The sequence below is a fragment of the Chiloscyllium plagiosum genome, chromosome 31 (genome assembly GCF_004010195.1).
Source record: "Chiloscyllium plagiosum isolate BGI_BamShark_2017 chromosome 31, ASM401019v2, whole genome shotgun sequence".
In the NCBI taxonomy this organism is placed as follows: Eukaryota; Metazoa; Chordata; class Chondrichthyes; order Orectolobiformes; family Hemiscylliidae; genus Chiloscyllium; species Chiloscyllium plagiosum.
In genome coordinates, this window is record NC_057740.1 from 33,085,971 (window position 1) to 33,158,059 (window position 72,089).

At 38.6% G+C, this 72,089-nt stretch overlaps 2 protein-coding genes across 8 annotated transcripts in view; one reads left to right on the forward strand and one right to left on the reverse strand.

Annotated features, from left to right (window-relative positions):
• Nucleotides 1-3,159: 3,159 nt before the first annotated feature.
• On the reverse strand, nucleotides 3,160-48,559 carry LOC122565387 (proprotein convertase subtilisin/kexin type 4-like). Of its 4 annotated transcripts, XM_043721320.1 has the most exons (17): nucleotides 47,650-48,559; nucleotides 45,525-45,629; nucleotides 43,988-44,080; nucleotides 39,276-39,404; nucleotides 37,118-37,194; nucleotides 31,793-31,878; nucleotides 29,360-29,532; nucleotides 28,662-28,778; nucleotides 27,140-27,352; nucleotides 25,415-25,515; nucleotides 23,761-23,864; nucleotides 21,915-22,032; nucleotides 19,072-19,251; nucleotides 13,191-13,315; nucleotides 9,471-9,590; nucleotides 5,278-5,286; nucleotides 3,160-3,275 (listed from the first exon to the last, which is right to left on the reverse strand). In XM_043721320.1, exons 1-17 carry the CDS (start codon nucleotides 47,815-47,817, stop codon nucleotides 3,244-3,246), a joined length of 1,950 nt encoding a protein of 649 aa, XP_043577255.1. In that variant the 5' UTR covers nucleotides 47,818-48,559; the 3' UTR covers nucleotides 3,160-3,243. The 4 variants fall into 4 exon arrangements, with proteins under 4 accessions (XP_043577255.1, XP_043577252.1, XP_043577253.1 ...); XM_043721317.1 differs by lacking the exon at nucleotides 3,160-3,275 and having other exon boundaries at nucleotides 4,724-5,286; nucleotides 47,650-48,556; XM_043721319.1 differs by lacking the exon at nucleotides 3,160-3,275 and having other exon boundaries at nucleotides 5,111-5,286; nucleotides 9,364-9,590; nucleotides 47,650-48,558.
• Nucleotides 48,560-55,111: 6,552 nt separating this feature from the next.
• LOC122565390 (receptor expression-enhancing protein 6-like) overlaps nucleotides 55,112-72,089 on the forward strand; it is a 21,844-nt gene continuing 4,866 nt past the window's right edge. Inside the window, exons 1-4 of one of the 4 annotated variants that reach the window (XM_043721328.1) lie at nucleotides 55,112-55,442; nucleotides 62,189-62,282; nucleotides 65,963-66,101; nucleotides 66,358-66,526. In XM_043721328.1, coding sequence (XP_043577263.1) covers nucleotides 55,328-55,442; nucleotides 62,189-62,282; nucleotides 65,963-66,101; nucleotides 66,358-66,526 — 517 coding nt within the window. In that variant the 5' untranslated portion in view covers nucleotides 55,112-55,327. The remainder of the gene's footprint in view (nucleotides 55,443-62,188; nucleotides 62,283-65,962; nucleotides 66,102-66,357; nucleotides 66,527-72,089) is intronic. The other 3 variants (XM_043721329.1, XM_043721331.1, XM_043721330.1) reach the window with 3 other exon arrangements.

Genomic DNA, 72,089 nt, shown 5'->3' on the forward strand with positions numbered 1-72,089 from the left:
CAACCCTGCCCCCTCTGTCGTTTCGATAGAACATGTAACCTTGGGTATTTCATTCTCAGCATTGATCCTATTGCTGCAATGCCCATATTATCATAGCCACCAATTTCAATCTGCACTATAAACTCATGTACTTTGTTTCATATAATGTGTGCATTTAAGTACAAAAGCCTCAATCCTTTATTGGCTAAAAGCACCCCACCCCCCCTCCACGAATTTAAAATCATGCTCCCCTCATCTTGAAATCCCCCTTGAAAGACACCAATCATTAACCTATCTATACTCATGATTTTTGTAAACTTCTAGAAGGTCACACCTCAATTTCCTATGCTCCAGTGAAAAAAAGTCCCAGCTTTTCTTTATAACTCAAACCTTCCATATCTGGTAACATCCTGGTAAATCACTGAACTCTCCAACTTAAAAACAGAATATTAAGTGGGTGACCAGAACGGAACACAGTACTCCTCAATGTCCTGAAAATCCTCAGCACGACTTCCCTACTTTTATACTCAATGCAATTGAGCAAAGGCCAGCTTGTCAAATCCTTTTTTAAACCACCTTGTGTGATGCAAATTTCAAAAAGAATTATGTACCTGAACCCATAGATCCCTCTGTTCTACAACATTGTTGGAACAAACAGGTGTAGGACTTAGACAATTAAATGGTAGGACCTTGGGCAAAATGCAATACCTCACATTTATCTAGATTGGACTCCATCTGCTATTTTTCAGCCCATTGACCCATTTGATCAAGATCACTTTGTAATCTTTCCCACTGTCTACACCAATTTTGGTGTCACCTGCAAAATCACTAACCATGCCCTCATTCAAAATCATCTATATAAAATTAAAAGCAAGAGGACTCAGAACCAATCCCTGTGGAACATAGTTGGTGACGAGCCTTCAGTCTGAAAAACCATCAGCACAGAATGCATCTTATGATTCCCAGCTAGCTTTTACACTCACTCTGCCTTTTACCAGAATTGTTTTTGGGTGCAGAATGAAAAGCAAGCACAGTTGGGAGCACTTAATAGTCAAAGGGTAGATATAGCATTGTCCAGCACAGTGCTGTCTCAACATTGCAACTGTAGCATATACCAGCAGGCAATCACATACGCGCTTCAGGCAAATGCAGGTGCATGAAAATCAAAAGGGAAGCAGTGTTTAGTGGGATCAAGGGATACTATGAATGCATAGAAGTGCTGACACAGTCAATATGATTCCAGGTCAGAGTGCCAGATATGTAGCCCTTTCAGAGTCCAGGAATTAGGCCACAGTTAATCCTGCAGGTTAAGTGCCACCAATCCAGGAATTTATTATTAGTAGGTTGATTGGATGCTGGGCTGGACTCTGCTTTGCTTCATCGGGACTGTCCTGCCACAGGGTCAGGTCAGTCAGACTTAAGGGATAGCTGACTAATGGTTAAAGGGGTCATCAAGAGAGTTATGTAAAGCTTCATTAATTCAGAGTAATTTTAGTTGTAAAACATCAAAAGCAAACAGAAGACTGGAAGTTCTAGGAATAGGGGTTCACACAGATCATAGTTACTTTGATCTCTGCAAGGGGAAGAGATAGGCCATTTGAAGACACCGGAATTTATGAAGTTATGCGCTCGGGGAGAGGGTGGGGATGATTAGAAATGAGCACATTTGTTGCATTATGAAGAGACTAACCAGAAGGCAGGTAGCCTTAGGTGATAGGGGTTGGAGGAACAGTAACACAAGGTAACATGCAGAATTTGGACAGGAGGAATATCCTGCAGAAAACCTGAATCTCAAGAACAAAAAAAGTTGGAACCTTACCATTTTTGGGTTATCATGCAATAGCTGCACAAAACGACTGACACTGAGCAAGCTGAGTGGAGTAGTAACTTATTCCCTTTATGGGCAAAAAAAACCTCAGAATTGGAAGGCCTGCTAGGGCCAGTTAGTTATTATGCCACTACTATTTAAGGAATGCCACCTATGGCTTCAATCTCTATTTAATCAGAAGAACATTCATGATTCAAGTATGCCTACACATATACCCAAAGGACAACTGGATAACATTACAAACCTCAGAGCTCCTTATTTTGACAATGACATCCTTAGGAGGTTTTCATGCCATGCAGCAAGGGCACGACATGAAGTTTCATTGTGATAGACATGAGGGCTAAGGAGTTCCTTCAATAACTAAACTTTTGACATTCCCACAGGAAAAAAAAAATATCACTGAAACCTCATGTTCAGAGGCGGTGTCCAAACACCTGATGTCAGGAATCTATCTGCAGTCAGTGAGACAGTAGCTTGAGAGAGAAACTTCTGTCAGCCTTGGGGCATTTAAAGGGACAGCTAATTTCTCACATGTGATTTAATCAGGAGTCTGCAGAGGAGCTAAGGTGTGTGGGGTGTTGGGGGGGGGGGGGGGGGGGGAAAAAGGGGTGATCTTCCTCCCCATTAGGTAGCAGCTGGCATCACCCTGTCACAGAAAAGGGGCACCTGGCATGAGGTTCAGATGCCTCAGCCCCTGACCATCTACAATACTTGTAAGCTGGACCAGTGAGGTACAGCCCAAGCATAAATCCAGCAGACACATGCATCTGTGACAGTAACCAATTTATCCATGGAGCCAAACAGGAATACCAGGACCAAACATACAGTAGTGGTAGTAATGGAGGAATCATTCAATCCAGTTTACCAAGTGTCTCTAACAAATTTGCCTGCAGATCCTATGCCTGTTTGTGCATTTTGACAAAAGTTATTAATGGAATCATCTTCTACCTGAGCTGGAGCAGATAGAATATCCTGACATCTGAATGTCCTGAGTGCCAGTGATCTGCAGCATTTCTTTTTCAATCAGCAATGATGTGTCAGCAATATGATGACCAGATTATGTTCTTGTGTCTATGTCTGAAAAGAGAAGCTTTTGAGGGGAATCTGAGCTGGTGGAAGGTGCAGATGCAAGCCTTAGTAGTTCTTCCTGAAGGTTCAGTTACTTCTTCCTCATTAGGATATGGCGTACAGGTCTTTGTACTAGACTCTTCAGAGGTAGACTAGGTGCTATTAATGACTGCATAAAAAGAGATATCATGCATTGATTAAGTTAGCATTGACGATATTTTTTTAAAAAAAGATTAAATGTAGCACAGTTCAAATGAGGTTTACCGGGTTAGTTGATTTTTGAAGCTCCCCATTCCTCAATAGGTGTGTGCCTCGCCAGCTACAGAATGTTTGCCACATGGAGTCAAGAACTCTCCCCAACCAATGCCCTAGCTTTGGTCCAGCTGAGGGCTGATTTGTCCTGCAGTGAGACAGAAGTGAGGAACTTAGCATGGTGGAAGTGGATGGAACAACAATTAGGGGAGAATAAATGAGCAGGACAGAGAGTATGGTGGCCCAGGGAATAAAATAGGAAGTTCAGAAGACAGAGGGTTTAGTTTGGAGGATGACAGTGAAAATCGTAGCTCATGAGCCTTGGCAAGAGGCATCTGTATTCGTGAAGTTAGATTGAGTAAGTTTCCTAGAGTGAGCATTAGCAGAGAGAAGATGGTGACACCTACCTTTCTGGAACTCAAAGGATCTTTATTTTTCTCTGCAATGCTGAGCATCCTACTTCAACCAGGATGCAGCATTGCTCACCGGGTCCAGGCAGACAGGCAGCTGAAAAGGGATGGACATTCTTACCACCACCACCTCATCCACCAGGTCAATGTCCTCAAAAAGGGGGCTGCAAGCTTTCCTTTCTGAATCACAAATTACTTCAACAGCATCTGAAGTGGTGTGCTTTAAAATAAGGCAATGGCCTGAACACCAGAAGGAATTAGCAAAAGCAAGCACTTCTACTTCTGCTATGTGATTGCACAAGGAAGCTGAAAAGCCAGTTACATTGCTTCATTAACCAAGAGTGGAAGACTGCACAGGAGAGTCAGTCCAAGCTACAGTTGACCAAGCACCAAAAATTTCATTTGACAAAACAATCAGCTGAAAATAGTGGGGAAAAAAAAAAAATCAAATCTTCTCCAACAAGAAAAAAAAAGAGGAAAGACAGAAACAGTTAAGAAAATTCTGCCAAGACTGATAACTATTAGTCAATGGTGGTCACCTTCTTCCAAAATGGTATTGGACAGGAGATACCTTTGATGGTGACAACAGGAGAAATTTGGGCAGAGGATTTATCACCAGCTGTCTTTTGTTCAGTTACATTACAAATCAAACAAACCTCAAGTTGAGACATTTGAAGTTCCACCTATTTGCTCCCACACCAAAATCAAAGGCATTTATTTATAAATTTTTTGTTTATCAGAATATTAAGTTAATCTATTAGATAAATCTTCAATAGAGATTTATAGTTTGGAATAATTATAAATCTAAAGTATTTAGGACTAATTGTGAAGGTAGTGAAATGTGTCATGAAGTTCAGTTTTGTCTTTTTAACCGACGATTATAAAACTTTTACCAAACTATGAACAGGAACAACATATTTTGAATAGTCTATTGGACTAAAACCTCAAAACACCTATTAGATAATAAAATCCATGAGCATTTGAACAAGTTTGAATTGTCTACATCAAAAAAGGTGCTCCTTTAATTACTGCAGAAATCTGTATTCCTAGATTTGTTGACACCTTTGACAAGTGACACTTGATTAAATTTAGCACTTGAGGAATTTTGGAAATTACATTCAACTAGGCCAATGACAAAATGAATCAAGTGGTTTTCTTCAGACTGCTGAAATAAAAAGACTACTGATTTGCATTTTAATATTTTTTAATGATCCGGTCGTTGATCAAACCGTGTGATAAAGTACGTGGACTCCGTCTCACTGCTTCCAGTTCCCTCATCTGAAGTGTCACGCTGTACATGCAGTTGGGTTGTTTCAGAGGCTCCAGGCACAGAGGTGGTTACCATTACTGTCTGCCTCCTACTTAAACGGAGTATCAACCATGACAACGATGTTACACCACATATCAGAGCAACAGGTGCACCAATAAGGATTGCAACCACAACAATTTTGTGAAGCCCATCCATTTGATTATTCCTTTCACTCATACCAAAATGTCTTGGATAAATAGGAAGTGAACAAGACTGTTGCTTTTCATCATAATTAGAAAATGGAGGGCATGTCAGACAGTTATTTACAGAATAGCCATCACAGGAATAGCAAGATGGATGGCAAGGAGCACAGGTATCCACTGTGAAATTTCTGCGAACACCACTCATTGTTTTATTTAAAATTCTTGAAACATTGTAATAATGTGGAGGACAGGTGACGAGGCAAAGACGTCCGAAGTTGACAAAGTTACCTTGGCATTCTGTAAGGGAGAAGAATCCATGAGAAATTTTAAGTTGAAGCTTTTCAAAAAAGTTAACATTTAAAATATTCTTCAAACAAACATGTTTGAGTTAGAAGTTTTACAAACTCCCATTTTCAAATATGCAGGACAGCATTTGATAGTTTACTGAACAACTACAGTGAATGTGCAAGTATTTCTATGATCGAATATGGTTTTGCATAATTTGATTTAGAATATATTTCAAGTAATATTTGTTGACAGCAAGTCAGTAATCATAAATCTGTTTTCAGCTATTACAATTCCCCTTCTTTACTCTTAAACAAGATAAATGCCTACATATTTGGTAAAAATTAAGCAGAAGCTTGTTATTTAATTTCAAAAAAATTACATTTTTATTTGCATGTCAATTATTCAACCATGGACAACCTTCATTATGTGAACATGACAAAAATATTAATCAGTAACAAAACAGAACTGTAGATACTGGAAATTTGCACTAAACAAATGGGAGAAACTCAGCAGGTTGGCAGCATCTGTGGAGAGGAAAGCAGTGAACACGGAGTCCCTGAAAAATAATCACTGGACTTTGTTAATTCTGTTCTCTCTCCACTGATGTTGCTAGACCAGCTGAGTTTCTCCAGCTATTTCTGTTCATGTTAGTATCTTGACCGTATTCACATATATGCATTTTAAGCAAGAGGCTGTGGATTAAAAACATTAGCAGGAACTATGACAATTTCCTTCCTAGCATTAGGTCAGTCACATTTGTCATTTTGCACACTGTCTCATAATGGAGATCCTTAATATTAAAACTACCTAGTTGCATTTGGCTTAAAAGGAATTAAATCCACAAACTGAAGGATGTGGAATATATCAAATGAAGTAACTGGAGCTTATTACAATTTCCATCTCAAGTGCAAGACATTTCTGTAAACTTCATCCAGATTAATTGCAATTCTATCATCCAGGATAGAAGCTAAAAAGAGGGTGGGGAAATTCAAGCCTGTCCTTCTATGCAAGAAGAAAAAAAAATTGTTTATGACTACATGAAAAATAAACCAGTAAAACCAAGTGCTGATTTTGTTCAGAACCAATTGAATCGGAGTTCAAGAAGAATGCATCTAAATTGATTAACGTGACATTTTTTAAAAACGTCAATTATAGGAGCAGTTCACCATAAGAGCATTTGTTAATTTACTTATTGCTAACTGAATATAAATGAGCTTATTTCTGTATCATTGATTAAAGTGATCAATCTGCCTTCTGAAAGGATGAGAAAAGCATAGTCATTTGCAAGCCTCCAAGTATTGGTTTATAAAACTGGTCACATGGCATCCAACAATAGTTCATTACAATGATACACAGGATAGTGAGATCATCCTGAAGAGACAGTCTCAAAATGGTTTGAAAGAATGAAGTGATGTCATCGAAAATTCTTTTCAAAAGTTCAAAATTCTTACACGGCCCAATAGGATAGATGCAGGAAAGTTTCCCCTGGCTTTGGGGATAGGTGGGGTCTACAAGTCAGAAATAATTCTTAGTCCTAGTTGGCCCACCCATATTCTAAGACAGAGGAGGTTTTTCAGAAGGTGGAATGTCTTTGGCATGCTTTACCCCAGAAGACTGTAGAGATTCAGTCATTGAGTATATTCAAATCAGACAGAGTTCTTGATAAAGAACTTGAGGAATATTGGATAGTGTGGGAAAATTGTGTTAAAAGTAGAAAACCAGTCTTCATAGAGTTGAATGGCAGAACAGACTAGAAGGGTTTAAAAAGTGTGCTCCCATTTCCTATGGACCATGCTTTCTATGTATTAGGCAGTAAATGTAAACTCAATCATTTAAAAAAAAGAATAAAATCTAATTAAATGTAAAAGCAATTGGCCAGAAGAAAATATTTAATGCACACCTGAAATTACTAACAGGTACCAATACTAACAGGTACCAATACTAACAGTACAATTCTTTTATTAATCCTCGGTGACTCCTCTGCAATATAAATACTGCTAAATATAGTACTGCAATTAACGCTGAGCTGGTGGTTCAAGGCAGACACTTCATATCAATTTAATCAACTAACGGTGTTAAAAAATCTGTAATGTTATATCACGAGATCTCTGCAAATTAGCTCATTGTAAGAGTGTTGATTGCTGTCGCCTCCAGGGATTAAGAAAAATCAGGACCAAAATGTTCCATTCTAAAAATGGAGGTCAACTGGATAAATCTTGACTAACATTTTAAATAGCAGTAGCAATCTTGAACCAGCAAAATCAAAGTATGAGAGTGAAGAACAGAGGCAACCAGAGATGACAAAATCTCATTTTTCAAAAAAAAGAGAATGACTGAAACATTTGTAAGTTATTAATAGATTTAACTGAAGTCCTCAGCCCTTAAAATGTTTAATAATAGTACAGAGAAAGTAGTCTTATGAAAACCGTTTAATTTAAGCCAGTGCTTAAAAATCAAAAAGGTGTGCATTGAGCAACATTTTAACTACTCATTCTCCATTTTGCCACTTAACTGCAATTTTGAATTGCTGCAACCATGTAGGAAACTACAACATGGAAACAATTATCCATACTGGGAGAAACCCAGCTCAGATCATTGTATAATGACTTATTATTCATTGGATGAACAAAGTAAGAGGCTTACAAAAATGTTGCTATTTCAAACTGGCCAGGTGGATGCAGTGAACAGGAAGTTCCTTCAATTTCACAGCAACACAAGATTTGTTAGCTCATTGTGCGCAAATCATCCTGGCCATCAATAGTTTCAATGCACAATAAACCAACCATTCAATGTTTTTCCAACATGTTTTATTCATGTTATAAATATTTGAAGATTAATGACCATTCTATAATGTGCAAAGGGTAGGGTGTGTTAACAATAAGAGAAAAGCAAAAAAATCAGTTAGTTATAACTGTCTGCATGGTTTCTTCCAGTAGCTAAATATTTATAATTTCTCATCCTTTGTCAAACTAATCAACTCAAGTGGCCTGAGTGGTTTCAGAAGTGCAGTGAGAGGAATTCCTTCTCGCTATGTATTTTTCTTTCTAGGAAAAGACAATGTGTATGACCATTTTGAAAAATCGATGTGGTGATACATAGTGGGTTCATACTTACACTTGGATGAGATTTCAATATCCCATTTCACAGATGAGGCAAAGTACATTCTAAGGGATGTACTACTTCATATGACAGAAGATTAGTCTCACATAATGCCTACTTATTCGATTTTTCTTTGCTGTGCACAAGATTCACTTGGTTAAAGCTATATACACTTAGTTTTCTGCAACTTTTAAAGATCAACTATATCTGGATGACATGCACACCAGAGGAGAAAATCTGGATGGGTGTAGATTGATTGCTTCAGTAGAAGGAGGCTCATGTCTCCAGATCATTCAAAAATATTCTAAAATTGAACAAAGTCAAGCCATTCTTTTTTTAAAAATTCATGGAGACTGACATTCTGGGATTTTTTCCCAGAAATTGCAGATGTAGCTATCAAACCTGCTGGAGTAGAATCAGCTTTGAGAAAACAAAGCCAGGATGATTTGCCTTTTGACAGTCTAGTTAGTAGTTACTTGTTTTAGGCGTTTGAATATTGCTAGACAATCAGGATTGATCAAGAATACTTCACGATAGCATATTAGGAAAAGCTGTGACTATTTCTGATTAAGCTTTTTATCTTCACTCAAGAATAGCCAAAACAAATTGTAAATATAATTTGTACTGGTTTATATTAGTTTAATAAATTAGTGTATTGATAACCAAATTCAATATTCTTCTTCCACTTCTGAATGAGAACAAATGTTCCAATTAGCTAGAGTACAATAAATAAGAATCTCTTTCTAACTTTGTATTGTATTGACAAGTCAGAATAAGTGGACAGTGAATCAAAAGGGAAGTAGTGGTGGGCAAAACTCAGTTTAAATTTTTTGATTCTTAAAAATTAAACTCATTTTTGATTTTAAATCAACCAGAAGAATGATCAACACCAGAAAAAAAAACAAGATTTTTTTTTGGTTAGTCTACATGCAATTAAAAAAAATGGTCCAAATAATGACAAAAATCGATGAACTTGTACAACATTACCTTTGTTTTTCTCTCCGGAGGTAACGTTTCAATACATGGTGATGAATTCATCAAATACTGCTTTAATCCAAGAATCACAAGACTCAACTTTGAATTACGTATTTTACCTTCACAGACCCCATCTTCATTCCAGTTGATGCAGTGGCTTATCACTGTATTCTTGGTGCGTCTTGTCATCATGTTTTCGTCAGTACCATACAAGAGCAACTTAAAATAGGACAGAACACCTATGGAAGATCAATTGAAAGAAATATGCTGAGTTTTCTTAGCCAGAGACAAACAAAGAAAATGTTTCGTCCCCTGTCTAGGTGACATCCTCAGTGCTTGGGAGCCTCCTGTGAAGCGCTTCTGTGGTGTTTCCTCCGGCATTTATAGTGGCCTGTCCCTGCCGCTTCCAGTTGTCAGTTTCAGCTGTCCGTTGTAGTGGCCGGTATATTGGGTCCAGGTCGAAGTGTTTGTTGATGGAGTTTGTGGATGAGTGCCAAGCTTCTAGGAATTCCCTGGCTGTTCTTTGTTTCGCTTGCCCTATAATGGTAGTGTTGTCCCAGTCAAAGTCACACGCAGACGACAAGCAACATGAATTTGACTGGGACAACACTACCATTATAGGGCAAGCGAAACAAAGAACAGCCAGGGAATTCCTAGAAGCTTGGCACTCATCCACAAACTCCATCAACAAACACATCGACCTGGACCCAATATACCGGCCACTACAGCGGACAGCTGAAACTGACAACTGGAAGCGGCAGGGACAGGCCACTATAAATGCCGGAGGAAATACCACAGAAGTGCTTCACAGGAGGCTCCCAAGCACTGAGGATGTCACCTAGACAGGGGACAAAACGTTTGCAACAAAACTTCCAGCTCGGCGAACAGAACCACAGCAACAAGCACTCGAGCTACAAATCTTCTCACAAACTTTGAAAACATAGAAAATGTCCATTCAATTTGAATACACCAAGATAACTAAAATACATTGTATTTAATTTTGTTGATAATTCAATACAGAGTAAAAGAGTGGCCCAAAAGTATCAAACTTTCAATATAACAGATGGGTACAACTACAAAAAAAAATCACTTTTTATAGCCTGTTATATAGGTAGATTTGGAGTAAGCTGGTTTGGCATACAAAAAAAAAATAAATTGGGAGATACAGGTTACAGGTAACATGGACACCTTTATTCAGTGTCAGATGAAAATGTTGATTTTTAAACTATTTTATTTACTATTCCACTATCTTAAAGGAAACTTTTAACTAATTATTCAATGTATTTGCACAACAAGACTTATGGGAATATTAACAGAAAAGCACTATTTCATCATTGGAAGTCTTAACTGAAAAGATGTCATTTCTCAAATCACCACAAAAAGTACATATATTTTCAAAAAAGATCAGATAAGAAAGGATCAGCAAAATAAAAAAATTCCACTCATTTTAAGCAGTCAAACACTACGGCCTCTTAAATTAGAGAAAGTCTGGTATTTCAGTATGCTACAGAGCAGTGCAGTACTGACGTTTTAGGTGAGATTATAAATGGAGATTCCATTTACCTGTCCAGGTATTTCTTTCATTTTAGGTTAAAGTGCAGGGTGCTACAAGAAATTAATGTTATGATTCAAAATCTTGGTCCAAAAAGATAAATTGCAATGTAAATGAAAAAATTTGTTTTCAAGGATGGAGGATGTCACAAAGCTAGTCATTTTTTTTTTTTACCCTAAAAGCTGTTCTGTGGCTCAAGAATACTCTGTTCTTGATTTTCATCAGAGGGGTAATAAATAAGGCCAGGTTTGGATCAGACTGGTTTGACATGAAAAGGATTTTGAGGAGGCCTTTTGTTTATATGTAAAAAGATGAGACTTCAGGCCAAAGTGGTCATGTTTCCAAAGTGACTTGTAGAATGAAAGGAGAGTGGTCAGCTCTCTAGCTGAACAGTTTAGATTAAGTTTGATTCATTACAGTGTGGAAACAGCCTTTCAGCCCAACAAGTTCACACCGACCCTCCGAAGAATAACCCACCCAGACCCATTCCCCTTTGACTAACGTACCTAACACTTTGGACAATTTAACATGGCCAATTCACCTGACCTGCACATTTTTGGATTGTGGGAGGAAACCAGAGCAGACGCAGGGAGAATGTGCAAACTCCATACAGACAGATGCCAGAGGCTGGAATCGGACCAAGGTGCGCGCTGCGTGAGGCAACACTGCTAACCACGGAGCCACTGTGCTGTTTAGTTCAGTCCAAAACTGGTTGGGAGTTCAACAGTAAGCTGTGTGGAAACGCACTTCTGCCCTAACTTCAAATCTGTAATCATTGGACCTTTTTTGTATTGTTTTAAGGGCTTTGCTTATTGGGGCTGTTGCGTATATTTGGAACAGTATATTTAAGCCTAGTTTGGATAGTCAGTTCTGTAGGGGGTTCTTTATTCTGTTCTTGGTGTTTCATTGCGTAATTTTATGAATAAGGTTTTTGTCGGTTTCAAACCTGGTAGTCAACCTCGCTAACTTAAACAGGGTTAAGTTCACTGTACAACTTGCAAAAGTTATAGTCTGGGCTGCCTGCTTAAGAATGTTTTGAGTGGTCTGGCCTAGTTCACAAAAAAGGAACAATGTTTTTTTAAAATTACTTGACTCAAGAGAAGGAAGTATATAGTGTAACACAAGGGACCACGTGGACTCTTCCAGTGCCACTGCTGTCAGTGTGTTTGAGATCAGGTCTTTTACTTATAGGCCTGGCACTGTGTCAAAGCAACAATTGGGAAGAGTCCATAAGAATAATTCAGATTAATGTGGAGACTGGAGTGGTTTGATGGGGAGGACCAGTAAGTTTTCAAAGTGCCAACTGCTTCCTTCAAGCAAATTGGAATAATGAAACCATATTTTCAAAAGTTGGTGACTCATGAGAATTAAAAAAAAAAGTCAAGAACTTTAGTGCTTCATGAGCAAAACTCTATGTACATTTTGGAGGATTTGAGCTTTGAAGGATTGTGCAAAGTGGATTTTTCACTTTGTGAAAACCCTGAAATTATTTACTTAAGAGATAATTGAAAGCTCACAGTGGCATGAGTTTTTTTAAAAAATGCGCTTTCTAGAATCCTGGCAATAAGCATTTCTTTTGGTTGCAGATTCCTGCTGAGGCTGTTTTGAACAGTGTCTAGCTTGGAAAAAAAAGTTATTTTTTCCCTGACTTAGTTGAAAGAAAACCCAAGAATAAGTTGTATAGCTGATCTCTATTGCGGAGAAGAAAACCCTCAAGTTCAGGGTGAAACTTGTTCTTCTGAAAGATGATTATGGAGCATCTCAAAATGGTCTTTGACACAGGAACATCAGAGACAATCATCTATGATTAATGGCTTGGTCAAACACACCAGAGCAACATCCTTCAGATATTCTATGCCTTATCCATTTGCCTTCAAAAAGGCAAGCCATTGGCCAAAATGTTCCTTTGTTCCCTCAAAGTCAAAGCTTTGCAGATTTTTTTTTTTTAAAACCCCCCTGCTGAAGAATTGCTTTGGGAATATTTAGAAGGAGTGACATTTATGCTTTTGCATAACTGACAGTGTATGTTAACCAATTCCTGCATTTTCATTGAAGTTTTGGTAATAAACTCAATAGTATAGTATTTTAAAAACTTTACTAGATTTTGTTTTTTAAAACTCAACATAGGCAAGGTATAAAATTGATCTCAGTAGCCAGAACCAATGTTTTTATTTTACATGGGGACTTGTGCAGTTGTGGGACTGGAGTGAATGCAATCTTCCACCCTAAAATCTTAATCGCAAATGTAGTTGTAAAGAATTGCAACACTCCTGGTTTCTAAACATACCGGTGTTTGTGGAACTTCCTTTATTCTCAATCTTAAGCGTCCAAATTCCTTTTGGGTCTTCATCCCAGCAGTGTACGCTCATGAAGGTCCAGTCTCTATACCCATGGCTTGATGTGTCATATGGTCTTTTTTTAAAAAAAAAAGTTAGTGTCCAAGTTAGATTAGATAAAATATTTTCACCAATTAAATATTTCTACCAGAAAAATAACGCCAAAACCATTTATTTCCAATGGCCAAATAAGTCGAGGTCCAAGATGACACTCAAAAAGACATGGCCAATAGGATTTGAACCAATTAATAGGATTTAAATTCAAATAACGAATTTGAAATGAAAAGCTAGTTTTAATGGTCACTATGACAGACTATCAATTATTGTAATAAAGGGTTCACCAATAAACTTACAGGCACAAAATCTGCCATCCTCATGTCTGGCCTACATACAGCTTGTGACAATGCAGTAACTTCAGAAAGACTATTTTGTCTGGAGTTTTCTTTTTTGCAGAGCCTGTAAAGGCAGAGGTACTGAACTGGCTACTGGACATGGCCCATGTAAACAACTCAGATCTTTAGATTTTTTTTTAAAATACAAAAGTTGGAAAAAGTAAGCTAGATTGAATGGGAGTAGCCAGTTCTCAGATCAGATGGTCTAGTTTTTGTTAGCTTTAGCAGTCAGACGCTGCTTGGAGTCGAAGGAGAGTTGGAAGCTACAGAGAATGATTGAGTTGCTACTTTCTCTGAAAATCTCTCCATGTTGTTTCCTCCTAAATTGGAGAACTGCATATCAGTACCAGTGTCAGAATTTACCTTTTTGTCCAGGGGTGTGTTTATGGGATGTTACTATAATGAATAGTTAATTAGTAATAGGTACTGTATCTAATCATTCCCTTAAGTTTTCCAAAAGGTATTCTAAATTCCTCTTTTATTTGGATGTTAATTAGTGTTTAAATAAATTGTACTTTGCTTAATGTCAAGTAGTTTGATGAGTCTCATCACATCTGGAACATGCATTTCACATCTACCTTTAAAATAAAAAAGGGTGTAGTATATCTTAATATTTTGAGGGGATCTGGTCTGGTCTGGTCCAGAACAGACTCCTGACCACAGCAATGGGTTAATTCTAACTGCCCTCTGGAAAAGGTCGAGAAAACCCAAGAATAGGCAACAATTCTGGCCTTGCCAAAGACATCTAAAACCTAATTAAATAAAAAACAAAAACCTATCTTGTTCTGAACAAAGATATACTAGGACTGTACGAATCCAAAATAGCCACAGAAGAGTAGATAAAAACAATTTTACAGATTACTTTCCAAACTAAATTTTGCTTTTAACAAAGCAGAAATAAAGTTATTCCAGGATTAATATTATTCATTTCTGAATGCCTCCCAGTTAGGATCAGATTCTACTGAATTGCAATCACTCAGAATAAGTCTTACATTTATAACTACATAAACTGCAGTAACAGCATGATATATGCAGTTGAAAAATATTTAATTGTAGTTTTAAGAATTCCATTCACCAATCACCAGTTGATTTCCAGTAACACAACCAAAAGAAAAAAAGGGAGGGATTTGGGTCAAATTTATTTGTAGCACGTAGATTGTTTAGGAGTAAAATCTTCACAATTTCTATTGTTCTTTATAAATGGGAGGTGATAAAATAAATAAAGATGCAAATAAATTGTGAAGGAAATGAGAATTAACATTTTTAAAATGGTTATAAAACCATCCAGAACAATTGACATTTTAGTTCTCACTCCCTACCAGTTAAATTTCATTCGATACTTGTGTAAAATGCATGGTACAGTCCTTCAACTGAAACAATAGAAAAGAATGTCCACCCTGGCAAATTATATTGGCGAATCCATAATAGCAGGGAAAAATCAGAGGAATGACCTCCCCTATCCTGTGTAAAAAAAAAAATTGGAATGGCATTGTGAAATAATTTTCTTTGGCTATGGGAGCACTATGGCAGAACATTTCTCCAGCAATGGTGAAATATGGTAAAAAGAATGGGAAACTTACACACTTCATGTTTTGCAAGGACAAACAAATTATACAGAAAAAAAACTCACATTCATAGGCAAGATATCCTACTTACACTATTGTTATCACAATGAAAAAATATTCATATACTCTACTCTCCTGTGTAGATAATCTGAACTTCAATTCAGAACCAAGCACAAAAAGGACATGTCTGCACCATTATTGAACCTGTGAGAAAGGTTTGGTGAAGTGAGTGCCTTACTTTGTAATCTCAAATACATGTCTGTTAAAATTTGTACATGGAATGAGCTAGGCATTTTGATGCCCATTCCTAATTTCTTCAAGGTGGTGGTGATCTGCCATTTTGAGCTGCTACAGATCTTGGGTATAAATATATTCGGGTATTGTTAAGAGGAGTGAGGCAGGATCATGAGCCCTCAGTCATGCATTGAATGGGCTAGCCAAATTCCAAACATTTAGTCCTTCAGGTTCCTCAATTAAAATAATCTTTGTGCATACTCTAGTATTTTGCTGCTACTAAAGCAGCAGTGAGCTTAAGGATTGGACTAAACCTTTGAAACCAAAAAAGGTTGACAAGTGTAAACTAAGAATTATAAAAACACAGACAAGGACTTTTATTAGTTAAGTACAAAGAATAGCAAAAGTAAACATTGACCTCATAAGAGGCCAAGCCAGGGAATATGGAAATGACAGATTATAGCCATAGAGTCAGATGTACAGCACAGAAACAGACCCTTCGGTCCAACTCATCCATGCTGACCAGATATCCCAACCCAATCTGGTCCCATCTACCAGCATCTGGCCCTATTTCCTTCCAATTCATAACCATCCAAATGCCTTTTAAATATTGCAATTGTACAAGCCTCCACCACTTCCTCTTGCAGCCCATTCCCCCCACACACACCACCCTCTGCGTGAAAAAGTTGCCCCTTAGGTCTCTTTTATATCTTTCCTCTCTCACCCTAAATCTATGCACTCTAATCTAGATTCCGATCTCAGGGAAAATACCTTGTCTATTTACCCTATCCATGCCCCTCATGATTTTATAAACCTCTAAGGTCAGCCTCTGATACTCCAGGGAAAACAGCCTGTTCAGCCTCTCCCTATAGCTCAAATCCTCCAACTCTGGCAACATCCTTGTAAATCTTTTCTGAACCCTTTCAAGCTTCACAACATCTTTCTGATAGGAAGGAGACCAGAATTGCACGCAATATTCCAACAGTGGCCTAACCAATGTCCTGTACAGCCACAACATGACCTCCCAACTCCTGTATTCAATACTCTGACCAATAAAGGAAAGCATACTAAACGCCTTCTTCACTATCCTATCTACCTGCGATTCCACTTTCAAGGAACTATGAACCTGCACTCCAAGTCATCTTTGTTCAGCAACACTCCCCAAGACCTTACCATTAAGTGTCTAAGTCCTGCTAAGATTTGCTTTCCCAAAATGCAGTACCTTGCATTTATCGGAATTAAACTCCATCTGCCACTTCTCAGCCCATTGGCCCATCTGATCAAGATCTTGTTGTAATCAAAAGTAACCTTCTTTGCTGTCCACTACACCTCCAATGTTGGTGTCATCTGCAAACATACTAACTATACCTCTTAAGCTCACATCCAAATCATTTCTATAAAATGACAAAAAGTAGTGGACCCAGCATCAACCCTTGTGGCACGCCACGGTCATAGGCCTCCAGTCTGAAAAACAACCCTCCACCACCATCCTCTCTTCTACTTTTGAGCCAGTTCTGTATCCAAATAGGTAGCTCTCCCAGTGTTCCAGGAGATCTAACCTTGCTAACCAGTCTACCATGAGGAGCCTTGTCGAACGCTTTACTGAAGTCCATGTAGGTCACATCTACCGCTGTGTCCTCAATCCTCTGTTACTTCTTCAAAAAACTCAAGTTTGAGAGACATGATTTCCCAACCACAAAGCCATGTTAATATCCATAATCAGTCCTTGCCTTTCCAAATACATATATATCCTGGCCCTCAGGGTTCCGTGCAACAACTTGCCCACCACCGATGTCAGGCTCACTGGTCTATAGTTCCCTAGCTTGTCCTTACCACCTTAAATAGTGGTACCACATTGGCCATCCTCCAGTCTTCCAGCACCTCACCTGTGATTAATCGATGATACCAATATCTCAGCAAGAGACCCAGTAAATCACTTTCCTAGGTTCCCACAGGAGTTCTTGGGTAACCTCATCAGGCCCTGGGATTTATCCACTTTTGTGCATTTCAAGACATCCAGCACTTCCTCCTATGTATTATGGACATTTTTTCAAGACATCACCATCTATTTCCCACATTCTATATCTTCCATGTCCTTTTCTACAGTAAACACCGATTCAAAATTCTCACATAGTATCCCCCCCATCTCCTGCGGCTCCACATAAAGGCCGCCTTACTGATCTTTGAGGGGCCCTATGCTCTCCCTAGTTACCCTTTTGCTCTTAATGTATCTGTAAAAACTCTTTGGATTCTCCTTACCCCTATTTGCCAAAGCTAACTTATGCCCCTTTTTATCCTCCCGATTCCCCTCAAGTATACTCCTCCTGCCTTTATACTCTAAGGATTCACTTGAACTATCCTGTCTATACCTGACATAGGCTTCCTTCTTTTTCTTAACCAAACCCTCAATTTCTATACCTAACAGCATCCTCTATATCTACCAGCTTTCCTTTCACCCTAACAGGAATACACCATCTCTGCACTCTTCATATCTCATTTCTGAAGGCTTCCCATTTTCCAGCTGTCCTTTACCTGCAAACATCTGCCCACAATCAGCTTTTGAACATTCTTGCCTAATAGCATCAAAATTGGCCTTTATTTTTAAGTCTTCACTTTAGAAGTGAAGAAGCAGCACAAAAGAGAAACCAAAGAGCTAATGAGGGCAATGAACTTAATAATAGAATTAATTCTTTAATTCTATGTTGACAAATCCCCTGGACCCTAAGATGTACACTATAGGATTCTAAAAAAGGAGGGAGGCTGCAAAGGTGCATTCATCGTGGTCATCCAAAATTCCCTAGATCCTAAAATAGCCAGAGGAAAAAAAAAGGATTAGAAGACAGAAAATTAACAGTTTTTCAAGAAAAGATATCAAGAGAAGGCAGGGAACTGCAGGTCAGTTCGCATGACAGTCATCTGGAAAATAGAATAATAAAAAGATTGAACAAGGCACTTAAAACCATAAAGTTATCAGGTAGAGTCAGCAGTGCAACAAATTTAACAGCACAACTAACAAGATAGATGTAAAAAAGAAAAGTTACAGTATATACTGGATATAGTATAATGGAATTCCAAAGGCATTGAAAAAAGGTCCACAAAAAAAAGTTACAGAAGGATTGTCTTAGGGGAAAGACATTGGAATGGACAAAAGATTGGCTAACAGACAGGACAAAGACTAGGTATAAAAACAGGCATTTTCAGTGGCAGACTAACTAATGAGCTTCTGCAAGAATCAACATTGGTTCCTCAGCTAATTGCTACCCACACTGATGAAGGCTCCAAAAAGTAAAAGCATCCAACTTTGCTAACTGGGATAATAAAAAAAGGTAAAAGACTCTAGGGAAAAATGTAGATTATGAAGGTTAGGTAAGAACATAGATTTGGGGTCTTCGATTGGCTATAACCGTATTGAACAGGAAACAGACTTCCTGTGAGATATCATCTGCTCTCTTTCTTAGTAAAACTGTCGTCATGTGTCAGATATGGTATACCATTAAGCTGTGTTACAGGTTGGAGGTGGGGGAATGCCAGGGATGAGCGTCAAAGTTAACCAATAGTTCACTAAGAGACTAATAGCTATTCTGGATCACTTTTCCTTTACCTCTACATTAGTAGAAAAATATCCACAATGATTTTCATACCTTACATCAACCAACTTGGAATATGTCCCACTGGGACTAGTAAGTGCAATTCTCAGATCACCTCTTCGAGTGTAGCTTAGTGACAATCTAACCACCACGTGTTCAAGAGATCGGATGTATTTTTTAGTTTGAGAACAAGGATCAACATATTTCTGGATAACAAGCTTGTCAGAAATAACTCTGAAAGAACAATTTTAAAAACATATGCTCTAAAACATTTAAACTTAATACAAGACTTTAAAATTCACACTGATTATGGCTTACAGTTAACATGGCTTTAAGTGAAGTATTATTCAAACATTATAAGTGGGTGAGGACAATAGAGTCTCCCTTACCAAAGGAGGGCATAATATGGACAAAAATTTCAGCCAGAAACTCTTGGCAACTTCAACTAAGAATTGTTGTCTGAAGCTTGGGGGACAAATCTCTCAGTCCCATTTTCTCTTTAGAGATTACATTTGAAGAAAAAAAAAGCTTTAAATGAAGCAAATCAATTTGAAAAAACTACACAAGATTGGAATCTCTTTTGGTAGAGGTGCCTAATTCTTTGAAATTTGCATCACAGATAGACAGGATGGTTAAAGGTGTCATTTAGCACGATTGCCCTCATTGCTCAGACCTTTGAGTATGGGAGTTGGGACGTCATGTTGAGGTTGTACAGGAGGCCTCTTCCAGAGTACGGTGTACAATTCTGGTCACCCTATTAGAGGAAGGATATTATTAAACTGGAGAGGATTCAGAAAAGATATACCAGAATGTTGTTGAAAGTGGAGGGTTTGAAATACATTAAAAGAGATTGGAAAGGCTGCGACCTTTATCATTGGAAGGTTGAGAGGTGACCTTTGAGGTCTATAAAATCATGAGGAACATAGACAAGGTTAAATGGCAGGTGTCTTTTCCTAGGGTGGAAACTAGGGGACATATTTTTTAAAAAGGGAGAGGAGAAAGATTTACGGTTTGTGTGTAGAATGAACTGCCAAAGAAAATAGAGAATGCAGATACAGTTACAAGCATTTAAAAGACATTTGGATAAATAGATAATTAGGAAAGGTTGAGGGACCATGGGTTAGCGCAGGCAAATGGGGCTAATTTAATTTGGAAATATACTCAGCGTTAATTAGCTAGACCGAGGGGTCTGTTACCATGCTGCATGACTGATTCTATAATATCCATTAGAATTTGGCAATAGTCATAGTGTCAGTTTTTTTCCCAGGAAATGAAAAATATTTCAAGAGGATCAGAGCAAATATGACAAACATACATGGTCATGGGGCATGGTGCCTGGAAATTGTTTCTAACAAACCAATTTCAAAATATTGGGAGGCAAAACAAAAATCTCATTCTATGCAACTTAAAGAGGAATTAAATTTAACCTTATGAGCATCAGAAGCCAGTTTTAAAAGCTACTCCAGATTGCTGCACATGTGGATTGTTTAATGTTTCACAGAATTATTTCAAATGGAGTTGTGCATATATTATATAAAAAACACAGATGACCAAGAATGTGTTACATATAGCACTAAGGCTAGTGAGAATATTACAAGGCTGCAATACTGGTTAAAGGCTTAGAAGAGAAAAAAGTACTAAATCAGTTTTAAAAAGTCAACCAGATTGTATTGCAGCATTGTACCATACTCTAGCCAAAGATGGTGTACTCTCTCTCAGCTATTATATTCATAAGTAATGTTTAACTCATTGAATTTTGAGGGACTGTCGCTTCAGTAGCTCCAAACGATAAGGACATAGCAAATAACATAAGGACATAGCAAAGATACAAATCTTTCCAGAGCATTACTAGGTTTGATCTATACACAGGTTTAAGAGATCAAAATTTGCAAGACTGTTAGGGCTTTAAACACACTCCCAGCCAGCTCCATTTTCATATAATATGCACAATCTTCAACCTTTTGCCCAATAGTAGATTAACCAGTCATTCGGCCAATGGTCGTCTGAGAAATGATGATTCAGAATGACTGTGAACCTGTATAACTGCATAAATTGCAGCCGAAATTATTATTCATTGAAATGTTTCAAAGACTAAATGCTACATTGATGAAAGTTATTTTTCTGTGAAGACATCATTCAAGCCTTCTTGTACACTTTCCTAATTTTTGGAGCCAATTGGCACCATTGGACAATTTTTGTTACCAATATTAAATGTAGATTCCAAAGCTACAAATAAGAGAAATTATCCCAGTGCAAGATAACAATGTGTCACCTGCAATTACTCAATGGTGAAAATGCAGAAGGAGTTTTTAAAAGAACAAGAAATACTATATCAGTTCAATGCAAGTTGTTTTTCTGTGAAGACATCATTCAAGCTGCCTTGTACACTACTTTTAAATTTTGGGAGCCAAATTGCTGCTATTAGACAATACACATTCAATATTAGTAACAAAGGAAATTGACTAATAGCACCAATTGGCTCCCAGAATTAGGGAAAAAAAGTGCATAAAGCAGCTTGAATGATGTCTTCAAAAAAAAACTTACATTGAATTGATAGTTATACTGATTCAAGGTTACACTGACTAAATTAGAAGCAAAAATTGGAATCCAACTAGAGCAGAGTATAAACATTAATTTCGGTCCATTTCTGCCTTCTATGTATAACAAAAGGGATGGTCGATGTTTGCTCTAATCTTACGTTTAATATCATCCTCGGCATGCAAAGTAACAATTGGAGTTAGTCATAAATTATTTCAAGGTGAAAATAGTATAACAGATTTTGGAGTTGTGAATGAATTCCTAATAAAAAAGAACTACACAGAATTGTAAGACATTCAAAGCCATCTGTAATTTCAATATAGTATACAAAAAATTCCAATCTGTATTCACATGCTTACTGTGCGGATTTACTAATGTCTATGGAGCATTCTCTCTGTGGGTTCACTGTCAACCACTTTGTTGCCAAATCCACCAACAATCCAGCATCCAGTAGTCCATACCCATAGTGATGGCTCACTGAAAGTAATAATGACAATTTACAATCAGTTAGAGAGAGAGTATCCAACTGTGATTTTGGAAAGTTTGATAACAGTGCAAAAAAAAAATTGATTATATTGATAAATGGATTAGATATAATTTATCAATAGCTTTAATGTTAAAGCCATTACTTTTCAAAAGAACTTTAGTTATGTCATGGGCAAAGTTAGATCAAAGTTGTGCAATCTGTCACTTTACATCTAAAGCAAAGAGCCAAATCCAATCTTAGAATTAATTTTCAAACATGGTCAGTTGCAAGGTTTCACAGTCTCATTCTTCTTATCCATATTGAAGATCTGATCATGGACGCTCAACTCAAATGATTACATATTGAATACTGTACCACAATAAATAAAGCTAAGGTTCAATTAGACTGTACCATGCCACTGGTAAAGGTAATTAGGTTTGAGGAAGATCATTTATGATCAACTTCTTAAGAGTCAAATTCATGGTTATAAATTCCCCTATGAACCTTTGTGCAACCAGGGTCTCAAACTTCAGTTAAATGAAGGATGGCAACTCATTTCAAATTTTATGGAAGAGTCATTTGGTATTCTGATGGGCTTAGTTTTACAAACAAAATTGCCAAGTACATAAAATAAATTAGCTTTGTTCCATTGTTTTAGTGTGGAGATCCAAACAAGATGCTTTACCTTAAAATTAAGCCTCCACACAAAACGCAAAACAATTTTAGTCAGTATGCAGAAATACTAAACAGCCTATTGAGACAGTTAGATGGAATCTATCAAAACATTGGTTTAATCTGCATTTAGTGCAAGTCATTATCTTAATTAATGAGTTCAAGGCAGTTAGAAGCAGGCACCTGGAGGATTATTTAAGTTGATGATCCCTGTTTAGTAGGTATGCTCACTAAGAACATTGGATGATATCTTCATGGGTAGTACTCATTCTGATGTCCTCCAACAGTGACCAGCAATCAAAACCAAACATGGCATTAGTGTGGATTTCAAGCATTACTTAAAACAGATACACAATTTCTTGCTAGTTTGCTGCTGGACCTATAAAAAGAGCTTCTGGGTATATTGGGAATCATTCAGGACAATTTTATCAATGCATGGCAACATTTATTCTGGAAATTCAGGAACTGCAACCAATAGGTGTAATGCTGTGCTATCTACGGAGGACAAAATAAAAAAAGGTTGGTCATCATCTCCTTGATTTGGATTAGGGCAAGTGTTCAGATAGCACACCACCAACTGCTTCAGGAGAGCAAGCTCTGGGATAGCATCCTTCTCTACCATTCCTCCATGCAAGTAGATGACATCCCTCCTGCACTTGGACTTCACTTATTATTGCCTAGTGCTTGGAGCCATTCTAACTGGAAGACTGCACATTATAAGAGGTTATACCTCAGTGTAGATGAGAGGGAATACACATTTACTGTGTCAAACAAAACTCCAAAATCAAAATTGGAGGACTAAGCTTGTAGAAGCTTAGTTTAGTTTTTCCATAAAAATTCAAGTTATGGTCATCAGCATCAAGTGCTGAAGCCAGACTCTCAAATAGAGATATTCCAACAGTACTGCTTTAGATAAGTTTCTTTAAGGCCTTTGAAGAGTACATGCTTCAAAAGAAAAAACCTGAAGGTGCCAAAATCTTTAAAAGCCATTGTTTTGTTTAAATGAAGGAATGACTTATCGAAGACAGTCAGTTTTGTAAAACATGCCATTTAAACAAGTTCCTTACCTTTGCGGCCGACACCATTCTTGGTCCAGTCGCCTGCTTTCAAATGCAAAGGTTTAGATGCTCTCACCACAATGTGCTGCATATCACGCCAGGTCAATGTAGGACTACAAACACAAACCATATATTGTTCTTTTGTTGGAAGTTAAGTATTGAAACACATTAATAACGGGCATCATTGTGGAGTTCTTTTAACATAGAAAAGTGTGCCAGTGCTTTTGAGACAAATATGATATGGGATAACTAAAAACATGTCAAAAATGTAAATGTAAAAGGCAAGTGGGATTGAAAGCAGAGATATATACAGAATTAATTCTAAAGCATGGGGTTAGGTGCTTGAAGATACAGCCATAAATGGAGACAATAAGGAACAGTGTTGAACTATTAGCCAGAATTGGAAAAAACGTTCAGAGATAATAGCTACACAAAAGTACGTTTGACAAGGGAGAAGAGGTATTATGGAATTTTTAGCACAAGAATAAAAAGTGAAATTGAAAATGGGTTATGGAAAGAACGTAATCTGGTCAGCAAGGCTGGCAATGTTGGCAATAGGCATTTCTATGCAGTAGGACAGTGGTAAGAAGAGAATTATATGGGCTGAAGTGAAGAGCATGGAGGATCAGAGACCAGCCAGGAATTCACAGGAATAGTCAAGGGTGGTAGTAATTTTTAAAACAAACTGGAAGATTTTTAACAGGTGGGCAGAGATAGGCAATGTTAGACGTCGAAATAGGCTGTACGTATGATGCAGAAGACTTGTTTTGGAGTTCAGCTTATAGATGTATGATCTGATTCAACTCAAGGTAGGACCAGGAGTAGGAAAGTAGTTGGTTCAGTGCATGAGTTGAGACAAGAGTCTGGAGTGTAGTGCTGGAAAAGCACAGCAGGTCAGGCAGCAATCGGAGGAGTCGTCGACAATTGGGGCATAAGCCACTTTATCAGGAAATACAGGGAGATGTGGCTGTAATAGCAAGTCTGCTTCAGGACATGGCTGAAGAGCTTCAGGTCAAAGGAGGAGATGACCCTGGGGGTACAGAGACATGAGAACTTCAAGGTAGGCATCCTTAGAAGCAGCTTTGCAGTAGAATTGAAATCAACTAGGAGAAAAAAAAAGTACTGAGGACTGAGGCAAGGACAGTGGTTTTAAAATTTTTCATAAGTTCTTAACTGCAGGTCACTTTCCATAGCGATATGTCAGAGTTGCTGGTATAATACTATGGTTATGGAAAGTGACCTCCAGTTAAGCATTTATGAAAATTAAAATCCCTGTCCTTGCCTCAGTCCTCACTTTCTCCTAGTTGATTTCAATTACTCATACTTGGCAGCATTTGTGGAGGAGAATGAGATGGAAATTGACTGGGAAAGATTGTAGAGTTGTGGGAGAGACCCAGATTTTGCCATTGAAATATATTGTTTTCAAAGAGAAAACGTGGTTGAAAATGGAGATTAAGCCTGCACGGAAGAGGGATCAAGCGATTTTGATAATAGTAGGAATTAAGTATCTCAGGTGACTATGGAGGCTAGAAAGGAAACAAAAAAAGTGGGTAAAATCAGCAGTGTAGTGAGATCAAGGAAGAAAGATTGGTAAAGAATGGTAGATAGCTTGTTCAATATGCTTACCCACCAAGAACATTTTACTGCACTTAAACAGAATTACTTTGCTTCCAGAGCAAGGGCTATGATCCCAGCAGCAAGTGGTGCAGATGCTGATGTTCCAGTGTGTTTCTCTGTACATCGTAAGCGAAGATCGGTTGTTACCTGAGAAGGGGTTGAAGCAAAAAACAAAATTACGAACACTTGACATTTTTCTCCAAACTATGAAAGCTGATCTTTTTAAAAAAGGTGTCTTGTACATCAGCTATGGCTGAAGTGACCCATTTGTACAAATTAAAACCCCATATTTGACCACATATAGTTATGAATCCTACTGTATGATTTTCAGATGCCTTCTTTAGGAAGAACCGAAAACTCAAAATGCAAATAATTTAGATTTAAAAATAGGATTTTCCATCCTGCCTATTAGTCAGCAGGCATAAGCTAAATCTTCTGCTGAAGTCTAATCACTGCTACAGCCACTGGCACATAAGATTGATCTACACTTTCCTTCGATTCTTCCTCCCTTCTCACCTTCTTAACCCCTGCCCCACCCCACTAGTTTAAAATTCCAGCTCCCCAGAATAAAATCACCTCCCCACTTAAAGGAAGCAGTTCAGAAGATTTACTTTTGAAAAGGCTGGTTGCTTAGTATTAGCTTTAAATGAGGAAATATTGCACCAGTTAGGCTTATACCCAGAGAAGTTAAGAGCAAGAGTCAATTTGATTGAAATATACCTCAAAAGCATCTTGTGATGTAGACAGGATGTTTCCTTTTAAGAGAATCAGAAACCAGGGGGTCACTATTTAAAAATAAGGAATCGCCTAATAAGACAATGATAAATTTTTGCATAGTTGAGTCTTTAGAACGCTCTGCTTTTATCCACCTTTTGAGGGCAGAGTCTTTGAATATTTTTAAAAGGAAGTATCGGGTGGAAAGGTTATTGGGGTAGGTGGGAATGTGGAGGTGAGGTTACAAATGGATCAGCCATGACCGTATTAAATGAGAGCAGGTGCAAGGTGCCAAGTGGTCTACTCACTCATTCTCCTAACCTACAAGCTTGCATGTCCAACATTTCAGAGCATTCCCAACTGCTGATACAAAAGTGACGCATAAGAAAACAAAACTGCCTAAACAGTGAGACAGAGCCAAAGATAAAAATTACTTTAAAAATACCATGACTAATGGCCAAACATCATAGCCTTCTTTCTTCACAAGCTGTTAAGATTGCTATCACCTCACCAAACAGTTGCAAAACGTTAGGGTAGAGTAGAGTATATTAAACAAGAAACTGAAATCAGATATCAAGCCACCTTAAAACACACCCACTTAATTTGAAAAAAAAATGCAAAGATGCAAAAGACTAACCTACTCAAGAGATGACTGTCAGTTATTTGACCACATTAAAAAGTATGCTGCACATCTGGACTTTTACCTGCCATATAGAATTAATTGCAGCAGGTTGACTTTCAAATGGCTTGAGAAACCTGGCAGTTGAAGGAAAGCAGGAGAGCAGATCAACTAAGTGCCTTGAGGAAGTCCCAGCATCTCAGCTTGTCCAGCAACATTCCCTACTCAGTCTGCTCTTAGCATCAATATCAGTTTCCCAGGCTGACAGTTGGGAAAGGAGGAATGGAGACAGTAAAGTTCAAAGTATGTCTGCTAATTTAACAGTAGCAATGTCTGGTATCCCCATTACTTAGCTACTATAAACCCCATACCCTTCCACCAACAAATGAGCACCAGCAATTTTGTCTTTCAACACAAACAAAAATCAATCTTTCTTACAATCTGTTTTTCCAATCTGGTTCCACTGCTGTAAGTGGTGGTTAGCGTTGAAGAGCAGGCCTCGCTGTACCATGGAACATTCCCTAGTTGAGTTGTGCTGCCTACAGACAGTGTGTAGATGCTGTTGGTATAGCCATCGCAGTTACAGTCATCATATTGGAAGCCTCCATTACCAGATGCCCAAACGAAAATGGAACCAAGACCACCTCGACCCTAAGAACGAACAGATTAGTTGGCTAAAATGTATTGGAGGGGCTCCAAACTTTAAACCTTGAATCCATTATAAAAAGAAAACTATATTAAAGATAGAATAGCTGTAGTGCATTGCTCTATAATGAAATAGCATAGTTTTCAGAAGATTAACATCCCCTCCCCCCCATTACAGTACAGTTTTGAAATGGTTAGCAAGAACAATATTTCCCCTTCCCATCCCCCAAAGAACCTGCTTTGTAGCATTAGCAGGACTTCCTGGACTAGTAAAGCAAAGCATTCTTCCAAATGCTCAGACCCAGAAATGAAATCCAGATAAAGAAAAAAAGGATAGACAAGTGAAACAACTTATAAAATGATCAAAGTTAAAAATCACAACACCAGGCTTTAGTCCAACAGGTTTAATTGGAAGCACACTAGCTTTCGGAGCGACGCTCCTTCATCAGGTGATTGTGACAATCACCTGATGAAGGAGCGTCGCTCTGAAAGCTAGTGTGCTTCCAATTAAACCTGTTGGACTATAACCTGGTGTTGTGATTTTTAACTTTGTACACCCCAGTCCAACACCGGCATCTCCAAATTATAAAATGATTGACAGGGTACAGCAAACGTTGGAGGAGCTGTAGTCACCGGTTGGAGATTAGAACTAGAAAGAGAGCTCAATAGATTTCACAGATGTTTAAAAAGACCAGCTGGGCCACAATTCCCATCACCCACAAGTTTTCACTAATGCAGGATAAGAAATTTGGGGTGGGGTGGGGTGGGGTGGGGGGGGGGGGGGGCGGGGAAGAGAAAGAGAAGTCTTCAACTATTAGTCTGTTCAAGGATCCAAGAGAAAAGCTGTCCAGCAATATTTTCCCTGAGAGTTGGTTATCTTTAGCTTAAGGGAGTCAGAGCTTTCATTTAAGGATGCTGGATGTACACTACAGATTCTGAGGTGGGCAGGCAAAAACAGAAAATGGAGCATCACCCACCTCCATTTTCAAGGGCGGCACGGTGGCCCAGTGGTTAGCACTGCTGCCTCGCAGCGCCAGAGACCCGGGTTCAATTCCCGACTCAGGCGACTGACTGTGTGGAGTTTGCACGTTCTCCCCGTGTCTGCGTGGGTTTCCTCCGGGTGCTCCGGTTTCCTCCCACAGTCCAAAAGATGTGCAGGTTAGGTGAATTGGCCGTACTAAATTGCCCGTAGTGTTAGGTAAGGGGTAAATGTAGGGGTATGGGTGGGTTTCGCTTCGGCGGGTCGGTGTGGACTTGTTGGGCCAAAGGGCCTGTTTCCACACTGTAATCTAATCTAATCTAAAAAAAAAAAAACCTGTAGGCTCAGGTTAAAGAGAAGGGTTATAACTATTTTTAGGGCTGTGAATTGGAGAAGTTTTTTCAAAGGCTGATGAGTGTTCAGAATTCTATCCAAGAATAGAGATGTTGAGGCCTGATGCAGATAGGAAAGGAAAGTGGATACAAGTTCAAGCATGACCATATGCCTTACCCTTGCTTTTTTTAAAAACATGGAAGCATTATGCTATCCTGGCATCTTACATAACAGTTGACTGAAGGCAACTAGAGTGCTCGAAGTCAGCAGCATAACAAATTTACTTTATTCGACGTAACAAATAAACAGAACACTATATTACATGGGTTTCATTCCTGCTCGTCAGATGCTGCCCGAATTGCTGTGCTCTTCCAGTAACACTGATCCAGATTCATTCCTAGGTAACCTGGCAATTCTAAAGTCACTAAAACAAGCATCTACAGTAAGAAATCAATATATTGCTGATTGAGATGTTCTAAAGTGTTAAAAATTTTGTAACAGGAGAGGAGAGGTTTTGTTAGATTAAAGAGAGTAGTATTAAAAAGGTAATCTAAATGACAATTTTGTATAAAACATTTATCAATTGTTTGCATTGCTTTAGGTTTAGAGCATAGATTGTATTGTACACACAATTTCATGTTCTATAGACTAGCATGAACATTGCAAAATAAAATGGCTCGAAAAATTTCTCATGATCTTACTTTTGTAATACCCCTGAGGAATGCCTGACTTGCCAATACTGCTGGCCCTTCCACAGTCTGCCCATTGTCCTCTGGGCCCCAGCTAGCACTATAGATGTGAATGTGTTGAGGGTTGAGGCTGAGCGAGCGGGCTTCCACTACATCAGTAATCTCACCATCAAGCATTCTTACTCCTGCAGACAAAAATGACATAAGTTATACAACAGATCCCATAAAACACCACAGAACCATAATTTGTAAAGTACAAGTGTAAAATAGTTCTAAAGCTCTGAACCTTATGACTAAAAAAACTTAAATAGCTGTCTAAATATGAAGAACGAAGTCATATACATGTTAGAGATCATGTAAATGTGGACAAGATTGTTTAATATTCTCCATGCTTAAGCTCAGAATCACAAATGTATGGCAGAGATGATCATTCATCCCATCAGGTCTGCACCAACTCTGAATGAGCATTATTCAGTACTATTCTTATGCATGATCCCTATAACAGAATATTGTTCCTATTTAAAATCATCTAATTCCCTCTTGAATGGGACTAAGGAAAATCATCAAAACATCTCCAATATCTTTACAACTGAAGTTTCTCATTCATTAATCTGTTGTCAAACTACTTCTGCACTTTAATGTGCTTACATATTTCATAAAGTATAGTGTGCACAACTATGCACAATATTCCAACATGGTCAAACAAGTATACTGTACAAATTCAGCATATCTTCCTTGTTCTTGTACTCTATGCCTCTATTAATAAAGCCTATGATAGCATACAAATTTAACTGCTTGTTTTTCCTTTGCTGTTAGTGACTTATGCACAAACATACCCAGGTTCTTCTGGTCCTATGTACTTTAAACATTTGATTTTAGACTGGCTCTCCATGTTCTTTCTTCCAAAAAGGAAGACTTCTCTGCATTGAATTTCACCTGTCATCTATTTGGCCACAACAGTAACTTGTCTTTGTTCTTGTCATGTTAAGCTGAACATGTAGGTCAATATAAACATATTTGTCAAGAACAAGTATAGAAATAGTGCACCACTCTCCTTGGGATGGCAAAAAGAAAATTACGTGCCCAAGGCATTTCTAGGTCGAAAAAAAAGGAAAAAAAAAGTCACATTCTGATTTTGTACAAATCAGTAACATTAAGGGTAAAGAGGAAAATTCTGTAGCTGTTCAGTGCAAAAGGTTTAAAAATTTAATTATTTTCTACACAGGCTACATCTTTCACAAGTGTGTCCTCATTGAAGATGGGTAGTTTATTGTAGTCAAATGTAGAACTTAACACGAGCTTACTGGCCTGCATGATAGCAAACAATGTGAATAGAACACTCAACTGATCACCTAGCAACATACTGCTAATATATTCCTTTCATGCCCCATTGACTCCTGCAGGGTCTTTGCATTGCAATGAAGTCAACACAGATGGGGGAAATGAAAAGGCAGTCTTTTCTCATTTTTCAGCTGAAGGTGGGGAAAGCAGCAGCATGGTGACCAGACAAACACTGCCTACTGTTTAGGATCTGTTTCACAAAATCTCTCATCACAAATCCACAGTTTTACAAAAGACCATAAATATAAAAAGAAGTTAATTCATACAAAGGTCACAGTTCTTTTAAAAAAAATTATGGCACGGATTTTGTATTCAGTGGCAAAGCAACAGAGTGCACTGCTGTTCTTGAAGAAAGCTACTCAAAAATCCAGTGCTAGCCATTGGGAATCTCTAGTATCAGTAACACTCATACAGTATCATTAAGTTCGTCAAGCAGTTAACCACACTAAAGCATTCAGACAGCAAAAGGAAGCAAAACAGATTGTATAGTTTACTTTATTTTAATAAAAGCAACAAAAAAATTAGACATGCAAAGTTGAAAAATAAAAATGGAATTGTTTCTTAAATCTATGAGATTTCATAGAATGAGAAATTTGACATTTTTACAAATCAGTTTTTCTGGACCAGAAAGGGTATTCAACTTTAGTGACAAATAATTTTAAAAAAAATACATTTGACAAGGATAATTTGATTTCAAGAACAGAATTACAAACCTGAAAATTCAGTGATTGACTGCCTAGCAGACAATGATATTACTGTCATCAATTTGTTAAATAAACGGATTTTCTCATGAGCACCATGGCAGTGCATTCAGAGGACCAGGAAATCACTGACAGCCAACTTCTAAATTTTCACTTTTAATTGAATGTGTGAATGACGGATGCGCTGTTGGGCTTTGCAGCATAACAGTGAATGTTGATAATTTGCCATCAAACCACAAAATCCTGACTTAAAATATTAAAGCTATTGCTATTCAAGAACTACCTTTTAAATTAAGTAATTGTTCATCCTCAGATCTATTTGTTACTCAACCAAAAAAAGTTAGTATTAAAAATATCCTCACAGGAAAACCTGCCATTCTTAATATGAACAATTATACTTTACCACCAATTTTGGCATTGTATGCTACACCAACACCACAGAGATTATTGGCCACAGCAGCCACTTCACCTGCACACCGTGTTCCATGCCTGTTAAATACAAGACAGACAGTTTATTGAGCAAAAAAAAAATCAGAACTCGGGAGCATAACAAACCTAAACAGAATCTAGAACTTATTACTGATAGTGAAGTGTCCACTAAGCAATTGTTAGCCGAATATTTTAGCAGAAGTTTAAATTTATCTACTTAAAATAATTCAGTTTATGACAGCTCAAAATAGCTTCACAGGAACAGCAGAAAGAGACATGCACATTTGCTTGTGAAGATCACAATTTTTCATTTTAGGAGTTTTAAGTGGCACTCTAGTCAAACCAGAAGCAATTTAAAAAGTGTGCACAAGTTCAGAAATTTCCAAACAATAATGGAGAAGAGAAAGTTGCATAGAACTATGGCATACTCCAAACAAGTCAATATTTTTAGTTTAACGTGGCAAGGAGCAGCAACAAAAATCATTACAGGTCTCATACCTTGAGAGAGTTCCAGCAGCAAAAATACATCCCGCTAGAGTGTCATGTTTAAGCATGGCTTGAATTTTCAAATATTTTTAAAAATATAAACTGAACATTAAAAAACTGCAAAGACAAGCCCCCAAGAGTTACCAGACTTCTGTAGATTGAGACCGAAGAGTGGTTTCAAGACGGAATAAAAAACTTCCAAACTGGTGCAAGCCACAAAAAAAAAGTCAAAGTTGAAAGGGCCACTAAAAAAGGGAGTCGCCCGACTGTCTCAAACTGAAGGTGCAAAAATGACAAAATGATTGGAATCAACATAAACCATTCTTGGTTTATATAAAAACACAACCGATGGAATCATATGACTAGGAAGCCAAATTTCATTCTAAACATCAAGTATTTGCTGTTCGGATCTTCATCTTCTGAAATCAATCTGCCCTCAAACATGCTACAACACACTGAGGGAGGGAGGACTAGAACCCAGTCCTCCTAGCTCAGCCATTAGTACTGCACCACTAGAAGCGGTTCTGCAGAGTTCTATCCAAAGCGAAGTCATCCAGCTTGTCAAGATAATAAAATCAATAACACCTAGAGAGAGAGATCCGAACAGAAGATCCAAACAGCAGACTCCCTCCCGCAAAGTTCACCTGGGTCCCAACCTGGGAATTTGACAAAGAATGTTGCAATTTATGGAAAATATTTTGTGTTAGTTAAAATGAAGGTCTTGTAAAAGATGAACTCCCTCTCAGAAGTTACAGGCATACCACAAAAGAGACAGATTATTAAAGCCATAGATTAGATTACAGTGTGGAAACAGGCCCTTCGGCCCAACAAGTCCACACCGACCCGCCGAAGCGCAACCCACTCATACCCCTACATTTACCTCATACCTAACACTACGGGCAATTTAGCATGGCCAATTCACCTGACCTGCACATCTTTGGACTGTGGGAGGAAACCGGAGCACCCGGAGGAAACCCACGCAAACACGGGGAGAACGTGCAAACTCCACACAGTCAGTCGCCTGAGGCGGGAATTGAACCCGGGTCTCTGGCGCTGTGAGGCAGCAGTGCTAACCACTGTGCCACCGTGCCGCCCTCGAGAGTATTTTATCTTAACCCATATCTAACCTTGAGGTAGAGCATGCACAAAACATTATTGGGGTACATGGGAGGGAATAACTAACCTTCATTGTTAAACATGCAATTGCTTGCCATTGAAATTATTCAAGTGGAAGGTTCCTTCATTTAAAAGAATACACACCTTTTACATAAATAATACTGCACAAGTAGTAATGGGGGTACATCCACTATCTGCAGCAAGGATGACCAAACCATAGACTAGGATCCATGTAGAATAGCAAAAAAAAAGTTCTCTGCACCTGAACAGAAGATTATTCAAGCATTTTAAAAGATCTGGAATCTAAAATACAAGTACTCTGACCTTCCTCATGAACAGAGGACCAAAACAAAAGCCACATAGTAGGAATACAGGCCATGTACCATAGCACAACAGATTATTTTGCCATTTATTTCGAAATCTTCTGTATCTTTTGGACATTTTAGAAATACAACTAGAGGTTTTATAGTCTCCTTATGCCATCTGGTGGATGTACTTTGCAGAGCAGCTTTGAAAATACACCATTAAAACATCAAATCTCGTGCTCTACAGTGTATAGTACCGTACACACTAATGTGGCTTGCCATTGCTCCTCAGTGTATCCTCTACAACTATTTTGCAGCAGACATTCTAAATATGAAAGTTAACTTTAATATTTGGCTTCTGCCCCTTCAATGGTTTCTGAGTTTAAAAAAAAAATTAGATCAGACACCACAAACTTGTATCCTCTAGTCCAATACCTGTGCAATGTTGAGGCTGCACTGCATTGCTGGAAGTGTTATACTTATTAAAGACATCAAGAAAATGAGTGCCATTCAGGGGGACACAAAAACAGTCTCTTGAGCAGCCTCTTCACAGTTATCACCAAAAACTCAATACTCATTCACCTTCACTGGTGTTCATGGGAAGACATTCCTCAACTGGTCACATTTTCTGTAATGAGTTTGTCCAAAAGTTAAACTAAAAAATGGTTTATTTTCCAGATATCTCAAGTGTAATAAGGCTTTTCTCCTTTTCAACTGTTTATCTAATAAGTGGAACATACCATAGTTACATTTAAGTACAGATTAGTGTTATGCCCTGTTGGGGTTGTCCATGACTAAGCAGAACAAAATGACCAACAGCTACCGATGGCATTAGCAGCATAACATGGCTGACCATAGTTAGACAGCCTAGGAAAATACTTGATTAATTTAGCCTTCAGAATAAGAACAATGGTAGCTCTGTAGACCCAAGATAACAGAAGAGAGAGAATATGCAGCTGTGGTTGTTTAAGCACAAGACCTAGATAAGAACATTTCACACCAATTTAATTAGTGAGTGCCTCAAATTATTTAATCAAATCTGTTACAATACTAATAGTAGATTTTAGTTAAAATCCTTCAAATAATCATAGATATATAGATTCTGATGTAGTTGTAGATTCACCTATATGTAAAAATGTAAAAGTCACTAACTGTATTGGGGGAAAGATTCAAATAAAATAAGAGCAAACCAGTTTCAGTCGGTAAAAAGTAGCCCCCATATCATTACAGAGAGAAACAAATCAGGTGTAGAAACTAGCAGGCATAACATGTTCATTCAACTCATCCCAATAAGACATCCAAAGATAAAGATGGGGTGCCCAGTAAATATGATAAGAAAGTGCTCATAACTTTAAGCTAAAGAATTCTAACATTAGGTGTGACAAGAAAACTTTGGGCAGCATGGTGGCTCAGTGGCTAGCGCTGCTGCCTCACAGCACCAGGGACCTGGGTTTGATTCCAGCCTCAGGCAGCTGTGGAGTTTGCACATTCTCCTCATGTCTGCATGGGTTTCCTCTAGGTAATCCAGCTTAATCCCACAATTCAAAGATGTGCAGGTTAGGTGAATTGGCCATGCTAAATTGTCCAGAGTATTCAGGGATGTGTAGGCTAGGTGCATTAGTCGGGGGAAAACAGTAATAGGATAGGGGAATGGGTCTGGATGGGATAGTCTTCAGAGGGTCAGTATGGACTTGTTGGGCCAAATGGGCCATTTCCACACCATAGAGATTCTATGATAATATATCCATTCCAACAAAGTTCTTTTGTATTCCCTGTACGGAGGACTATATTAAAAAAAAAGGTCCTTACGTGATAGGCAATTGACAGTTAACGTGATGCAGGTGGCAAATGTCTAGGCAGGAATATACTTGAATACACAGTGTCTATTATGAAAACCCCCAAGAAAAAGGAGATAACAGTCTGGTAAACATCATGAAGCCATGAGGACCAGGGAGTTGACCACAAGTCTGGCATCTCTAGCCATTCAATGATTTAATCCATTGGTTTAATTGAAAGAGTATGTAATTAAATGGGTTGGTTCATAAATGTTCGTAAAAGGAGGGATGAAACAAAATGTATGTTTTCTGTTGTTCGGTGAAGACCTCTTCAGGTTTTCAGAGGGTTTTCCCCCCACTGAATTTCAATAAACTCCGATGCTAGAAGTGAACTCCTGGGTGTCAAGTGAATCATTTGGTCATTCCATTGCAACATGCCTAAATATATTATTAACTACTCCTATTTTAAAATCAAACAAAGTTTATTAAAATGGATGCAATGTATCTTCAGCATGAGCTTCACATAGACCTAAATAAGTATGAGTATTCAGTCATCCAGGGATTTTCACATCCCTTTAAAAATGAATTAACAAAATTTCAAAAACAGCTTGTCTGGTTAAGCCTGAATTTCTCCAAAATATGTACCACTAATTTTCCACTCTATTATTGTCTCTATGGATTGGAATAAGGTCAGCTAGAATATGAACTCCCTCTTTGGGGCTATTGGCCTGGTCGAATCAGGGAGCCCTGGCTGACACGTAAACAGGAGTGTCAGAGGTTCTGTACACTCTAGGAGCCAACTGTGAAATTGCCAGATCAGTGTCACATACTATGCATAAAATCAATATACTGGCCTTCATGGAATTATTTCAGATTCTCTCAGCCAAACCTACAGCTGTAAACACAACCATAGAAACTGGAAATCAATCTACACCACCCACTTGTTTAGAGAAAAGGACTCTGAACGTATGGAGTTAAAAAGGAAGCCAGTGTTGCTCACTTTAAATGAACAAAAAAAAAAAACCAGGAAGCGGCTTCGCAGACAATTCTACCAGAAAAACATCAAGTTGCTGCAAGTTATGTTAGCAGCTAAGACACTAACAGCAATATCTTGAAAATGGATGCTCCTAACAGAGGGTTCTTTCAACCTGCTCCAATTTTAGAGTCAACCAAGAGCCAAGCTTCTAGGAATTAAACTACAGAAAACAGTTAGGATTTTATAAAGGAACAACACCATTTAAAATTAGAGGCCTGCCACCGAAGAGAATAAAGAGACAGCCAATCCATACTAGTTGAAAAGGTGTTTACGCATGGGTAAAGATAGACATACTTGAATTCAGGGTCAGGGGATAGGGGTTAGAAATAAGTAATCTGTACCATACACGTGCGCACACACAGTCTGTTACAATAACGAGCATAAGTGTCAGAACCTTAACATTGAAAGAGCTTTGCAACTGCAACAGGCCTGCCTAACTGTGGTGATTTAGATTCACTTTGAATTGCTGTATATCTGTATTTGATAGCTCTCTAAAAAAGTAATCATTTTATATAATGCAGTCTATTAGATAGTGTGTATTTAGTGCTAATTCAGCTGGAAACCTAGTGTAAAGAACTCACCGATTTTCATCGTTAAAGTTATATCTGGGTTGGGGGTCAGGATCATCATCATTTATATCAAAGCTTGCTTTAGGGTCCTGCAAAAATAAAAGATTTCAAATCTTAAAAAGATTGCAGAGTTTTGTTTATGCTTTGTGAAACTAACATCATAGTAACTATGAACTGAACACTGACCTCTCAATATCATAACTGAAATCAGTAACATATTCAGCAAACAGAAACACATGCACTATCAGGAATAGACCATAGGAGATTTTCTGCCCCTAATATTTAATAACCAGGAAGGACTCAAAATGATAATTGCAGTGCTCCTATATATATATATAAAAAAAAAAAAGAGTAAACAAGGAGCCTGCTTGGTCTTCAGATAGACAATCTATTGCAAGCTAGGATCCACCACAGCTATAAAAACCTGAAGAAACAACCACACTGAAGAGATACTTATCCATCTGCCTTTGATATTAATTTAAATATTCTGCCAAGATGTGCATTTGCACATGTACAGTATGAAAACTTGACAGCCAAAAGATTTCAGTGAGTAGTGAGGATCTCAAAAACACTGTTGTTGAGGCATTCATAGGGGCTTTCAAAAGGTAATTTGGATAATTGTCTGAAAGATAGAATAATTGAAGGACTACAGGGAAGACAAGATAGTGGGACTACTAGAGTGCTCTTACAAAGATCCAGCAAATACTGGATGGGCAAAACAGACTCCTCTGTATGGTTCATTCCTTTCAGCAGTATTCTAACTAAACTCAAGGTGATATCCATACTGATCTCCAACATTTGTTTCTTACGTAAAGAAAAACAAAAAGTTACACTATGTTAGAAGGTTAGGGGAAGTGAGGATCACAGATTCTGGAAATCAGAGTTGAGAGAGTGTAGTGCTGGAAAAGCACAAGCCAGGCAGCATCTGAGGAGTAAGAGAGTTGACATTTTGGACATGAGCCCTTCATCAGGGATCGAAGTTACACAACTCAATGGAAATACCTACTTGAAATATACATGCTGAACGGGTGCTCTTCTAAAATAATTTCTCAGACTTAAGCCTTGTATTATTGAAGTATTACACTTATTTTCAAATGAATCCTCCAAAAACCATTTTCAGGCTATGATCAAATGCAGGGGTTTTTTTTGCATGTGTTTGAAGTATTAATAGTGCATGTACTGTAAAAGTTCCAGAAGGAGATGGAAGGATATTAAAACTATTTCATATAGTTTTCTAGTTAGTGGAAAGCTTTAAAACTTGACCTCTACTGATTTAGAAGGCTTGTGTAATTATATTCAATTTTTTTTCATAGAAGTTAATCAGCTTTCAACATGAGAACTGTAAACTTGAGTCACAAAATTGTATATTTAAGTCTGACCTTAAGAATTGGGCACATATTTGCAAGCAGGCATTTCAGCATAGGACACAACACAAATGGATCAAGAATCTTTCAGGTATGGTACTTAATATGTTTCCCCATCTACCTGCTTAAAATTAAGCATTTAAATTTGTGAACATAAATTACCTCATAGGATTATTCAATTCAAAACAAAAAAGGCAGAAGGGGTTTTCTTTACACCTTAGCCAATATTTTAGATTATATTACTTAGTGTGGAAACAGGTCCTTCGGCCCAACAAGTCCACATCAACCCTCCGAAGAGCAACCCACCCAGACCCATTTCCCTACACTTACCCCCTCACCTAACACTACAGGCAATTTAGCATGGCCAATTCACCTAACCTGCACATCTTTGGACTGTGGGAGGAAACCGGAGCACCTGGAGGAAACCCACGCAGACAGAATGTGCAAATTCCGCAGAGTTGCCTGAGGCGGTAATTGAACCCGGGTCTCTGGGACTGTGAGGCAGCAGTGCTAACCACTGTGCCACCACGCTGCCCCTTTACCAGTTTATTTTTCTCATTCGTTTCTGTCTGAGCACTTCCCTCGATATTTATCGACGAACATTTAAGTTCACTGCCTATGAAGCACCTGGGCCATCCTAAGTATATAGCACCTAGTAAAATGTATAGCAAAGATTTTCTTGTGTGTAAACCTCAATAAGACAAGTGCATTTCATGAAACAGTTGGTCATTTCCCCTTACTTTATTGTAGCTGTTCACAAATGACAGACTGAAATAGTTTTACATGGTACTTCAATTAGAACTTACATAATTTTTGGCCAAGTCTGGATGGTTCTTCTCTATTCCATCATCCAGGATGGATACCACAATCCCTTCACCTGTGTAACCCCGCTTCCAGGCGGACAGAACGTTTAGGTCATTAGGGATCGCATTGTTCTAAATAAACATAAGTTTTTGAGATGCAAGCGTGAAAATAAGTAACCAATATTACTGTGATCCCTGGAACAAGTACATATACTTTACAACAAGTTCCCAAAAAGTATGAACATTTTAACCAAAGGCACAAAAGAAACAATTCACCAAAGTAGAAGTTATCTGCCAGAAGTCAAAAATGAGAGAGACATTGGATTTATTTAAACTCAAGTATCAAATTTTTGAAGCATTGATCATTCATTCTGCAAATAGCAAAACAAAAGTACTGACAGGATTCACTATTTTCACAAAGAGTGGAGCAAGGTTCATGGCTCACATTTACATTTGTTATGCAAGTCAGAGGACGATGTCACCAAATCAGGGTGACCACATAGTAATGAAGGAGTCTGAATGGAGAAGAGTGCTATATATTTCAGATGAAATATTGAAGAGAGGCTCCAACTGCCCCTTGGCATCAATTTACGAGCAGGGGAGTTGACCCAGTGTGAAAACAATAAATGCTGGAGATCACAGCAGGTCAGGCAGCATCGATGGAGACAGCAAGCTAATGTTTCAAGTCTAGAGGACTCTTCATCACAGCAGTAATTTGCTCCTACAGTCATCCCAGTGATTTGGCCAATATTTATCCATAGGAAAAAACCTGATTATCTGGCTATTATCACTGCACTTTGTTGGAACTTGCTGTTCACAAACTGACTGCTGCTTTTCCTCAAAAATAAAGATACCTCATTAGCTGCTTTTGAGACGTTTGTACAACTGACACTCATGGAAAGCGCCATATACTATAAATGCAAACTATTCTTCCAAATTTCATGCTCATTAGAATGCTGCTTTAACCATGCCACACAATTTTCTGCCTTCTTCAACCAAGTGTGTATTGTATTATTTTAGGTCTCTTCATGTCAAAAGAAAAACAAGCATACATTTAAATACAAGTAAATGTGACTGAACAAAAATGTATTTTGAACTAATTAAGAGGTTACTCAGATTAAAAGAAACCAGTTTTTAATTCCAAATGCATTCCAGCAGCATGATCTAATTTTCAATAATTTTACAAATCTAGTATTTTAATACCACATACTACCAAACTCTCGTTGAGTCAACATAGTTCCATAAAGCCCTGCAGCCAAGGTAGGCAGACTTAAGGCAGCCATTTTATAACTGAACTGAGTTGATAAACCTGCACAGGCACCGATGGTGTTGGTTTAAAATGAATTTAAAGATTATAATTTTTTAAAAATGACTTTTGACAACATTGTCGAGAAGTCAGAGTGTGACGCTGGAAAAGCACAGCCAGTTAGGCAGCATCCGAGGAGCAGGAGAATCAACATTTCGAGCATAAGACCTTTGTGATGAAGGGCTTATGCTCAACATTGATTCTCCTGCTCCTTGGATGCTGCCTGACCGGCTGTGCTTTTCCAGAGTCTCACTCTCGACTCTGACCTCCAGCATCTGCAGTCCTCACCGTCTCCAACATCGTAGAGAAGTCCATTATTAATATCTTTGGGGTTACCATCACCACAAACAGTGGCAACAAGAGAAGCTCAAAGAGGCTAGGAATATTACAGCAAGTAAATCATTCCTGACTCTTCAAAACTGGTCCACCTACATCTACAAGGCACAAGTGAGGAAGGTGATGGAATACTCCCTACTTGCATGGATGGGTGCAGTTCTAACAACAGTTTGGGGCAGCACGGTGGCTCAGCATTAGCCCTGCTGCCTCACAGCACCAGGGACCCGGGTTAGATTCCTGCCTCAGGTTACTGTGTGTGGAGTTTGCACATTTTCCTCATGTCTGCGTGGGTTTCCTCTGGGTGCTCTGGTTTCCTCCCACAATCCAAAGATGTGAAGGTCAGGTAAATTAGCTGTGCTAAATTGCCAAGTCGGGATAAATATAAGATAGGGAAATAGATCTGGGTGGGTTACTCTTCAGGGGTTCGATGTGGACTTGTTGGGCTGAAGGGCCTGTTTCCAAATTGCAGAGAATCTAATCTAAATCAAGACAGCATCCAGGCCGAAGCAGTTCACTTGACGGACACTATATCCACAAGCATCCACTCCTCCAACACCTACACTCAAGGGCAGAGTATATGATCTACAAAATGCACTGTGGAAATTCATTGAGGATCCTCAGCAAGCACCTACCAAACCCAAGGACAAGGGCAGCAGATAGATGGGAACAGCACCAATAAATCTCTGCCCAGGCCACACCAGATCCTGACTTGGAAATATATCCCTGTTCCTTCAGTGTTGCTGGGTCAAAGTCCTGGAATTCCCTCCCTAAAAAGGGAATTGTGGGCGAACCTGCAGCCCATGGACTGCATTGGCTAAAGGAGGCACCTTATTCAAGGGCAACTAGGAAGCAGCAATAAATCTTGGCCAGCCAGTGATGTCTGTACCCTCTAAGTGAATAAAGAAACTAATTTCTTGCAACTTATATCTTGCAGTTCACATGACCCAAAAATGAAAAACTGAATTTGTAAGCACTTCATCAACATTTTCAAAGTTAGAAAAGTTATAGAGACAGAAAATGAGGTATGCAGCATGGAAACAGACCCTTCAGTCCAACTTATCCATGAAAACTATTATCCTAAATAAATCTCATTTGCCAGCATTTGGCCCATTTCCATCTAAACTTCCTATTCATATACCTATCCAGATGCCTTTTAAGTATTGTAATTATATTAGCTTCCGCTACTTCTTGGCAGTTCATTCCATACACTTATTACCCACTGCGTGTAAAAGTTGCCCCTTAGCTCCCTTAGTGGGCGGCACGGTGGCACAGTGGTTAGCACTGCTGCCTCACAGCGCCAGAGACCCGGGTTCAATTCCCGCCTCAGGCGACTGACTGTGTGGAGTTGGCACGTTCTCCCCGTGTCTGCGTGGGTTTCCTCCGGGTGCTCCGGTTTCCTCCCACAGTCCAAAGATGTGCAGGGCCAGGTGAATTGGCCATACTAAATTGCCCGTAGTGTTAGGTAAGGGGTAAATGTAGGGGTATGGGTGGGTTTCGCTTCGGCAGGTCGGTGTGGACTTGTTGGGCCAAAGGGCCTGTTTCCACACTGTAATGTAATCTAATCAAAAAATCTTTCCCCTCTCACCCAAAATCCATGCCCTCTAGTTTTAGACTCCCCTGCCCAGAGATCTTTACCTTATCCATACCCCTCATGATTTTATAAACCCGAGGTCACCCCTCAGCCTCTGACTCCAGGGGAAAAAGGCCCCCATCTATTCAGCTTCTCCCTATAGCACAAACCCTCCAATCATGGCATCATCCTTGTAAGTCTTTTCTGCATCCTTTCAAGTTTTACAACATCCTTGCTATAGAAGGGAGGCCAGAATTGCACAGTATTCTAATGGTGGTCTAGCCAATGCAGTGTATAACCACAGCATGACCTCCCAACTTCTATACTCAATACTCTGACCAATAAAGGAAAGCATACCAAACACCTTCACTATCCTATCTTCCGGTGACTCCACTTTCAAGAAACTCTCAACTTGCACTCAGAGGTCTCGGTTCAGCCACACTCCCCAGGACCTTACCTCTAAGGTGTACAAGTCATGCCCAGATAGGCTTTCCAAAATGCAACACTCACGTTTATCAGAACTAAACTCCATCTGCCATTCCTCAGCCCAATCATCCATTCGATCAAGATCCTGTTGTACTCCAGTAACCTTCTCACTATTAACTACATCTCCAATTTTGGTGTCATCTGCAATCTTACTAACCATAACCCCTATGTTTACATCCAAGTAATTTTATATTTTAAAAAAAGTGACAAAAAAGAATGGACCCAGCACTGATCCTTGTGACACATCTCTAGTCACAGGCCTCCAGTCTGAAAGGCACCCCTCCATCACCACCTTAGAGCCAGTTCTGTATTGCCACAATAATTTAATCTGTCAACACAGGTATATGGCATAGCATGCAATATGTACTATTAGACAGGATTCCTGTAAAGAACTCAGTACTTCATTTCTACTTTAAAACTAGCCAAGACAGAATTAATGCAAACTGTTAGGAGCTGCTGTGTCGCAGAGCAAGAATCCATTATTGCTTTAATGATTGGAGATTTTCTCATCCAGAAGAGACCAAACTGCTTAAATTGATATACTAGCTCAGACTTTAGAACTACCAAGAATAAATTTCAATGTTTGTTGTGGCCTTGTGACAGATAAATTCAGAGAGCATGAAAGAAAGCCAAGGCCAAAAGAATTCACAGTAATAAAAAAAAAAAAGACCTGGGACAGGTATTAGTACAGGTACAGCAAAAGACTCAACAGTTGTAAAAAATATTGTGTCTTGCTAACTTTGTAGCAGTTACATATGTTGACTCAAGCACTCAAAACCAAAGAAAGTCAGACTCCCACAATGCACAACAGTAAAGGATAAAATTGTATTTTTGAAAGTGCCTGTACCAACAAATAACTGCTAACTTAATTCAAAAATTGTTTTTCCTATAGCCCTGGAAGAAGAAAAAAAACATTTCACACTACTTTACAAATCTTTTTCAGATTGAGTATTGTCAAAGCTCACTGCATCATTTTCCACAAGTCTGCCTCTACCCCTGCAAAGTACTCAAACTTACCAAATACCACTGCTTATGGTATAGAGGATCTGAAGGAACAGAAAATGCTCGCTTCTGCCGACTTTTCACTACTTGCTGTTCCAGCCACTTCACCTTAAATAATAAGATAGCCATGTAACTCTTCACATCAGCCAGTGAGGTCAAATTCAGAAATCAGAACTAAAAAAACAATATTGACAAATACCTCAATAATCATTGTTAGCAAAGTGAGGCATGACTTCATCCTGCCAAACTTCAAAAGTTTAGACATACAAACATCAAAATTGCAAATCTCATTTTACTCAAATCAATGTCCATCTTCCAAGAACTTCGTTTCAATTTCACAAATTAAGGTTTTTACTTTGCCACACTACCAATAAGTCCTTATCACAAATGACACAGATGCAACAGAAATAAACTCTAATTCACAGGACATCAGCAATAAATGCTGATCTAGTGGTGTTGGGCTGCATTCTTGAAATGCTGTAATCGATGCAGTGTAGTTACCAAAGGAAATTCAGGATTTTGACCCAACCTCAGTAAAGGAATGGTGATATAGTCCTAAGGATGATACATTGCCTGGAGAGAAACTTGCTTGTGGTCATGTTAACAAACGGTAGCACTGCAGCGACTTGTCAAGGCATCTTGAGACGATACACTTCCTTCTTAACTGGCAGTGTGTATGATGAAGACGACAGATGGAATGCCCGTTTTGTCCTGGATGGTATCAAGCTTGATAGGGTATTATTTTAGCTGCACTCACCCCAGAAAGTGGAAGTGTATTGAATTATACTCCTAACTTTTGCCTTTCAGATGGTGGACACCCTTTGAGGAGTACTCAAATTAGCCATACCTACAAGACAAGCTGTTCAACACAGATAGATATCATATGTTGATATGTGCACCATTTCCAAAAACAAGCCAGGACAAATCAAACCTAGCCAATCACTGCTCCAGTCTACTCTGAATAATCAAAGTGGATGGACAGTGCAATCAAGAAGCACTAAGAATAACTGGCTCAATATTTGGGTTCAACCAGGACAAATTTGACTCTTAACCTCATTACAGCTTGGTCCAAAATGGGGAGCAAAAAAAAAAATCCAAACTCCAAAAAGCAATGGTGAAAGTGAGTGCCCTTGATCAAATGTTCCTTCTAAGCTATGCGGCCACTCAAAGTACACAGGCCAGCTTACCAATGCAATTCCTGGCATGGACTTCAAGTTATAGCATCTACAAAACCGCACTGCAGAAATTCACCAAGGTTCCTTTAAAAGCACCTTCCATACCCACAACTATACCACCTCAAGAATAAAAGCAGCAGATACAGGAGGAACACCATCGCAACCTGCAAGTCCCCATCCAGACTTGAAAATATATCACCATTCTTTCATTCATTGGGTCAAAATACTTGACTTCCTTTCCTAACAGCACCAACACCCAAAAGGACTGCAGCAGTTTAAGTTGGTGGCTCACCACCATTTCCCCCAGGGTAATAATCTCCTCATCCAATGAGGAAATAATAAAAACTAGTTTGAAAAGGCAATTTAGTGAAATTTACCTTGGGTTCCTTTTCCAGTCGCCTATGTCGGATCTGGTGTGGAATGACAGATCGTTTTGACACTCGTTGGTGTTTAAAATAGTAATAGCGCCCATCATCAAAAACCTTAAAAAACAAACCAACAAGTCAAATGGCTAAATCCAGCATTTACTATTATAGTGAAACTATTTTTCAGAAATCTCCCTACTCTGAAAAGGAGGGGGATTAGGGGGAAAAAAAGGTGGAAAGAGACAGAAGGCAAGCAAAAATTGAGACTTAAAGAAGCATCATTAGTCATTCTGCAAGTCATTAACATTGTCCAAAATGGTTTGGGAGAACTTAATATTAACATTTTGTTTTTACAATTAAAATTCAGTGAAGGATTAAAGCCCATCACATGCAGCAAGTATATATCGGCATAATGTACACTAAATAGCCACATTAAACAAATTCAAATAGGCTTTGGTCAATATGATCAATACAATGGCAAGCTCCAAATACTTTTCATATCATATTTTAAATAGCTCTAAAATCAACCCAAGTTTTTTTTTGAAAGCTATGCAGCTAATGTCATTGTATAACAGACAACACTTATTTTGCACGCAACATTCTGCAGAACAAGCAGTTAATACATTTGGCAGCAGAAAATGGAGAGTGGGTCAGACCCATTATCCTCATAGCAGAGGTCTGCTCCATTAAATCTAAGCCACTAAAAAAAACATCCAAAACCTCCTATTAACATCTCACACCAAAACACCAGCCTCAGTTATATTCCATATTTTGATTCACATTTAACTCAGTTTGGAGTGCTACTGTTAAAGCAGGATTATATGTTTTTTATTAGTACTTATAGTACAAGCATGGACTGGGTTTAAAAAAAATGTTCCGAACGGTGATACTAACATTAAATACCAACTACGCAGAGGCAAAGCAATTGAAGCAGTTGCAAAATTTCAAACTACTACTTCAAGCTCCACATATCTTCCCACAAAATAACGAGACATTTATTCTACGTATTGGGACAAAGACGTTAAAAGGAAAAATTGCAAATATAGCATAGTGAGTTATTACAAGTCTCTCAGTCATTTCCATTTGCTCTCATCAGCAACAATACCTCCTCTTGTTAGAGCTCCCCTAATACTCAAAATGATGAAATGGATTGCCACATTTCTTGACGTACTCCTGTTCTAAAACAATTTTGCAGCTGCTTTAACTTTGGAATTGAAGCACTAGTTTTCAAAAGTTAGAAAGGCAAACATGCCAATACCTATAAATAATTATTTTTGGTACAAAGTTACATTGCACTTTGCTCAAAAACCACAGATTCATGTCAAACTCTGAGCTCAAAAACTGCATGAATTTATGTAAAACTCTGTTATTTCACTTTTTAGATTGGAATCAATCTAAACATCAGGTCATAGACAGAGAACACAGGGGGCTAACACCTTCAACACATTAGCTAGCTATCGCCATTGTTAACAGCTAACCCGAGAATGCAACTTTTTTAAAAAAAGGGTTTTGTGATTTACACATGAAAGAAGTGAAACTATCACTGTATTCTAACAGATGAAAGGCTTAACAGAATCAATTCTTCAATGTATAATTTCAGTTACATCACACTGCAAATTTTTGCTATAAATTCTGCGTTACGATCGAGCCCTCCACAATCACCTGATGAAGGAGCGTCGCTCCGAAAGCTAGTGTGCTTCCAATTAAACCTGTTGGACTATAACCTGGTGTTGTGTGATTTTTAACTTTGTAATACCTATAAATGTATCATTCCCCTCTCACGCTGGTGTTACACCACTTCAACCCGAATCCAAGCATGCAAAGGGATGGAACAAAAAAAAGTGTACGTTTTGTTTGGGCACAATACAAAGTGCTAGAGGAATAGGTCATTCTTCTAAAAAGCCTAATATCCTGGTCAGCATTTGATTTTGCCCTGAACGTGTTGAGAGAAAAAAAAGAGGAAATCCCAGGAGGATCTGGTGATCACATTGTCTACAGGAGCTTGCTGCGTGTAAATTGGTTGCATAGTTCGGCATTAGAACAACATAAGGAAAGCGATTTTTGGACATCCTGCGGCGGTGGAAATTACTGTACACAAACGCCAGCCTTTCAGTGGCATAACCAGCATGAGCCATACCCGTCCTAAGTTGATGAATCCGTGCTTGCGAGCTATCCTTCTGGCTTCCCCTGCCCCACCAGAGATGTAGACAGCCCAGGTGTTGGTGTACGGCTGCTTACTGCTATTAAACTCACTAAGAATACTTGTAAAGAGAACAGCCACCAAAAGCCGACGGATACAACTCATAACGATGCGATAGATTTTCAGGTGGCCTCAACCTAAGTCATTTTATAGCCAAGTCAGTTCCACCGTTGCAAGACCAAGAAGAAACTTGGTGCAAGTCATTAAGGATTTTTTTTAAAAGCTCCAATACAATGCCGTGGGAGGGACAGGAGGCAATAATTGGCTACGGTTTCCAAGATGTCACACGCACGCCATTAAATCATGGATGTCAAGTTGCGGTAATTGTTATTGTTCAAGTTGGTGAGCGGCGCTCACGGAAATAGCCGAATGTTTCCGACCGTGGCCGAAGCGGCTCCGGCCTCCCCACCCCGACCTCGCTCGGGTGTTTTAAGCGGGTGGAGGGAGGAGGAGCAGGGAGGTCAGCTCATGATCGGCCCACTCCGGCACGACGGTTGGTGTTGGGTGACGTCGCCGCCAGATACTCTCGCGCACTAACGGCCGTTGGTTGGCGGCTGACGCAATCGACAGGTGCGCTCGAGCCTAACGGCTGGCTGAACACCTGAGGGGGATGGGATACTAGTTCCAGCGTAACAAGTTGGAGAATGGAGGACTTGTATTTGTTTATATGATCTTGCTCCTCTTCAAATAGATATAAAATCCATATGACCTCCTAAAATAGCCCGCTTTCCCGCCACCACCATCCACAGCAGACAATAATGTGTGCCAATTTCAAGGAGTATTGCAGTAACTTGCCGAGAAACCCATTAACGGCCAAATTCCACATCCCACAACCTTTACCGCCTAGAAGGACAAGGGCAATATGCGTAAAAGCAACATACTGCAAGTGCTGGAAATATAAAGCAAACATCTAGAAAACTGGAGAAATTCAGCAGGTCTGGCAGCATCTGTGTAGAAAGAAAGAGTTAATGTTTCAAGGTTGATATGACTTCTTAAACTTAGAAAGTTCTGCAGTAAATGTGTAGGAGCACCACAACCAACTACAAATTCCTCTCCAAGCCACACACTGTCCTGACGGCAAATTATTATTGCTGCCACTGGATCAGAATCCTGAAACTTCCAGCTTAACAGCAGAGTGGGTGTATCTGCAGGATTTGGTGCAAGGTGGGAACTCACCACCACCTTCTCAAGGGCAATAAGGGAAGGTAAATCAAATTCTGGCTTTGCCAATGACACTCATGCTATGAAGCAATTTTTAGAAAGGGCTTTTCTTCCTCTTGAAATTCTCTGTTACCCTCTGGCTTGAAGTTACATTTGTATGGAAAACTGCATAAAGAAACAATGGCTTTTGCTACAAAAAGCTTGCTCTACCTCAGAGTCATAGAGGTGTAGAGCAGGGAAAAAGACCCTTTGATCCAACTCGACCAGATATCCTAACCTAATCTAATCCCACTTGCTAGCACTTGGCCATTATCCCTCTAAACCCTTCCAAATCATATACCCATCAGATGCCTTTTAAATGCTGTAATTGTACCAGCCTCACCACTTCCTGTGGCAGTTCATTTGATACACGCACCACCCGCTGTGTGAAAACGTTGCCTCTTAGGTCCCTTTGATATCCTTCACCGTAAACCTATCCCCTCTAATTCTGGAGTCCCCACCCCAGGGAAAAGATCTTGTCTATTTATCCTATCCATGCCCCTCATGATTTTATAAACCTCTATAAGGTCACTCCTCAGGCTCCAATGCTCTAGGGAAATCAAGCACAGCTGATTCAGCCTCTCCATAAAGCTCAAATCCTCCAACTCTGGCAATGTCCTTGTAAATCTTTTCTGAACCTTTTCAAATTTCAAAACATCCCTCCAACAGGAAGGAGACCAGAATTGTACCCAAAATTCCAAAAGTGGCCTAATCAATGTTCTGTATAGCCGCAACATGACCTCCCAACTCCTATGCTCAATGCTCTGACTAATTTTGATAAGGGATAGCATTACTGCTGTACTTATGGAGGATATTCCTGGGAATATATCCAGGGAAGTTATTTGTGTGTAACTGAGAAATAAGAAAGGGATGATCACCTTATTGGGATTGTATTATAGGCCCCCTAATAGTCAGCGGGAAATTGAGAAACAATTTTGTCAGGAGATTTCAGTTATCTGTTCGAATAATAGGGTAGTTATGATAGGGGATTTTAACTTTCCAAACATAGACAGGGACTGCTATGGTGTTAAGGGTTGAGATGGAGAAGAATTTGGTAAGTGTGTACAAGAAAATTTTCTGATTCTCGTCTTGCATGTGAAAACATACTTCATGGGCTTCATCCCAAATTTTGCCTGTGATGTCACAATTTTATGTTATCAACAAAATTAGAACATTCAGAGAAAGCACCCAATGACTTACAACAATTGACAAACTGTGTGGGCAGGATAAGAGTTGATAAACTCATAGTTATCAAACTGTGATGTAGATCTGCTGAAAACGCAAGGGATGAAATTGAAAGAAATATTAATTATTTAGTAGATTTGACTCTAAAGTCATCGAGTCATACAGCATGGAAACAGACCATTACAAAATAACAATTTACAAAATTAACAGGTTTAAAAACAGAAAGTGCTGAACCTATTCAGCAGGTCAGGCAGTATCTGAGGACAGAGAAATAGTTAATATTTTAGGTTGATAATTTTCCATCAAAGGGAATAAGAATGTTAAATTTCTCTTAAACATGAGAAGATATAATGACTAAACTTTGGAATTCTCTAATTAGACCACACCTTGCATCTTGTGTCTAATAAAGAAAAATCAAAGATACAGGGAAATAAAATGAAAGAAGTATTGTGTCTGTCAGATCGGAAAATAAGTTACAATTCAATTTTAAAACAAGAGAAGGACGTAGAACATAGAAAATTACAGCACAGTGCAGGCCCTTCAGCCCTCAATCTTGCACCTACCTGAGAAACCAATCTGAAGCCCATCGAACCTATACAATTCCACTTTCATCCATATGATTATCCAACGTTGATTTAAATGCCCTTAAAGTCAGTGAGTCTATTACTGTTGCAGGCAGTGCATTCAATGCCCCTACTACTCTCTGAGTAAAGAAATTACCTCTGACATTGGTCCTATATCTATAACTCTTCAATTTAAAGCTATGCCCCCTTGTTCTAGCCATCTCCATCCAAGGAAAAAGAGTCTCACTGTTCACCCTATCTAACCCTCTGATTATTTTACATGTCTCAATTAAGTCACCTCTCAACTTTCTTCTCTCCAATGAAAACAGCCTTGGGTCCCTCAGCCTTTCCTCATAAGACCTTTCCTCCATACCAGGCAACATCCTAGTAAATCTCCTCTGAACCCTGTCCACAGCTTCCACATCCTTCCTATAATGTGGTGACCAGAACTGTACACAATAACCCAAGTGCGGGTGCACCAGAGTTTTGTACAGCTGCAGCATGACCTCATGGCTCCGAAACTCAGTCCCTTTACTACTAAAAGCTAACAGACCGAATGCCTTCTTAACAAACCTATCAACCTGGGGGGCAGCTTTCAGGAATCTATGTACGTGGACACTGAGATCTCTCTGCTCATCAACACTAGCAAGAATCTTACCATTAGCCCAGTACTCTGCATTCCTGTTGCTCCTTCCGAAATGAATCACCTCACACTTTTCCATATTAAACTCCATTTGTCACCTCTTAGCCTAGCTCTGCAGCTTATCTGTGTCTCTCTGTAACCTACAACATCTTCTGCACTATCCAGAACTCTACCGACTTTAGTGTCATCCGCAAATTTACTAACCCATCCTTCTATGCCCTCATCCAGGTCGTTTATAAAAATGACAAACAGCAGTGGAACCAAAACAGATCCTTGCAGTATACCACTCGAAACTGAACTCCAGGATGAATATTTCCCATCAACCACCACCCTCTGTCTTCTTTCATCCAGTTAAAGTCTGTTCCAAACCACAAAATCATCCTCAATCATATGATTCTGTATTTTGTGAAACGCAGTGCTTTTCCAACAACACACTCTTGAATCCAATTTCCAGCATCTGCAGTCCTCATTTTCTCCACCTTTCTCAAAAAATTCAATAACATTTGTGAGGCACGACCTACCCTTCACAAAACCATGTTGACTATTCCTAATCAACTTATTCCTGTCTGGATGATTATAAATCCTATCCCTTATAACCTTTTCCAATGCTTTACCCACAACCAAAGGAAGGCTTATTGGTCTATAATTACCAGGGTTGTCTCTCCTCCCCTTTTTGAACAAGGAACAATATTTGCTAGCCTCCAGTCTTCTATTCCTGTAGTCAATGACGACATAAAGATCAAAGCCAAAGGCTCAGCAACCTCCACCCTGGCTTCTCTGAGAATCCTCGGATAAATCCCATCCGGCTCAGGGGACATCTATTTTTACACTTTCCAGAATTGCTAACACTTCCTCGTTGTGAACCTCAATCCTATCTCGTCTAGAAGCCTCTATCTCAGTATTCTCCTGAACAACATTGCCTTTTTCTAGTGTGAATATGACTGAAAAATATTCATTTAGTGCTTCCCCTCTCTCCTATGACTCCACGCACAACTTCTAACTACTATCCTTGATTGGTCCTAATCTTAGGCTCGTCATTCCTTTATACCTGATATACCTATAGAAAGTCTTAGGGTTTTCCTTGATCCTATCCAAAGAAGGGACTCATTAGAATGCAAACAGTCACTACACTGCATTAATGTTGTCACACAGCACTTCTTTGAGGTATTGCCTTGCCTTATTGATACTCTATAACTAAATAACTGAGAAAGAATAATTATTAAGAACTTGCATATCACTAGAGAGGCTTTAGGCCAGCCTATGTCTATCAACCAGTTCTGAAAACTCTCTGCTCATATTTTAAAGCTATGACAAATTCTAATGCAGCAGTCTAAAACAATAATATTTTAAATCAAACAATCCTCAACAAGGACAATTAAAATAGGCTGAGGTAAATGTAACTTTTCCTAATAAATTACCAAGAATTAAATGTTGGTTTCTGTTACTATGCCACATATAAGGAAATCCCAAAATATTTAACTGTTAAAGTACAAATTAGATTCATGCTTAGTTGAAGTTGCAGCAGTTTAAATTTTATAGATTTTACCTTGCTTGAATTTGTATTGTTTTCTTATTAAACTTTTACTTCAGATTGTAACCATGTGCTCATTTTATATCCTGGCTGTGGCTCTCACTTTAGTTATTTCTGCACAGAAGTCATTGTAAACGATGGTAAAAAGAGAAAAGTGCATCGAATAACAACATTGACATATTCAATTGGTTTTTGCCCAAATCCGTTTTAAAGTTTGCAGATATTTTAGTCATAAATATTTTGGTCATATTAAGACAAACCAAGAAATGTATTATTTATTTTGAAACAGCAATTTAGTGTTCTATGTTTTGTATTCTATTTTTCTAAACCCAACTTGTTTCCATTAAATGCAGGAAATACATAAATGTACTGACATATTATTTCTTTTTAGATGTTAAATGTCTTTCTGGCATTTGCTGGTTCTATCTATTTGTACTTTTGTCAGCAGTAATGAATGAGGGAAATATTTAATTATAATTACGATCAGAAAAGAACAGTAATTTGGATAATTGCTTTTAAAGATCTTGGACAATCTTCTCTTTATAAATTATTCAACTCATTTCAACTCTTAAAAATAAGCTACAATGCTCAGAAAATTTCTTGAATATTTGAAAATTACACAATAAAAAGAGAACAAGCAAATATTTTAATTCTAAACCAAAAACAGGAAATATTGGAAACACAACAAGACATAGAGCTATAGAGCCACAGAGATGTAAGCACAGAAACAGACTCTTTGGTCCAACTCGTCTATGCTGACCAGATATCCTAAATTAATCTAATCCCATTTGCCAGCACTTGACACATGTCCCTTTATACCAATTCTATTCATATACCCATCCAGATGCCTTTTAAATGTTAAAGTTGTACCAGCATCCACCACTTCCTCCGGTAGCTCATTCCATACATGCACCACCCTTGGTGTGAAAAAGTTGTCTGTTACATTTTCCCCTCACCCTAAACCTATACCTTCTAGTTCTGGACTCTCCCCTCACCCCTGCCAGGGATAAGACCTTGTCCATTTATCTTATCCATACCCCTCATGATTTTATAAACCTTTTGAAAAGGTCATCCCTTAGCCTCTGATGCTCCAAGGAAAACAACCACAGAGTATTCAGCCTCTTTCTATAGCTCAACACTTCCTCCCCATCCTTGTAAATGTTTTCTGAACCCTTTCGAGTTTCACAACATTCCTTCCTATAGTAGGGAGACCAGAATTGTACACAATATTCCAAAAGTGGCCAAATGTCCTGTACAACCACAACATGATCTTCCAACTGCGATACTCAATGCTCTGACCAATGAAGGAAAAAGCAAACACCTTCTTCACTGTCCTACGTACCTGAGATCCACTTTCAAGGAACTATGAACCTGCACTCCAAGGTTACTTTCAGCAACACTCCCCAGGACCTTACCCTTAAGTGTACAAGTTCTGCCCTGATTTGCCTTTCCAAAAATGCAGCACCTCACATTTATCTAAATTAAACTCTATCTGCCACTCTTTGTCCCGTTGGCCCATCTGATCAAGATCCTGTTGTACTCTGAGGTAACCTTCTTCGCTGTCCACTACACCTCCAATTTTGGTGTTATCTTTTGTGGAGAGAGATACTGGGCAGTGGATCAGTTTTGGTTTTCTGTCATAAAGAACTCAATACTATCACCAAAATAGCCACCTACTACGTTGCCTATAAACACTGGTAGTCCTGATTTTCTAATCATTTGCGTTTCTAAATAAACGATTGTATTTACTACACACAATTATACCATTTGGCCCAACTTGTCCATTTCAGATTTTACACTCTACACAAACCACCTCTACTGTTCTTCATAAAATTCCATATGCCCGGATACATTATTCTCTCATGTGCTCAACTTGAGTCTCCATAAATTTTACATAGTACAGAATTGCAAATGTTACTTCCTTGTTTAAGAATGTGTATAAGGTTAAGATAGTAACTATTGATCATTCGTTTTAAGGTTATTGGTGAGAAAAAAAATCAATAATGCAGGACCCAATTAACAGTCTCTCAGAGAAATGCAAGGTGATTAAGGAAATCCAGCATGGAATTATGAAGGGCAAATTATTTCCAACTAATTAGACTAAGTGTTTTGATGAAGTAACAGAGAGAGTTGATGAAGACGTGGAATATCACCTGATGAAGGAGCGTCGCTCCGAAAGCAAGTATGCTTCCAATTAAACCTGTTGGACTATAACCTGGTGTTGCGTGATTTTTAACTTTGTACACCCCAGTCCAACACCGGCATCTCCGAATCATGGAATATCAACAGTAGTTTCAATTGGGCAACTAGTGTGTCAATCACAGAATGATGCCGGAAATGTAGTTCTAACAAACGCATCGCGTAGTCATTAAGCGGATTGGAAGAAAGGTTTGAGAGTCAGCAGATTGGAAGATTAGTAGGAGATCTACAATAAACGGAACGTGTTGGGAGTCAGTAGTGTGTTCTGTTATTTTTGGTAATATTCATTACAAAATGCCGTCTTTGCGAGAACGCTTTGAGAATTTCCTGAACGAAAAGAATTTTATCACCAACATATTGGGGAAAATTGAGGAGAAGACTGGAGTGCGTAAATACAATCTAGCTACAGGTAGGACGTACAGGCTCGCTAGCAGCCATTGCGTTGTATTGTTGAATGTCAAGATGAGCTGGCTTGTATCGCAATTTAGCTTTTTTTAAAAAAAAACTTTGGATGCTGGTAATCCAGACATAAAAACAAATTGCTAGAAAAACTCTGGAGAGAAAACCGGTTTAACGTTTTGGGTCCAATGACCCCTCGCGTCACCCCTTGCATGTTGTTAAAGGTTGTAGTTGCTTTTTAGGAAAGTTAGATACAACATTGGATACAACTCAGTGAAACCGACAGAGTGGAAACTGCAGAGGTCACTTAAATACGTGTTTTCCCCGATCGGTGTTTGCCAAGCAGTTTTGTTTGCAAAACTGAGCTGTAATGACTTAAATTGCATTGTTAGCGCGTGGTCTTGGAGCTGAATGACATGTGATTTGTGTCAAAGGACAACTACAAATTGAAAGACTTAAAGGTTATTCTATGCGTATACTGACTGAATTGCTTTTTTAAAACCTGCTAACAATTTGGTTGGAAACTTAGTTTACTAAGTGGGAACCACAATTGAAATAACTTTCGCTTAATTGTGGTACATATAGGAAATTTCAGAACTTGGTTATCTGAAAGATTGTTATTTTGAAGTAGTAGGGCATGTATTATACAGACTAGAATGCTGGGGGATATGTGATGTACTGGGAATGTTACTGGATTATTAATCCATATTCAGGCTAATCCTCTGGTGCAACACAGGTTCAATTCAAATTCAATTAGTAAAAGCTGGAATTGAAAACTAGTCTCAATGCTGCCGTCGATTGTTGACTGACTGTTCTTTTTTTTAAAAAAAAGTGGCTTTATTCATTGACCACACTTGTGTATGTGTAACTCATGTGACAGGAAAGTGGTTGATTTTGAAATAACCCAAAAAGCCATTCAGTTCAAAGGCACTTGAAGATGGGTAACAGACTTTGACTCTTGCCAGTAAAGCACATGTAAAACAATAAATTAAAACACTAATGACACTTCCTTTTTTGAAAAGGTAAAACAACAATGCCAGAATACAGAATTCAACGTATCTGGGAAAGATTGAATGCAAGGGGCTTCTTTTTCCTCTAGAAAGGAGAAAGCTGAGACGTGACCTAGTAAAAGTTTTGATGCAAGGAATCATCATAAATTTATTTTAGAATTCTTTGATAGACAGTGTTCAGAAATTGGAATATAATAGTACAGGAAATTTGAGGTTAACAATAACTGATGCATTTGAAAAAGAAACTAGATGGACATACATGCAAAAGAGGTTATGCTATTAGAACTAAACTGAAGGAGGCAGATATGTACAAGCACTGTGAACCAACATCCAAGTTTCCCTGCTATATGCAAAAGATTTTAAAGACAAGATGTTTCCGATATTCTGTTCAAATCCCATGCCTTTCTAGATCTATCTGCACCTTCAAGAAGCTTCTTTTTAAAACTTATTTCCTGATGTTATATTGTTTTCTTGTCAGTCTGAAAATTTTCAATTTGAGTTCTGAAGTATGAGCTTCATATCTCTGAGATCAAAAGATATTTTTTGAAAGTAAGAATCCTCTTTTTATACTTGCAATACAAAGTGTATTCGCATGTTTTAGACATCCACAAATGTGCAGATTTTGTTTGACATTATGTTTTCAGTATGTGTACAGGAACTTATTAATTTGTTTATTTGCACATGGTGGAAATATCTTTGCATTTCCAAATATCTTTGGACTTAGGCAGGAAAAACCAGGCAAGGGAATGCATGAAGAATGTAACAACCTGAGGGATTGTTGAGGACCATAGAACTTCGATGTGCGTGTTCATCAGTCCCTTCAGGTTGCAGTGCAAGTACATAAAGTGGTTAAGGCATATGGATATTTGGCCCTAACTGTATTTAAAAAGTTGGTTACACCACAGCTATAGTGTGCAGTTCTGGAATCCACATTAAAGGTGGAATATGATATCATTAGGGAAGGTGTAGAAGAGATTTACCAGGATATTGAACAAAAAAGATGAAAGAACTGTGAATGCTTGTAAGCAGAAACAGGAACAGAGTGCTGGAAAAGCTCAAGCCTGGCAGCACCTGTGGAGAGCAGTCAGTCAACATGTCAGGTCCGGCAACCGTTCAGATCAGATTTTCCACATGAAAGAAAATCTCACCTTGGTGACTGAAGCATTAATGTGGTAATTCCCTTACACATCACACACCTTTTTATACAATTAACTCTGGAAAGAACCACAATCCATTACTGGATCCTCCCAGTTTGGATAATGGCTCAGCTACTTGCTGTCATTGAACTGAACAGCTGAAAAAAAACAATTATTGAAGATGCTGGAAATCTGAAACAGGAACTATGTGCTGGCAAAATACAACACAAGGCCTGGTAGCAGAGAAGAGTTAGTGTTTTAAGTCCAGTGACCATTCATCAAAACAAATGAACAGAATAGCAACTGTGCTGAAAACATTTCTGGGGTTGAGCATTTTAACTGTTATCACATGTACATACCATGTAACTAAGAAGAGCAAAATGTAATGCAAGTTCATAAATTGTAACTTGTATTGCCTGTCAACCTCGATACTAAATTCCTCTCTTAACTTAATCTTTGTAAGAGTTACCAATAAAAGTATTGTAGTGTGCTTGTGTTGTATTGCTGAAGGTGTTACCAAACCAACTACTTCTGTTTAAAACTTGCATTATAACTAACCTTTGTGCTGTTTGATTTCTAGTGCCCAAAGGCAATTGCATTTGGCAAATAACAAGGAAAAGAAATTCAAATAAGCAATATTTCCATAATGTTTCTAAGGTGTAGCTCCATTGCAACTCTGTTAATTCTATACTAACTTCATTTTATCCATTTATAGCAAAATTAATGCTTCACAAGGAACAATTGTCTTTTTTGTTTGCCCATCTGGATAAATTGTCGGTGATTATATCACTGAGGTCAATTGAGAAGCAGCCAGGACAGTTTAAACTTTGATCTGTGTCTGCAAGGTATTGATCCTGCATATATTAAAGCAGCTCTTCATATGGCCATTTTGGTGCCAGCAATTTCTTGCATTTTATATCAATATTTAATCCATACATAGGTTTCCATATCTTGAGATGTGTTCCAGGATGGGAGAAGGAATTTGGAGGTAAGTTTGCAGATGACACCAAAATTGGAGGTATAGTGAACAGGTGAAGAAGGTTACCTCAACACTACATGATCTTAATCAAATGGGTCAAGGAGTGGCAGATGGAGTTCAATTTAGATACAGCATTTTGGAAAGGCAAATCGGGGCAGGACTTGTACACTTAATGGCCTGGGGAATGCTGTTAAACCGAGACCTTAGAGTGCCTTGAAAGTGGAGTCACAGGCTAGTGAAGAAGGCGTTTGGTATGCTTGCCTTTTATTAGTAAGTGCATTGAGTATAGTTGGGAGGTTATGTTGTGGTTATATAGGACATTAGTTAGACCACTATTGGAACACTCTGCAAAGCTGGTCTCACTGCTATAAAAAGGATGCTGTAACTCTTGAAAGAGTTCAGAAAAGATTTAAAAGGATGTTGCCAAGGTTGGAGCTGTAAGGAGAGGCTGAATACATCGGGGCTACTTTCCCTGGAGCCTCCGAGGCTGAGAGGTGACCTTTTATAGAAGTTCCTAAAATGATGAAGGGCATGGAAAGGGTGAATAATCAAGGTCTCTTTCCAGGAGTAGGGGAGTCCAGAACTGGAGGGCATCTTTAGGGTAAGAGGGGAAAGATGTGAAGGGGCAACTTTTTCACGTGGAGGGTGGAGCATGTTTGGAATGAGCTGCCTGAGGAAGTGGTGGAGACTGATAAAATTACAGCATTTAAAAGGCATCTGGATGGGTATATGATTAGGAAGGGTTGAGGGGGATATGGTCCAAGTGTTGGTAAGTGGGACTAATTATTTTAGGATATCTGATCAGCATGGATGAATTGGACTGAGGGGCCTGTTTCCGTGCTGTACAACTCTGATTCTATTTCACTTGAGCTACATATTGAAATATGGTCCAAGTTACAAAAATAAAATTCTGATCTGGGATCATGAAGGAAATCCAGTAACTTAAATTCTAGGATAAAACGTCTGTGTGCTTTTGCCACGCTTGTGCATATTGGCAATATGCTGTGAAGTATTGTCACCCAGAACAAAGGGAGTGAAAGAGTGATGTCTACATGTTAATGCCCATCCTGTTCAGGTTGGTGAGTGCCTTGGCTGCCATCACTTTCAGCAGTGAGTCTTGCATTTAGCGTGGGAGAGGAGGTGTAAGGTGCTACTGTGGAAAAATCAATTTTGACACGCTAGTCCATTGTCAGAGCTATATATCAGAGCCCAATAGACAGGACCTGGGCTTGGGGGCTGGGGGCTGCTGTGCTCAGGTTAAGGGATGGAGTTGATGGCTTGGACCACCAATAGCTCTGGGAACGATGATTTCCTTTCCTGCCCCTGCGAGTTGCAACATAATTGTAGCACTTTTTTTTGAGTCAAAAGTTTCCAGGTCCAACCCTCACTCCAGTATTTGAGCTAACAGGCCAGTGCAGTACGGAGGAATAGTCCATGAAGTCTTGACCGATATTTATCTATCCCACAGTTAACGTCAAAACGGATCATCTGGTTTTGCTACATTGTTTGAGGTATCCTTTGCACTAGTTAGCTGCTGCATTTCCTACATTTATGACTGACTGCTCTTTAAAAAGTAATTAATTGGCTGTGAAGCACAAATGTCAGGTAGCCATGAAATGCTACAAATCACTTTCAAAGATCTAACAGCTCCCTGGTTTGGAGAATTCCAGTCATTCAAAACTCTCTAGGAGAAGAAATTTATTTGCATCTCCGTTTTAAATAAGTAACCTCTTATTCTATAACCTTAACTGTTCCCCTAAAAATTCTTTATCCATTATAGTGACCTGCTGACTATTTCATGCTTTTTCTGTTTGTATAAATCTGTTGTCAGGTTAATCATAAAAAAACCTGTCAGTTTGGCTTTCACCAAAGCTTCAAGGATGCAGATATTTTGCTTGCTTGGTTAACTTTTTTTTTGCTAGGTGTTCATTCAAGTAAACATTCTGTATTCCAATTTGAGCAGATTAAAAGTTAGTTTGTTTCTGGAAAGTTATTCGGCTGTTAAATTTTAACTGTTAAACTTTGGTACAGTCTTGATGCCTGAAGAGCCTCTTCTGTACTATATTGCTGTAGGACCTAAATATGGTGAGACTGATAGTAGCACTTATCTCTTTGTATTGGATTAATGTGTTGGCTAGCTACGATCTGATTTACCTTTAGATTCTTGTACCTGTACGTAGGTACTTGTACCTGAGATGGCTCCTTTTGTGGTGACATTATAAACTTTTCACAATACTCTTGTACTTTTGTCAGTAATGAGAACTATGTGCTCTTCCAACATCTGGTCACAACCATATACATTCATTATTGTACACATGACAATAAAAATCAAATCCTAATAGATTCTGATGGTTGATTATGTTATGAACATGTTATGACACACCTCTAAGCCAGGTGATACTTGAACCCTGGACCTTCAGGCCCAGGAGTAGGGACAGTCAATGTGCCACAAGAACACTCTATTTTAAATGCAGTCAAATCCAAAAAGAAAACAAGTTGACGAGCTCTGGGAAAATTAGTGACATCACTTCTTATCCTTCACTTTGTAACAATATTTGGCCCCTCCAATTTGCTCCACCATTCAACAAGATCATGGCTGATCTGCCCAAAGCTTCTACTCTTTTGTGCCACCTTATCATAGTCTTCAACCTCATTGTTCCAAAGATCTTTCTATATCCTCCTTAACTAACTTCAATGATCTAACCTCCATAACTGAGTTTTTTTTTTCTGGAAGAAAGTCTCTTATCCCAGTTTAAATGAGTGCCCTCTTATTTTCAAAATATGTCCCTTATTTTTGAGATTTCCTACCAAGTGAACATTCAGCCTGTCAGAAAAAGTGTGAAATAGTCAGTAGGTCACTCTGTAATGGCACTTACTCTCTGGATAAAGAATGTTTTAGGGGAACAGTTGGGGTTTAGAATAAGTGAGAATCATATCATATACATTTCAATAAGTGTCCAGCCGTTCTTGACAAGTCAGCTTCTTTCTTGAAACAGGCCGAATGAATCTCTTTTTTTTTTTAACTGCCTCCTATGCCAGTATACTTTTACTTTAAAATATGGGGACAAAAACTGCCCACAGTACTCCAGAGCAGACTTAATTACACATTATACAGTTCTCGCACAACTTCCCTATTTTCACACTCAGACTCCTGACAATGTGGTCAGAAAGAATCTTCAAATTTCTGTTCTAATGAAATCACTGTCTGAAAAAGATTTTTATTTAAAAATACTCCTAGATACAGCAGTTGCATATTATGAATAGTAAAATTTACAATGAATGTATATGGTTGTGACCAGATGTTGGAAGAGTGCACAGTTCTCATTACTGATAGTGTATGAATGCTATAATAGCCTAAATAAGTGAAATAAATTGGGACTAGCTGGATTATTAGAATATTTGTGAAACTAATAAACCTGCCTTTCAAAAAAACAGTACTTTTTTTGTTTTATTTTTGAAATCTTTTTAACAGATCTTTCTATAAAGATACATTTTGTTCTTTGATTTAGCACTGGGTGAGAATGTAACCTGTTGTCCTCTTAAAACTATTACTGGGCTATTGCTGTGCACAAGGCAAGCTTAATTAAAAACTTCCGGTAGTAGTGATCTCATTTTTGTTACTTTCTTCCAGGTTCAATAACCTTCCTTGGTCTCTATCTTGTGTTTGGCTATGGAGCATCCCTATTGTGCAATTTGATTGGTTTTGCATACCCAGCTTACTTTTCGTAAGTATGACCTTCAAGTTCTGTAAAAATGCATCAGTGTTCCATTGGTCATCGTTTTGACTTCATCTAAATCAACAGCTTTCCTTCTATTTTCCCTATTAATTTCCAACTCCACTTTCTGTCTTTGTCCTTAAATGTTGCTGCTTTTAAAAGCATTGCTTATTATGTTTGTAAGCTACAAAAGCACTAATTATTACCTCCGGTAAAGAAAAGCATATTATCAAACACTTTGCATTGCAAATGGAAGAAGTAGCTCTGGTCCACTGTGCAAAACATGGTCCTTTTGCTCAAAGAAAATTTTGTGAAGTTACAAAAGTTCAGTAAAGATGGTAAAAGCCTGATCCTGACTAAAATGCTCTGCACCAAAATGGGAGGTGTCAAAACTTATTTCCTAAAGCTGAGTTGAAGGACCTTTTTATTGCTATCCACTCTCAAGTTTACACATCAATGCGTTAAATATCACTTATGTGAACCAAACTTATGGTCAGATATTGGATCACTTTAAAATGTAATCCTGATGCCTAATTTATAACTAATTGATTTCTCAATGATATCTTAAAAGAAAATACATGCTTGTAACTATTTTATGTTTAGGTTTCTGTGGATGACAAAAAGTGCCTTCAAAATTCACAAATTGCACCATATTCCTTTCTTTAACTCAAATGGTTTTATTTTTGTATGTAATTTTTCCTGTCCTTTCGTCTGTGGACATTGCAGTGACTAGCTGTGGGCATCTGCTCCAGATTGTTCAGTGAGCCAAATTCATTTTTCCTAGCATTTTATTCTCCATTTGCTTTGGGGTATGTAATGATTTCAATCTGCCTTTTATGTCTACGTTCCGCTACTCACCACATAAGGAAGCATGGCCCATGATGCACTGATGTTTAATTTATACTCAGCTAGGGTCCTTGAAAATTAGCATCAACTGAATTGCTCAGCAATATGTAAACTCTAAATTCACCATTCTAGTCCACAAACACTTCATGAAACTTATTGAGATTTTAAAAATCATTTTGGTTTATATCTGTGGTGCTATTGTTTTATATGATCTCACATGATCATTTCAACCCTCTTGTCTCGCAGCCCTGCAGGCTTAAACACTGCTTGCATTGTTCATTTGTTCCTGTTTATCTAGAGCAACCTTGATGCTGTTTCTAAAGTGGCAATGAGGAGGTCAGAATTGACAAAATTCATCAGTAATTGGAGTCTCTGATTTTTGTCAAAATACTATTGCCAGCTTCCTTGTTTTTAAAATGCTTACATTGGTACTTTGAATTTTCAATAAAAGAATGAAAATTACAGACAAAAAGTGTATCACTGACAAATGAAATTTTAGATTCCCTTGTATAATTGGTCTGTTTTTTCTAATTCAATTTATAGTTGCAGGATTGTTTTTTGTGTAACTGATGTACCTTCTCTCCAAGGGTGGTTTTCAAAGATTTGATGATCTTGTTCAAGACAACCATTTGACAAGCTGCAATTTAAAAAAAGTCCTTTAATATTGGGCAAATACTGCCCATTAGTCAAATGGAAAAAGGACTACAAATCTTTTTTTTTGAATCTTCCATTAATGGGATATCCAGTTTTGTGGCGAGTTTCTCATCTACCTAGGATTAACATCTCATTATCTTTTATAATGAAAAAGCTTTGTGATGAAGTATCTCAATTTATGCTTATTGATGGGTGGAATTGAAATACTTTTACTTGGGCTGAACTGTAAAGTAGTACTCAACTCTTCTGCTTCAGTAGAGGGGGGGAAAAAAAGCTTGTCTAATGCTTCTAAAACAAAATTCTTTTAAATGTGACAAGCAACTGCCTATACCTCAGCCTCTGCGCAAAGCTTGCATTGTTGTGGTTCTGTTCACCGAGCTGGGAATTTGTGTTGCAGACATTTCATCCCCTGTCTAGGTGACATCCTCAGTGCTTGGGAGCCTCCGTTGAAGCGCTTCTGTGATCTTTCCTCCGGCATTTGTAGTGGTTTGAATCTGCCGCTTTCGGTTGTCAGTTCCAGCTGTCCGCTGCAGCGGCCGGTATATTGGGTCCAGGTCGATGTGCTTATTGATTGGATGAGTGCCATGCCTCTAGGAATTCCCTGGCTGTTCTCTGTTTGGCTTATCCTATAATAGTAGTGGTGTCCCAGTCGAACTCCTGTTGCTTGTCATCTGAGTGTGTGGCTACTGTCGCCACACACTCAGATGACAAGCAACAGGAGTTCGACTGGGACACCACTACTATTATAGGATAAGCCAAACAGAGAACAGCCAGGGAATTCCTAGAGGCATGGCACTCATCCAATCAATAAGCACATCGACCTGGACCCAATATACCGGCCGCTGCAGCGGACAGCTGGAACTGACAACCGAAAGCGGCAGATTCAAACCACTACAAATGCCGGAGGAAAGATCACAGAAGCGCTTCAACGGAGGCTCCCATGCACTGAGGATGTCACCTAGACATGGGATAAAACGTCTGCAACACAAATTCCCAGCTCGGTGAACAGAACCACAACAATGAGCACCCAAGCTACAAATCTTCTCCCAAACTTTGAATGCTTGCATTCTTTGAGATCAATGATGCAGCCTTTCAATATTACGAATTGGGGTTGTGAGACTACTTTTACTTATGATTTTTAAGGAGACAATTGCTTGTATAGTAATGGATAAAGGTGGGCGAAATTTAAGAAAAGTTGGATATAAAGTATATGGTAGAGTAAAAGCCGATCTCCTGTAAAAGTTGACCCCCTGTTTTTGACCAGGACATCTGGAATTTTCCAGATACCTCATGTAAAAGTCAATGCTCGTTCTTCGCAGATAACAGATGAACATTTGAGTGACGGTATTATCGTATTTTAAAAAAAATGTTACGAGGAAATTTTTTTCATGCTATTATGTATACTCCTATTCAATTTGCACCAATATGGCACAAAAGTTTAAAAATGCATCAGGCCAGAGTCAGGTGACAACTTAGTGCTTCGGCAGAACTAAAATTGCACAAAAACTGCCTACTGAACTATAAGATATTACATTTCCACCAGTTTGTAATCAAAGACTACAAGTATCACTTTTGTTTCTATTGTCCTTATTCAGTAATTACTATAGTTCATTTGTGTTTTGTTTTATTCATTCATTTAGAGATCAGTTAGGCTTCTGCTAATGAAATGGTATTTTGGACTGTAGCACGAAATTCAGCCCCTCAAAAGTAGTGTCCATGTAATAGTCGACCCATAAATTTTTAAAACAAAACAATTTGCCTTTTACAGGTGTGTGTGTGTGTGTGTGTTTTAGTTCGTACTCTCCTCTACATTAACTAGAAATACTGAATTTCCAAGCTCTGTTTAAAACCTGCATTTCTATTAAATCATTTTTTTACATTTGTGTGTGTGTGTGTGTGTGTGTGTGTGTGTGTGTGTGTGTGTGTGTGTGTGCTCTCCTCTCCTCTACATTAACTAGAAATACTGAATTTCCAAGCTCTGTTTAAAACCTGCATGTCTATTAAATCATTTTTTTTTTCTCTGTTGACAGATACTATGGTAATTGATATGACACTTAGTTTTACCATTATGACACTTGCATTTCAAGAGTACAGAACTGCATGTCAACTTTTAAATGGCTTGGTATTGCATTGACTTGAACCTTTCTTCCAAAGGCAGTTTTTAAGTTTTTATTTTCTCTTTCTTCCAGGATCAAAGCTATTGAGAGTACAGATAAAGAAGACGACACAAAATGGTTGACCTACTGGGTAGTTTATGGGTTATTTAGCCTTGCTGAATTTTTCTCAGACATCTTCCTTTATTGGTTCCCTTTTTATTACGTTGGAAAGGTAAATAACACATCAGATGACCCCTTTATTTGCTGCCAAGTTTTAAAGTGTATTAACCATTTTCACCAGGCTTATTGTGTAATAGCAATCTAAGCTTTTTGGCACTAATTCCAAATATCCACATTTTATGGAAATCACTGTTTTGCATGCTGTAAAAAATGCTTGAACTTGAACTTGGACTATTTTCAGTTATTTTGTGGACTATACTGTCTGGTGGCTAATATTGAGGATTTTTTTTTATTTTTGTTTCATGCAGTGTGTTTTTCTGTTGTGGTGCATGGCACCAGTTGCATGGAATGGTTCTCAAATGATCTATAATCGAATTATCCGTCCTCTATTCCTCAAACATCATGCCACTGTGGATAGTGTTGTCAATAACCTCAGTGGGAAAGCTCTGGATGCAGCAGAAAACCTGACGAGAGAGGGTGAGTAGAATATAACTGGAGAATGGAGCCCTAGTGTAATGATGCTCTACTGTGTTCCAGGGCAGATAAAGTGGAGAGTTGGTCACAGGAAAAAGAGTAGAACTGAAGTTGTCCCAACTTAAGTAAGGACGTTTTACTAAATCAGCTTTGCTATGATTGTGATGAATTCTTAATGCTGTGCATGGCCTTGATTCCCAGATATCAATAAAGTTTGATAAATTCACAAACTACCAGTGCCTCCTGGAATATTTTCAAAGTTTATTTGAAACGCCTAAATTGTTCGTATCTCAGAATTATGCAGTCATTTGCCATTTAGATTAAACCTTTTTTAAATGCTTCCTGCCAAAGTGAACAACCTCATTTTTAATACACAAGACTCCATTTGTCAAACACCTTCATTTTTTTTTTTCCCTTAACCAATGTAGATTCCTCTGCATCCTTGTCATATTCTCAATATTTCCAGCTTACCTTTGTGTCACCTCTAAATTTAACCACCGAGCTTTTGATCCCCCTCATCTCAGTAATTTTTCTCAAATGTGAAAAACATGTCAGTGCCTCACAATAAATGTGCAGTACACCTTTTAAGGGATATGAATATTATGTGTTTACATAATCTATAGTGAGATGAATGGTCTGAAGATCTGTCTCTATTTGACTAAGTCCTCTTGCAGCATGATATGTTGAGGGAAGTGTGTTACAGTATATTGAAATTGCTGAACTTGAGCAGAGACATGAGTTCCCATGTGTGCAATGTGTAAATGTTGAGAGCTGAAGTAAATTTCGTTTGAATTCTTCAGTTTCTGGTTCATACCACCTTGAAGGTGGAGTCACAGCTAGACAGACAGGGTAGTGAAGAAGGCATTTGGTACAAGTGCACTGGTCAATAAAAGGCAATGAGTACAGGAGTTGGGATGTCATGTTGCAAATGTACAGGACATTTGTTAGACCCTTTTTGGAATACTTGTTCATTTCTGGTCTCCCTGCTATAGAAAAGATGTTAAAATTTGAAAGGGTGCAGAAAAGATTTACAAGGATATTGCTGGGGTTGGAGGGTTTGAGCTTTCAAGAGAGGCTGAATAGTCTGGAATTATTTTCCCTTTGTAGGCCAAGATGACCTCTTAAGGTTTGTAAAATCATGAACGGCATGGATAAGGTGAATAGCCAAGGTCTCTTTGCCAAGTTAGGGGAGTCCAAAACCAGAGGGCATAGGTTTCAGATGAGAGGGGAAATATTTAAAATGGACCTAAAGGGGCAACCTTTTCACGCAGAGGGTGGTATGTGTATGTAATGAGCTGCCAGAGGAAGCGGTGGAGGCTGGTACAACTAACAGCATTGAAAAGGCAGGTGGGTATATGAATAGGAAGGGTTTAGAGGAATAATAGCCAAATGCTGGCAAGTGGGACTGGACTATTTTAGGATATAAAGTTGGACTAAAGGGTCTGTTTCTGTGTTGTAGAACTCTGACTCTGTTAGAGTTAATATTTATCTTGCCTCATCGCTGCAAATCATCAGAACCCTGCTGACCACACTGGCCACATTCTGCCAATTTGAAAAAGATGCACATATACATACTGTTTTGTCAGCTCGCTAATCTTTTCTCTTCTATTATCCTTGCAACATTGGTTCCTACTTTGCACAATAACATTTCACATGTAACTTTGCCAAATGTCTGAAAATACAGGTAAGTACATAAGTGGGCATGTTAATTTGAGTGTGCCAATATATTAGTTACACGTGATTAATCAAAGGAACTTGCAGATGATGGTGTTCCCATCTATCTGCTTCCCTTGTTCTTCTAGGTGGTGGAGATTACATGTTTGGAAGGTGCTGCCAAAGGAGCATAGGTGACTTGCTATAACATCTTTTGTATAAGAAGCAGTACTATATTTGGTGATGCATTTTGCCATTGAGTCAATGGTAGAGGGAGTGAACTTTTTGAAAGTAGTGGATGGGGTGCTGCTCAAGACAACTTTGTCCTGGATGGTGTTATGCTTCTTGAGTGTTACTGGAGTTGCATTCATCTAGACCAGTGGAGAATATCCTATCACACTCCTGATTTGTAGATTGTAGATGGTGGAAAGACTTTGGAGAGGTTAGGATGTTAGTTATTTTCTGTAGGTATCTCTACCTCTGAACTGCTGTTGGTGCACCACATTTATATAGCTGGTCTGGTTTAATTTCTGGTTGTTAGTAATCTCAAGGATGTTAGTGGGGGATTCAGGGACAGTAATTCCATTTGAATGTCAATGGGGAATGGTTGGATTATTGGTTTGAAATGGTCACTGTATGTATGATGTGAATGTCACTTGCAATTTATCAGTCCAAGCCTGGGCCTTCTCCAGGTCTTGCTCATATGTGGACACAGACTGCTGCAGTATCTGAGTCATGAATGATGCTGAATTTTGTGAAATCATCAGTGAACATGCTCACTTCTGGTTGTGTGACTGAGGAAAGCTTATTGATGAATCGGCAGAGGATGGTTGGCTGATAACACTACCATATTCAGATGTCCTGGGATTGATATGTATGACCTTCAATAACTCCACCATCTATGCTAGGTCCAACTCCAACCAGTGGACATTCTTCCTCTTATTTGTATGGATCCCAGTTTTGCTCAGACACTTGTCAAATGCTGCCTTGATGGCTCTGACCCTAATTGCTCAGTTGACATACTGTTCAACCAGCAGTACCCTGTACTATAATTGACTCAAAATCTGATTCTATTTTGCTATATTACACACAAATATCCTATTTGATTCTGTTCCTAACCCATTACTCCTTTTAAAAAGCACTAAAAAGTCATTGAGACCATTTAATGCTCCCAACCATGTCTGTCTAGGCCAAGATTGGCTAATTCAATTCAAATGAATTGCTAGTCTGTAAGAAGTGCTATATTTTGTGATGTATTTTGCCATTGAGTCATTATTGTCGTGTTGATAGCATGCATTTGAGTTGAAGTTTGATGCTGAAACAAATTTTCCTTAAAATAAGGAAGTCTGTTTATATCTGAATGTGATGCTAGTTTATATTTTTGTAGTATCTCTGGTTTGTGATGAATTGCATAAAAGATGATCTTTAATAATAGATTTGTTTATTTCTAGCTTTTCAAGGATTAATGCTTTTTAAAACCATTTAGGAAGAAAATTAGTGATCTGATTTGGCATCAAATTGAGTCTGTGGTATGGTTCAAAATCTTTTTTAAATGCTGCGATCACTCAAAACTGGCTTTGCATATCATAAGTATTTAAAATGGCTCAAATATTGCAAAACCAGATGACATCAAATATTCTTCTCCCTCCATCCCCACTGCTACTTAACATTTTGATTGTCAATATTATATTAATAGTTTACTGTGTAAGTTAACCATTTGGTTTGGTCCATAAACTTGTGGGTTTTGAACGCATTATAGTAATTGCACAACTTCTGACTAGACTAAACACATACATGAAAGTGACAAATTTAAGTGAAGAATAACTGGGGGGGGGGGGGTGCAGAATAAAGAATTGATCAGTTTACTTTTAAATAAACTAGTTTCACATACATTTATGGAGTGGTCTAGTCCACCAAGCCAGCAGATCCAAAAAGTTAATAAGGAGACAGCCTAGAAAAAAATTCTTTAAAAATTATATTTATTATTAAAAGCAATTGTAAGGTGTCTGTGTTCCAGATGTAATTTGATTGGTCTGCCACTAGGCTTTAAGCAAAGCATGCTTTGATCTTACTACACAGTTAAAATGCAAATGAAAAGAAGAACTGGCATAACTTTATTGAAATAAGTAAGCTACTATGATTTAACCACTCATCCTCTATGCCAATATAGGCAGCATCCCATAAACACAACACATCATAACAAGGCAGTTTTTAGCAAAATAAGTTTATTCTCACATGCTGTCGTCTTTCTCAAATAGCTAGAGCTCTCTCTGCTGCTGGTTTCAAGCTGAAATCATCTCCCTAACTGAAATAAAATCTAGAAGTCTTTCTGGGTCTGAGAGGCTTGACCCCATTTGTTCATGCTTCTTTTGTCTTTTTAAGAAAATAGCACCCAGCGAGAATTCGAGATGTTAACCAACTGCCTGTCTGAAGGAGAAATTTCAGTACCACTGTGGCAATACCTCTGCAAGAGGACCGAACATGTCTCTCTTTAAAGACAGTACTGTCACACCACCTATATTTTTTAAATAAAGAACCATCAACATATAAAGATCACTTCACTTTCCAAGCCTTTGGTCTCATGCTATTAGTACTCTCTATATACATTGTTTACATGTTTAGAGTTAGTATCTTCAATAATACAGGAAGAAAGTGAGGACTGCACGTGCTGGAGATCAGAGTTGGGTGTGTAGTGCTGGAAAAGCACAACCGGTCAGGCAACAGGAGAATTGACATTTCAGGCATATTCCTTTCTTCAGGAATGAGGCTTGGGGAAGGGGTTGGGGATGGGGCAACGTAACTGGGGATGTAATAGGTAGATGAAGGTGGGGGAGAAGGTGATAGGTCCGAGAGGAAGGTGGAGAGGATAGATGGGAAAGACACCCTTCCTGATGAAGGGCTTTTGCCCAAAACTTCGATTCTCCTGCTCCTCGGAAGCTGCCTGGCCTGCTGTGCTTTTCCAGCACTACACTCTCTTGAAACATTCAATAATACACATTCAGTCTATTCCAGTCATTTCTTCTATCTCCAAACACAACATCCATCATTCGTCAAACTTGTGACAATGCATCAGCAATTACTTTCTCTTGACCTGTCATGTGTGTAATTTTTAAATGTAACCACTAACCATGAACTGCATCTAATTGGTCTGGTATTTTTATCCACAAATTTCAACCTCTAACTTTTTTGTTGTTATGATCAGTGTACACAATTGTCTCCGATACGTTACTGGCAACATGAATGTTGAACTGTTACAACACCAAGCTCCGGGATCTTCTCTGGAATATTTCTTTTGATCAACTTTCTGGAAACCATTCCAGCCCCACTGCAACAGAAACCAGTCAGAACATATCTGAAAGGCACAGTACTATCATATGTAACAGGCTGGAAGTTTCTATGACAGTTGGTGGGCAGTTTGCTTCCAGTTCCATGTAAAAGCTACACTGAAACAACTTCTAAAAGTTATTGAGAACTTGTCTGTGCGCATAGATGCACTTCTCATTTTCAATGATGCAACTAATTGATTCCATGTGGTTGGAGGGTCCCAAGATGAAAGATGAGGTGTTCTTCCTCCAGGCATCAGATGGTAAGGGTTTGGCGATGGAGGAGGCCCAAGACCTGCATGTCCTTGGCAGATGGGAATTAGTGTTCCGCTAGGGGATGATGAGGTTGTTTTTGAGTGTGTCCTGGAGATGTTCTCTGAATTATTCCGCAAGGACCCTCCAACCACATGGGATCAATGTGGAGAGGAAGGATGCTGGGGTGTGCCTGAGGTTGTTTGAAAGGCAAACTTCAAAAAAAAGTTTCCCGATGGAGACTACTTCACAATACTAGAAACTTTATAAAAAGCTGTCCTGACCCCATGTTTATTGCAGAGTTAGCCAGGTAAGGAGTATCTAGTGTGGGCCTGTGA

Excerpts from the sequence above, each read along its gene's own strand:
- LOC122565387 (XM_043721317.1), bottom strand. The coding sequence starts at position 47,817 with ATGAGTTGTATCCGTCGGCTTTTGGTGGCTGTTCTCTTTACAAGTATT. Across the intron at positions 44,081-45,524 it reads GACTGGAAAAGGAACCCAAG|GTGAAGTGGCTGGAACAGCA; the intron begins GTAAATTTCACT and ends TTATTATTTAAG. Across the intron at positions 22,033-23,760 it reads GAATGGTGTCGGCCGCAAAG|TGAGCCATCACTATGGGTAT; the intron begins GTAAGGAACTTG and ends TATTACTTTCAG.